Source organism: Camellia sinensis, chromosome 2 (assembly GCF_055761805.1).
Source record: "Camellia sinensis isolate YWXY chromosome 2, ASM5576180v1, whole genome shotgun sequence".
Taxonomy (NCBI): domain Eukaryota; kingdom Viridiplantae; phylum Streptophyta; class Magnoliopsida; order Ericales; family Theaceae; genus Camellia; species Camellia sinensis.
Genome location: NC_138962.1, coordinates 16,189,350 through 16,255,924, shown reverse-complemented (window position 1 = coordinate 16,255,924; position 66,575 = coordinate 16,189,350). Strand labels below are relative to the sequence as shown.

The 66,575-nt window shown below is 39.4% G+C and overlaps 2 protein-coding genes and 1 long non-coding RNA gene across 3 annotated transcripts in view; all 3 read left to right on the top strand.

The window, feature by feature from the left end:
* Positions 1-5,837: 5,837 nt before the first annotated feature.
* Positions 5,838-7,560, top strand: LOC145819878 (uncharacterized). The gene is made up of 2 exons (XR_014360625.1): positions 5,838-5,968; positions 7,491-7,560. It is a non-coding gene; the product is annotated as an uncharacterized LOC145819878 (long non-coding RNA).
* A 42,901-nt stretch (positions 7,561-50,461) lies between these two features.
* LOC114264841 (protein kinase STUNTED) lies at positions 50,462-53,638 on the top strand. Its single transcript, XM_028205557.2, is given in 6 exon segments — positions 50,462-51,012; positions 51,103-51,212; positions 51,358-52,156; positions 52,296-52,529; positions 52,638-52,787; positions 52,878-53,638. Coding segments are annotated over 6 exon segments (1,953 nt in total). The 5' UTR covers positions 50,462-50,487; the 3' UTR covers positions 53,013-53,638.
* Positions 53,639-66,164: 12,526 nt separating this feature from the next.
* LOC114264785 (signal recognition particle 43 kDa protein, chloroplastic) overlaps positions 66,165-66,575 on the top strand; it is a 1,589-nt gene continuing 1,178 nt past the window's right edge. The window contains exon 1 of the mRNA XM_082913824.1: positions 66,165-66,575. This exon is cut by the window's right edge and continues 1,178 nt beyond it. Coding sequence (XP_082769950.1) covers positions 66,206-66,575 — 370 coding nt within the window. The 5' untranslated portion in view covers positions 66,165-66,205.

The following is a 66,575-nucleotide window of genomic DNA, read 5'->3' as shown; positions in this document are numbered from 1 at the left end:
TGCCTACATTTATTGATTTGGTTAAAATCCTTGATTAGCATTTAAAATCCTCTCATACAAATAATTATAGATACATACTGCAGTAGCCTTTTTAATTTCTTCTGTACACTACGGTTAGTGATAAGATTGTTAAATTATTTTTATAAAAAATCTTAAAAAACATAATTTATATATTAAAAAAAAATTAAACAAATAAAAATATCTATAATTATCCCGTGCATAGCACAGGTGATAGGCTATCTATATCTATACTATATATTAAGCAAAATGGGGTTTTTAACCCCAAGGCCTGTGGGAGCTTTAATATCCCAATCTAAATTTTCTAAATTTTTTATTTTTTATTTAAAAAAAAACTCAGCATTTATTAATTTGGTCAAAATCCCCTGATCAGCATTTATTAACTTTTTTCAATTCACATGTCTTTCCACATGCCTGCATTTATTAATTTGGTCAAAATTTCCCGATCAGTATTTAAAATCCCCTTATACAAATAATTATAGATACAATCCGTGTATAGTTACTGCACTACCCTTTTCAACTTCTTCCATACACTATGGCTAGTGATAAGATTGTTAAATTATTTTTATAAAAAATCTTGAAAAACATAATTTATATATTAAAAAATATCTAAAATAAATATAAATATCTATAATTATCCCGTGCATAGCACGGGTGATAGGCTAGTTATCTATATATGTGAATTGCTATTTTTAAATGTCTTTTTTCCCCTCATTTTTTATATTATATTAAAGTTTAATATTTTGATAATAATCACATATGTTGGACTTTACAAGGAATTAAATGTCTTTTTTTATTATTATATTATATTAAAGTTTAATATTTTGATAATAATCATATGTGCTGGACTTTTCAAGAATTTTTTTTTATACTTGTTCTTAATGCATTAAAGTGTTATTACGAGGGTAAGACTTGGAGGTTGAGAGAAGTTAATAAATGTTAAGTGTTTTTTTTAAATCAAAAAATTTAGATTGGGAGATTGGAACTTGCACAAGACTTAGGGTTAGAAATCCCATTTTTCTTAATATATAGTATATAGATATTAAACTTTAGGGTTTGGTTATGGTGTGCAACTTACACCTTACACCTTATACTGTACACTTACACCTTACACTTACACCTTTTGTAAAAAATTAAACCTTACACTTACACCTTTTTTGAGATTGCACACCATGTGCAACCCACTTACACCTTACACCTTACACTTACACCTTACATTTACACCTTATACTTATACTTACACCTTACACTTACACTTTTTGTGTAAGTGGCACATGGTGTGCACTTGCACACTTAAGAAAACTCCTAAACTTTAATATAATGTAACTTTTTATGTAGATGTCAGTTTGTAATAAAATTAGTATTTTTAGAATTATTTTATCAAGGTTTATCAATTAAGAGCTATGTTGACTATGAAATTCTTTATTAAAAAAAAAAATTATTACTGTTGAATTAATATAAACAATAACAGTAATATGTTACTCTATTTGACAGTAACATATTATTCTGTCTCACAGTAACATGTTACTGTGTCTGAATAGTAACATGTTACTCTAGCAATATTGTCCAAGAAAAAAAAAGAATATTTTACTTTATCCTTATTCAATTATGTGTTTTTCTCCTCAAGGGTTTATGAAGCAAAATAAATTGGCTGTCATTTTCACTAAACAATAGTCCAATGAAGGGGTTTGGCTAAATTTCTTAAGCATTTTTGACTTCTCCCATACCTATTACCATACCATTTTCAACTTCTCTCATATACTATGTTTAGTTATAAAATTGTTAAATTATTTTTATAAAAAAACTAAAAAAAAAATTATATATTAAAAAAAATCTAAAACAAATATAAATTTTTATTAAAAATAACAAGTTGCAATTGCGAAAAAAATTTATACAGTGCATATCATTAATAATGCTCAAGAAATGCGCCAAATGTTTGTGTAAAAGTTTGACAGGTGTTCACTTTCAAATTATCAAGTGAATATAGATGAAATCAAAGAACTAAATTTTAATAGGTAACAAATATTAAAAGTCTGATCATTAAAGCTTAATAACTATTAATTAATAGAATTCAGCAATTGAAAGATCTCAAACCACATATCTTTGTCTTCTCAAATGTTTTTTTTTGGTTTGTTTATGCATTCATTTTAATATTGATAGAAAATTGGACGTGTGGAAGAGTGAGCGACGTTAAAATTATATATTGAGATATGTAATTGTTGTGATGAAAAATAAAGGTTGTCTTCTTTTTCTAAGGCGGTTTATCTGGTTATACCTTTAATTAAAACGTCAGGTGTGCTTTTACGTCATCATTGGACGTTGGTTTTATTTTTTTTAGATATTTTGTCTCATAATTGTTTGTGTTTTGTATTATGAAATTTATTACAACTGTGTTTGCTAAAGCTATTAGATGGACCTAATGTAAGAAATGTAGACTATTTTGATGTCATTCTCAGGATTAAAAATATAAAAAATATACACAAAAAGTACATGAATAGACAAAATTTTACAAAATTTATTTGTGAGATTCACTTCTTGAAAATCCTATAATTTATTTATTTTTTGTATTATATTTTATGTTTGGTTTTTGTCCTTTTTTTTAATATAATTTTCTTTATTTTCTGTAAAAGTTTATTTTTAAAAATTAATAAATAAATGAATAAATCATTTTGTATTTCAAATTTTTGTTTTTATTTTTTTATTTTTTCTTAAAGTGGTTTTAGTTTTGGACAATTACTTACTTTTTTTTTCTTTTTTTTATATATTGTAATTTTGTGCATTTTAAGTGTATGATATTTTCATTAATACACTCGAAGATGCACTATGAAAGAAGTATCATGCAGAAATCAAGTAAAAAGAAGAAAAATAAATAAAACAATACGATGAATGTGGAATAAAAATCAAAGATCAAAACTCCCAAAGCAAGCAAGTAGAATAGAATGTTTGGCAATAGACATTTGAAAATTTGTTACAAAATTTTATAACTTTTCTTTTTGTTAAGAAAATTCTATTTAGTACTAGCTAAAATGCTTTTAAAATATATTTTTTTAATTTGAAATTAAAACTATAAAAATTTATATAAGCATAATTACTAATCACATATTACTTAATGTATAATATTATATTGACTACCTTTTTCATGTTTATTTTTTTAAATATTTATATAGAATTACAAAAATGTTGTTAGGAATAAATTTTTCCTTAAATTTTGCCCATAAGTTATTTTTAAATTTTAAATAAAAGTAAATGTAAAATAATTAATTGAAGATATGCTATATTTGTTATATTTTCTTTTTCTGTGTATAAAAAAAAATTAAAAATCATAATTTATATATCTATAAATAATTATAAACACAAGAGTGAAACACTATTTCTTAAAATTGAAATTACTCTTTTCAATTCGATTGGAGGGCCGTTTATGTGGATGGAATCTGGAGGGAATTGCGTGTGAAAGAGACGAACCGGCGATTTTCTTTCAGGGAAATGTACGAAGCGGGGCGTCCCATGGTAGTTAAAGTGGACTCTCTTCCCAGTCGTCGTCCGATTGGAGAATCTATCGGGAAGGTGCGGCCTTTTGGCAATGATATCTCGACATCTGTGAAACTTTTGACTATATTAACAACACTTTGACCCGGGTCGGCCTTTGAATTCGTTACGTGTCTAATCCACAAATCACACATATAAATGTTTAGTATTTATTTCTACAAAAATGTTTCAGGTCCTATTTTCCCTTCACTCCTTTTGACCCTTCTCACTCATTGATTATATATATATATATTTTTTTTTGCTCCTTCAATCACCACCCATCACGTGTCAGTAAAATTATAGGAATGATAATTAGAAGGGATCTCTATCATAGCTCTTATTTATAATTAACATGGCAGCTATCACAATAACATTTTTGCCAACCGTAACGTATTCAAATATTTAAAACATGATTACCGTGTCACATTAATTTTTAGATAATGTTGAGGATATTAAATTTTTTATTAAATAAATAATTATTATGAACTTGACATCTATATGAGATATTTAATTATTTATGTAGTAAAACATTTTTCTTATTTTTTTTTAACTTATTACATAATTTTTTTAATATAACACCAAAGTATTATATTATTATTATTTGGATGGAAAACAAGAATACTAAAAATATGTTTTTGAATACATTTAATCTTTTTTTTTTTTTAATTTTTTTTATAAATAAGCTTGTTTAAAAAAAAATCACTTTTTAAAAGAGTAAAAAAAATAAAAAAAAAAATTTAGCGTATTTGTTCCAAATGTGACAATATAACGGATATGATGTGACAATTTTAAAAAAACAAAATCTTCTTAGTGTACTTTTTGCAAGCGTGATAACGTAGTGAATATGGTGTGACATTTTTTAAAAAAATTAAAAAATTCTTTAGAGTATTTTTTCTAAACGTGACATGTGACATTCCAACGTGACGAATATGTTGTGACATTCTAAAAAAATAAAAAAATGTTTTGTGTACTTTTTTTCAAATGTGATATTCTAACGTGACGAATATGATGTGACACTAAAAAACTTTTTAATATATTTTTTTTAAATGTGACACTCTAATGTAACGGATAAATGAGTCATTACACATCTAAAAGAACTAAATAAATTATAAGAACAAAATTAGGATTATATAGATTATAAGTTCAACATACGATACTTATTGATCAATCTTAAAAAAAAAAATTTATTAAAAAAAAATATTATTTTAAAAATATTTATCTTCAAAACAAATATAATAATCATGTGCTAGGCCAATGGGCAGTCAATTGATAGACGATTTACCTTTGAATACAAAGGAATATCGACCAAATCATTTTGCTTGTGAACTAACGTGGAAACATTTTATTATCAGATTGGCCCACGGTTTACTTGTTGTCTTCTGCCTTGTAGCTTTACGATTGAATAAATTGTGAGCGCTCTAATTTGGAAGTTTAGTGATATTATAATATCTATATGTGAGGTGATATGTATACTTATATTTTTTATTTATTTTTTTCTCTTATTATATTATTAATTTTTTTTTTAAATTTTAAAATTAAAGTTCTATCATTATCGCTTTACCAATATATAGTTATTTCAAGTAAACATGCAATACAAGAATTTAAACAAATAAGTGAAACAATTAAATCTAGACTATCCAATCAGCTCATACATCTAGAAAAAGAAAGAATAAAAGTCATGGTAAATAGAAACTTTCATTGCTACACACCATTGAATTCATCTTCAAACCATACATCATGTACTTCTATTAAAATCTACATATTGTATTTGAGGTTTTTTCAAAACATAATATTCAAATTAATCCAATACTATACTATATAGGTAGTGAAATTATCAAAATTCAAATTTTTTTAAAGTAATTCGTTGGGTCCAGTCGAAACTCAACAGTTATAACCCAGCTTTTTGTAATAAGTTAGCGGTTTGGTTTCTTCATTAATTTGGTCCGAAATAATAAATAATGAATAAATAAAAATATTTTTCCAGTTAAAAACATCTCTTTTCCTAATTTTCAATAATTTAAAAAAAAAAATTATTTTAACTATTTTTTTTTTCCTCTTAAACAGTATTTCGACATGAAATGCGAAGCTGGGCCCAATAGTTTTTTGATTGATACGGGCCCGACAAAAGATGCATTTGAATTTATTTAGTTTTGGGTCAGAATTCATGGACCCAATGTTTGGTAAAATTGACGTGGGCTTAATTGAGTCATATGAAACAAATTAAGAAGCCCATATCGCTCTATAGGCCCATTCACTGGTAAATGGGTACGAAAAATGAAATTCGTAGGGTTTCATGAACTCAGCTCGTGCTATATATATATATATATATTCTCAATGCTTTGGCTCCCGACTGCGTGAAGACCTAGGGTTTTGGATCCTGCTTGCTTCATCTTCAACGAAGAGAGCAGCCCTCAAAACCGAAATGGTGCTCTCTCTCTCTCTCTCTCTCTCTCTCTGTATATACATATATATTTCAGATCTATAGCTGTCGATCTAATGCTCAGTAGGTTTATATTTACTTGGATTGAATTTGTCGATTTTAAATTAATTAGTTGTGCTTCATCTAAAATTTTGATTTGTTTTCTTGACTAATGTGAAGATGATTTGAAAGTAGTGTTTCTGGTTATATAGATGTTCATAAATTTTTGACATATTCATATCGGTTGTTTTGTACAAGACTCATTTATGTTGCGATTCTTCTATGAGAATTTTGATAGTATTAATGCCCGTTAAAGTTGTAAGACATATGAAGTAGAGACATATGATAGTATTAATGGCTGTTGAACAAGTGAAGCTGATTATAGTTTTTATTTTGTCGTGAATGTTTCTATATATAGAACATTTCACTTCATCCCAACTTTAGAAGATGAAAATCCAACATGTGCTATGTTTTTGGTGGTTAGTTGAATCTGGCTTGTAGTCGCATGTGAAATGTGTTACTGAATACATCTAACATAGTTTTGTGACAAATATGGCTCTATGAAAGTGGCACAGATAGATTCTTCTAAGTTGGATGCCTCAATTTTTTAAACAATTGTAATGAACATTTCTAAACCAAGTGAAGTAACATTACAACAGAAATACAATCCTGTTTCATCCCAACTCCCAAGTATTGGAGAGAAGAAAATTCAATTTTAACAATTTACTTGTGTACTAAAATCTAGGATTTGGGGCTTGGATGAATCTAGGATGTATGCCTTGTAATGCATAAAAAAGGTGGGAACAATAATGAAGTTGTTCATTTCAAGTTGGGGGCCCATTCGGGAGCCCGTTTAGTGTGTAGTTTATTGTCAATATGGGTCTTATTGTATGCCTAAAACCTACTTTATGTTGAGTTTAATTTTAGGATGCTTGAGTGAGTTTTAGTTATATGATTTATTAAGTTTGAAGAGTTCAGGGTGTATTGGTAATTTCAGAAAACACCTGAATATTTTTCATAATTTAGATCGCTAATTAGAATTGTTCCAGTTTAGTAGAATAAGAAGATTTTTTATTGTGCAAGTTAAATGAGAGAGAGGAGATTTTTCTAGGGTTACTATTATGCAACTGTCACATTTTATATTGCCCACTTTGAAGTTTTGTTATGGCTATTATTGTTTATTTGTTAACTCTCTACTCCTTCCTCTTCTTGTTTGCATAAAGTTTTGAATTTTTCCGAAACATCATAACTTGCTTGTTGTTGCTAGGCTCTAATTTTTTTTTGTTCCACTTGTCAATGTGAAGAATTGTAGTCAAACTAAGATCACTAAGTTTTTAAATCTTTAGGATGGCTTTAACATAAAAAATCAAATTCTTCCTGCTTTTAGTGGCAGGTGGTTTGTTTATCATTGTATATCAAGATTTTAAATGAATATTTGGGAAGTTAGAAATTACAGTTATTTGCTGATTATGCTTTGTTGTCGATGTCTGTTGGTGCTAACTTTCTCCCTATCTCTCTTTATACACAGCCCAAGCAAATCCATGAGATCAAGGACTTCCTTCTCACTGCCAGAAGGAAGGATGCACGTTCTGTGAAAATCAAGAGGAGCAAAGAAGTTGTGAAGTTCAAGGTTCGTTGCTCCAAGTACCTCTACACACTCTGTGTGTTTGACTCAGAGAAGGCTGACAAGTTGAAGCAATCCCTTCCTCCAGGTTACTTTTTAACTATCTTTAAATTGAGTAATTTTAATTCTCTCAGTAATAATGTATTGTGATATATTATCTTATTGATGATCATATTTTTTGTTCATGACGTTTTCCACATTCAATGAGACATTTGTACTTTTCCTTGACAAGTAAAGAATTCCAGGAAAGTGGTCCTACCTAGGGCTGGAAAAAATGTGCTAGATGGGTGAGTGGTTGATAACTCCGAAGGTATCTGGAATCAAGTTGCAAGGCCAAAAATTTCACAATGTTGAATACTAAAAAAATTTGCACAACGTTATATACAATTTGGATGTCATTTTTAAAGTTTCAGATAGTGTCAAAAATTATTTAAATAATGTCAAACTTGTCTAAGTTGCTGCTGATAATCACTAGTGCTTATCACGAACAATTAAAATGCAAACCAAAGAGTTGATCATGACTATGAAATTGCTTAAACTATGCATATCAAAAAGATAATATCCTTGCTTCAGACTCCCAAGTAACAAAGACCTTTTTGGACCCTCCATGTTTCTCTATTTCTCTTATGATTTCTTGTTACTGTGACGTATCCTTCTGCCTATCATATATCTTTTCTCCTTTTGCTATGTCTGCAATTTTATCGATTTTTCAACCTAAATGATCTTTGTTTATTTGGCCATAATTTTGCAGGTTTGAGCGTGCAAGACCTGTGAATCAAGTTGAGATGGAGTTGGAAGCGTAATTTGAAGCCCTTGTTTATTTAGAGTAGTGCTTTTGCAACATATCAGATTTTATTGAAAAAGCACTTGTTTGTGATGGTTTTGGATTTACATACTACTTAAAACGTTTAGGCATTATTGTCTTTTTTGACTAGCTCTGGATATGTTTATCTGGTTCTTTAATGTTAGCGCTCTTTTTATTTGATTGCTCGACTGCTTTATTTTCTTCGTGACCTGATTGGTGAGGAGGTGATGGAAGGGGTGGGACCTAATCTCCCTTCATTTTTGGTTTGTCCTACTTAGGTGGGATGATTGGTTGCGAGTGTTGTGTGTTCAACTTTGATTTTATGGTTTGCTTAGCTTCTTTTGTTGCGAGTGTTGTGTGTTCAACTTCAATTTTATGGTTTGCTTAGCTTCTTCTAGATCTCATATGCCTCATTTAATTTGGCTATGTTATATAAGGCCCTTCCTAGTCTAGTTGGCATGGTCGCTACTAGCTAGTTTCTCCTTGTGAAATGTCTTTCATTTGCTGTGAGATTTGACATAATAATTCTACAGATCCGGAAACCACTGCGGCTTTAGTTTGGTCTTTGCTCTGTAAACCAAAAAATACAAAATTGACAATTATAGTCAGGAGGCCTAGCTCTTTATTTTAGAGGGTCCATTCGAAAGTGGTTGTGGTAGTGGTTGTGGTTGCGGCATCTTACTTTTTAATTGCCTTATTCAATAAACCGACATACTTCATTCTTGCAATATTCAATTCGAGAAATATATTATACTAGAAATCTCGACCTTTGAATCTAACTTGTGCACGCAACGAGTAGAGGTGTAGAAGGGCCGATGAATAGTATCTATTAGGTCATGTTTGATTCCACAAGATTAATAGTGAAGTATTAATAATCCAATCAAATTAGTGTGGTATTCACAATCCCACCCCTACCCCATTACTAATAATCTTACAAATTTGTTGGATTAATTATCCATTGGATTGATAATCTTAAAACAAAATGTCAAAACAAACATAGGATAATTGCGCCCGCGGATTAATAATCTCAATCCCATGCTCTAATCCTTCCAATCAAACATGCCAATAAAGGATTAGGCAATGAGATTGGACTATTAATCCTATTGGACTAAGAGTTTATTGTTTGTTTCAAAAGTTTTGTTCCCGACTAATAGTCCTCCGGATTATTAGTCTCATATTTGTGGGACTATCCTCTCCTATAGGGGGTGGGATAGAAATTATGGAATAACTCATCCTATGAGATTAGTCAATGAAATTATATTTTTGCTCTTTAATATTTAATTATGTATTATATTTAGTAAAATTCAAAAAAATTTAAATGTCTCAATTTAAAAATAAAATAATTTTATTTTATTTTTATTTTTGTTTTATTTATTTAATTTTTTAAAATATTTTTTTATAAATATTTTATTGATGTTTTATTTTAAAATTTTGTTTATATTTTATTTGATTTCATTATTTAAATTTTAATAGATGTTTTATTTTATTTCATTATTTAATTATTATTTAAAATAAATTTATTTAAAATTTTAATTAAAAAATAACATATATTTTTATTTATATTTAATTTATTTAATTTTTTAAAAATAAATTTATTTAATTGTGCAAAAAATAAAATAATATATATATATATATATATATTTTAAATCTAGCTAAAAATAATTAAAATATTAAAGGTATGTTTAATATTGCTATTACTTAGTAAATAATTAAAAAGGATAAAATAGTCATTTGAGCATTTATAATTTTTCATAATATCTCAAACAAACATTGGATTCACTAAAAATGGTCCAATCCAGACATCTAATCCCATGACTAAACAAACATAGGATACAAATCCAATCCAATTAAATAGTTCGGAAATAATATATCCCAAAATTAATAGCCCGATAGATTATAATTCTTTCTTATCCAGTCCGTCAAACAAACGCACCCTTAAATTATTAAACAGCCTACGTAGAATACACTTCTTGTGAAATGGTATGGCCTTGGATTGCTAAGATCTTGTATTAATGGTTTTCGGGGTTTCTGAGACAGCCAGTTGCTTTGATCTACTACACCTGATCCTTACAAAAAAACATAGTACAATTCCAGGGAGTAGAAAATCAAATGTCTATCAATGGCAGCCGAGGGCCTTCCTCCGTTGGTTTCGGTTAAATTCTTAGGCCAAATTTGAAAAAACTAAATAAGTGTACTTTTTGACTTTTTATGAAATATGAGTTGGATTTGGGTTGGGTTTGAAGTGATGTGTTAGAGAGGTGATGTGACTTAAATAAGATGATGTGACTTAAATAAGATAGTAACTTTTGACTTTTTAAATTTTTTGGAGTATGCCAAACTTGGCCTTAGTTTAATTGAGGTTCTTGATCAAACTATTGATTAAATTACAGAGATGGATTTCCCGCAAAACTCTATCAATAATAACTGTAAATTACATCACATAAAATTGTATCAGCAATGTCATGTGTGTGAGTGATTTTCCGACCACACTGCCAACTCAGTATTCAGCTGAAGAGTACTGGCAGAATAGATGACATCTGGCTAACCTGCAACAGAAAGAGAAGATTCCGGTAGTGGTTCGTCCACCCGGGGGCACTCCGACGATCAAGTCAGTATATCTCTCAAGGATAATCAATAATGCTACACTCACTGTTCTGAGTAATAATTTGCGTACCTTAGACCCATTGGGGTGCCTCTCTTTTATAGTTAACTCAATCCTTGTCTCAACAGAAGTCTAGCTTCAATGGACCTTAGCTTAGTAATTATCCAGGACTCTTTTACAGATAGAGATAAACTCCCTAAGAGCCTTATCCTTATCCAGGCTGAGTCCCCTCATCATTCTAGGACTCTTGTGCTCTATCCGCTTATCTCGAATTCCGACATTTTCGGAGATAACCTCGGCCTTGCCGAGACCATGACACGTGGCACCTCGGCTGACACATCGGCGTCACCTTGGTCACGTGTTGGTACTCAGAAAATATATCCCCACAACTGTCTCCTAGATTCTATTACCTCGACATTCTGAGGTGATAGAACCTATATCGGTACTTCCTGCCAGTACATCGGCGTAAGCCGAGATCATCATCATAGGCCGATATGTCTTCTTAAAGATCATGAATCCCAAGGGCTTCTTCACGCGTATGAGCTGTTATACATAACAACTTAACCGTTTAAGCCACGTGCCTTCCCCTTACTGGATCGTACTTGTTACGTGCTTGTAAGTCGTCTTACGCCTGCGTGCGCCGTCTGACAAATCCGTTTTTCTAGGCTTATCAATTCTGTGTTGCCGCCGTTTTAGGTTTTTAACAAAACTTTTCCCCCTTTCGTCTTTTCACTTTACATCGTCTCTATTCAAACTCTTTCTCTCTCTTGCCTTCTCTAATCCTCCATTGTTCCAAGCTCTGAAGCTCTGCTGCCACCGCTGTTTCACCTTTTCCGGCGAAGCTTTTTTTCCGCTACTGCCGTTTGTCTGACTTTGGCGATCTCAACATCGGCTTTTTCCCTCTGGTAAGTCATCGTTCCTTCTGGTTTTAGTTCTTGTTACGCTCCAAGAAATTTTACTTTTTTTAGTCGCCATTGTTGTTTTACTTAAACATTTGATTCATGAATCATGCATCTGAATGTGTTTATTTCATGATTTTGCCCTTTGCCTAATACTCGCACTGCTACAATTTTTCTGCAATTTTGCAACTGTTCTTGACCTTATACCATTTCACACACTTTGTCACAGTGTTCTTGGTACTTCACCCTTGTTCTTGATTCTGAAACATGTTCTTGTTTTCTGTTTTCTGTGTCTTTTCCAGATTTTTGCCTCCAATCTTGCTCCCATTGAGTTAGGTTTTGGGATTTGCCTATAGAACCCACAAGTTTTTAGGAAAAACTAAAACGAACTCCTTTTAGATCCATACAAACCCTTACCATAGTACATTTTTAGGTTTTTAGCCGAGGTCCTTTAAACCCTAAAAAATACTTCTTCCTGAAATCTGATACTTCCATTTAAGCCGACGCCATGGGTATGTGGAAGCATAGGGTAAACACCCCGACAAAATTAGAATACTTTAGGCGAGAGTTTTCCATCCCTGCCGACGTCCATCTGAGGTTGGCTGGGGAGGATGACTCCATCATGCCTACAACCGATTCCATGCCATTCCCTGTGGTAGCCTTCATTGAGTGTGGACTTCGACTCCCACTTAACATCCTTTTTCGTGAAATACTTCACTACTATAAACTGAACCCAATGCAGCTTGCCATAAACTCCTACCGAGTCATTAATGGGATCATAGCCTTAGCTAAACAGGAAAATGTTAGGGTTACCTTAGCCGATATCGAGTATTGCTACACCATGTGTGGCCTCAAAAAAGACACGGGTTACGTTTACTACCTTAAGCCGAGGTCTACAGCGTATAAAATCGTAGCCGACCTCCCAGACTCCAACAAGGGAGCTGGAGACGATTACTTTATTACCTCGGGGAACTGAGAGTTTGCTCTAGACGAGGACCTTTGTCTCTATCCTCTTCCTCGAACAATCTTTGTAGAGGGCAATGGTAAGAGCCCTGTGTTCATACCAACTTGTTTTTAAAGTCTTCAACACTTTATTTGCTCTGATGTTTGTTTTTTCTTGCAGCTCTTCCTCAGCTACCAAAGGGCTTTCGTCAGTCCTTCTTTCCCAGCAAAGACTTGAGGAAACTCATGGATCTGCCAGTCCTCAAACGGAGAGCTCCTCTGGTACTTAATTTCATCCCCACTTACAAATCAGTACTCCCTGACGTTCCAAAAAGGAAGAAAAAGAGTCTTTCTCCCCCTTCTACCATAACTCCTCAAACAGCCTCCTCATCTCGGCTAGATCAAGGATCAACCTCTGATCCAGCTGAGCAGCCCTCAACCTCGGCTCCATATCTGATCCCGATATCCTAAAGCCAACGCCGGCGACAAACCGTTTTCCCTGCCGAGATGGGCCGTCAAAAAGCAGTCGCTAAGGATTTTTTGGTAATTATCCCTGATTCAGTTGACGCCCAATCTGCGCCAACCCAACCTCCACCAAAGAAAAAAAGAATAAAAAAGGCTCAGCCAAAGGCAAAGGTGACTCAGGTTGACACTGAGGACACTTTGCCAATTTCGAAATTGGCTTCAAGTAAGAAGACCACCTCCATCCCCGTGAAGAGGTCTGCTGAAACACAACCATCCGAATCCACCAGATTAAAGAAGCCGAGGCCGTCTGCTGTAACCACCTTGGGGTCTTCAAAGCATGATGTCCCCTAGGCCCCCCAAATCACTCTGGAAGACAAGCTAGTTATGGCCAGTGATAGCGCCGATGACATCAATGTCGGCGTTGCCCTTAGCACCACTCTGCTTCTTCCCGGTGATCTCGATCGAAACGCCAAGCTCAGTGAATATGAGAATTATGCTTTGATGTTTCAGCGCTCTATTCAAGTAAGTGCCTTTATTTGGTCATTGTTCTTTCTTTCTTGCACTTAGAAAATTTTCTAATACTTTTTGTCTTGTTCACTTTCAAGCTATTTAGCATGCTTATTCCTTCTCAATTCAATCTTTTGAGAACTGGGAGAAGCTAGCCGAGAAGAAGAGGGAGGTCTCCACTCTTCAAAAGACTAATAAGAACTTGCAGTCAAAGATGAAGACCCTGGAAGATCAGGCTGAGGATGCTATCAAAGCTCAACATGACACCGAAGAGAAAGTAGGTGCTGCTGAAGCGATAAACAAAGTCCTTCAAGCCCAGCTGAAAGAGGCAGAGGATAGGATGGCCGAGGCCCAAAGGGAGCTTCAAGATGCCCTGGCCACCAAAGAGGCCGAGGTCAAGGCCGCCGATGAGAAGGGCTACAACGAAGGGGTGGCCGATGTCACGGCGGATTATGAAAAGCAAGTGAAGCAGGCATGCAACAAGGGTTTCACCCTTGGTTGGATGTCTCTTCTAAAAAAGCTTGAAGTCCCCGAGGAATCGCCCTTTAGAAACGCCGACGACATTTCTCTTCCATTCCCTCCAACTCCAACTCAATCCGATGACGACTCTGAATCTGAGGAGGAGGTTTTGGTGAGGAAGTCAAAAGATGTTGCTGGGGACAAGTCTCCTCCTCAAAATGAGCAAGTCCTGGACTTGACTCAAGATGAGGAGGATGAGGAAGTCCCCAAGGATGCCACTCCAGAGAAGGCTTCATCGGACGTGCCTCCTACCGACAAGAGCATAAATGAAACCCTTCAAGAAATTGATGTTGAACTTGCGGCCGAGAAGGTTGCCGAGATGTCTTCTCAGCAGTCCTCCGAGGTCCAAACCCAGCTTGCTGCTGAAGACTCTTGATTTCATGTTTTTCTCTTTCTTTTGTGCTTTGTACTTTTCTTTTTGGAACAATTGTAGGCTTTGACCGATATGTCAACTTTTTAATATAACTCTCTTTTCTGAATGCTTGTATGTGTGCCTTCTCTGTATTACTCTTGTATGATTCCATACTTAGAATATATCTTTAGTGTACACTTAAATCTTTGTGCAATCTTCTCGGGATAACACACCTCAGTCATACAGACTTGGTTTAACTTTAACTTGTAAACTTTTCTCAAGTTTCAACAAGTATCATCATCTCGGTTTGACTTCAACTTGTAAACTTTTCTTAAGTTTCAACAAGTGTTAAACATCATATCGGTTTAACTTCAACTTATAAACTTTTCTCAAGTTTCAACAAGTGTTAAACATCATATTGGTTTAACTTCAACTTGTAAACTTTTCTCAAGTTTCAACAAGTGTTAAACAACATATCGGTTTAACTTCAACTTGTAAATTTTTCTCAAGTTTCAATAAGTGTTAAACATCATATCGGTTTAATTTCAACTTGTAAACTTTTCTCAAGTTTCAACAAGTGTTAAACATCATATCGGTTTAATTTCAACTTGTAAACTTTTCTCAGGTTTCAACAAGTGTTAAACATCATATCGATTTAACTTCACTCGTAAACTTTTCTCAAGTTTCAACAAGTGTTAAACATCATATTGGTTTAACTTCAACTTGTAAACTTTTCTTAAGTTTCAGCAAGTGTTAAATATCATATCGGTTTAACTTCAATTTGTAAACTTTTCTCAAGTTTCAACAAGTGTTAAACATCATATCGGTTCAACTTCAACTTGTAAACTTTTCTCAAGTTTCAACAAGTGTTAAATATCATATCAGTTTAACTTCACTCGTAAACTTTTCTCTAGTGTTAAACATCATATCGGTTTAACTTCAACTTGTAAACTTTTCTTAAGTTTCAACAAGTGTTAAACATCATATCGTCTCTTTGCCCCCTAATGTGAGCCTAAGTTCCACTTGGGTTCTCATTACGCATGTATCCAAGAAATATCGACAAGTATCTAAAAAATGTAGAAGAATTCTGCTGAAATTTTATTCATTATATCGGCAAGAAACACGGAAAATCTAATGATAAAAGAATTTCAGATTACAAGTGTTCCAAGGCCTTGGCAACTCTTTGCTCTCATTATCTTCAAGCCGATATGCCCCATTGCCTAGTACTGAGATGATTCTGTAGGGTCCTTCCCAATTTGGGCCAAGCTTCTTCTCTCTGGGATCCTTCTTGTTGCCGACGACTTTTCTCAAGACTAGGTCGCCAAGTTGGAACTCCCTTGGGTTAACTTTTTTATTGTAAGCTCTGGCAAGCTGCTGCTGATATGCTGCCAGTTGAATTGCAGCTCTTTCTGTTCTTTCTTCTAGTAGGTCCAGATCTCGGGCTAAGAGTATATCATTAGTCCCGTTCTTTACTCCCTGGGTTCTGGTCCCAGGGATGCCGACCTCCAGCGGAATGACAGCTTCTGTGCCATAGGCCATGGCAAAGGGGGATTCCCCCGTTGATCTTCTCGGCGTAGTTCGATATGCCCAGAGCACACTTGGTAGTTCATTCACTCACTTTCCCTTTGCTGTCTGCAATCTTTTCTTTATCCCATCCAAGATAACTTTGTTGGATGCTTCTGCTTGTCCATTACTTTGGAAAAAGCTTGAGGTTGAAAAATAGTTCTTGATCTTGAACTTTGTGCAGAAGCTCTTGATTAGCTTACTGTCAAATTGTGTTCCATTGTCTGCGACTATTGCTCTTGGGATCCCAAATCTGGTGATGATGTTCTTCCATATGAAGCTTTTTACATCAACATCTCGGATTTTGGCAAGGGGTTCAGCTTCTATCCACTTGGTGAAGTAGTCTGTTGCCACCAGCAGGTATTTTCTTTGTCCAGTTGCTTGGGGCAGTTTCCCAACGAGATCCATGCCCCATTGGGCAAACGGCCAAGGACTAGATACTGGGTTCAGGTCTGCCGCTGGTTGGTGTATCAGAGGTGCAAACCTTTGGCACCTTTCACACTTCTTAACGTAGGCTTTTGCGTCTTTCTGCATGCAGGGCCACTAATACCCCTGGGTAATGGCCCTATGGGCTAATGATCTGCCCCCAGCGTGGCTTCCACAAATTCCTTCATGAAGTTCATATAAAAAATCTTCAACTTGTAAGGGATGTACACACCTCAAAAGGGGTCCAGTGAAGGATCTTCTGTAGAGATGCCCTTCCGCTGTCAGACCGAATCTTGCCGACTTCAGTTTGATCATGTGTGCCTCCTTGTGGTCCTCTGGCAGCTTTCTTTCTTTCAGGAATGTAACAATTGCGTCCATCCAGCTTGGTCCCATGTCCACACATATTGCTTCACGCTTTGTGGTCAGTGGTTCGATGCTCGGGCCCGACAAGTAGTCAATCATTATTGTCCTTGCTTTTCCAGGTTGTATCGCACTAGCTAGATTGGCCAACGCATCGGCGTGACTGTTATCATCTCGGCTTACCTGAAGTAGTTGGCAGTTCTGAAACAAGGCTGACAACCTAATGACCTCCTTGGCGTAGGCCGACATTCTTTCATCTTGCACTGCAAACTCGCTTGTTACCTGGTTAACTATAAGCTGTGAGTCACAAAACACTATTACCTCATCTGCCTGTACTGCTGCTGCCAGTTTCAGTCCTGCAATGAGTGCTTCATACTCTGCTTCATTGTTTGAGGCCTTGAATCCCAAACGAATTGATTGTTCTATTAGCTGCCCATCTGGAGATATCAATACTACCCCTGCCCTCGCTTCCTGTCGGTTTGAACTCCCATCAACGAACAGTCGAAAGGAGTCGCCGATGTAAATGCTGCAGGGTCTGAATTTTTCCTCTTTCCTTTGTTCTTTCGCCTTTGGCTGGGCTTCTCCTTGCTTGTTTGGACATCGTTCATCTTGGCTCAACGGAGCCCGATGTACGATAGACTCTGGCGTGAACTCGGCCATGAAGTCGGCCAAAACCTGGCCTTTGATTGCTGTTCTTGGTCTGTACTCCAGATCATACTAGCCCAGAGCGACTGCCCATCTGGCTATTCTTCCTGTTAGGTCTCCTTGTTGTAGCAAGGCCTTCAAGGGGTGTTCTGTTAGCACCACAATTTTATGGGCCTGGAAGTAATGGTTTAGCTTCTTTGAAGCCATTACTAAAGCCAGTGCCAATTTCTCTACGGGTAGATACCTTGTTTCTGCATCGGCTAGGGTTTTACTTACATAGTAAACAACCTTTTGCTCCCCTTTTTCTTCTTGGATTACCACTGCGCTTATTGCGTGTTCTGAAACTGCTAAGTACAAGAACAGCTCCTCTCCAGGTTCTGGATTTGAGAGGACCGGAGCCGTGGTCAGATACTTCTTTAGGTCGGATTTGAGAGGATCGGAGCCGTGGTCAGATACTTCTTTAGGTTGGCCAAAGCGGCTTCGCACTCCTCGGTCCATAGGGAGTCTATGACTTTCTTCACTAAGTTGAAGAAAGGTTTGCACTTGTCTAAGATTCTGCTGATGAACCTATTCAGGGTTGCGGCCCTTCCAGTTAGCATTTGTGCCTGTTTTGCCGACGTCGGGCTCTTCAAATCCAAGATGGCCTTGATCTGATCTGGCTAGCCTTAATGCCCCTTCTAGTCACCAGGTATCCCAAGAACTTACCAGATCCGACTCCAAATGCACATTTTGCTGCATTGAGTCGGAGCTGATATGTTTTAAGGATGTCAAAGACTGCTTTCAGGTTGGCCAGATGACCTTCAGGTTCCTTGGTCTTCACGACCATGTCATCAATGTAAACTTCTATCGTTCTGCCAATCAAGTGTTTGAACATTTTGGTTACCAATCTTTAGTAAGTGGCTCCTGCGTTTTTCAACCCGAAGGGCATTACTTTGTAGCAGTACAGTCCTTTGGGAGTAATAAACGCAGTCTTCTCTTCATCTGGGGGGTACATGGCTATCTGATGGTACCCCTTGTACGCATCCAGGAAGCTCATCCTTCCATGTCCCGAAGTGGCGTCTACCAGCTGGTCAATCTTGGGTAGAGGAAAGCTATCTTTGGGACAGGCTTTGTTCAGGCTGGTAAAGTCTACACAGACCCTCCATTTACCGTTCTTCTTCTTCACCACTACTGTGTTCGATAGCCATGTCGGGTAATTTACCTCTCGAATGGCCCTGGCCTCGAGAAGTCTGTCTACTTCCTCTTCCACTGCTTCGACGTGTATCAACGTCGGTCTTCTTGTTCGTTGGATTACAAGTTTGGCTGACCTGTCAACGTTCAGCTTATGGCAAGTGACCTCGGGGTCAATGCCAGGCATTTCGTAGGGCGTCCAAGCGAACACCTCAATATTTGCCCTAAAAAAAGCTTCCAACTCTTTTTCCTCTTCTTCGGCTAAGGCCGAGTCGAGAAGAAAGAAGCGTTCTTCATCCTCCTCTTGGACGAGGATTTTCTTCAGTGCTTCTTCACTCTTCTTGGCTGGCTCCTTGCCGACATCCTCTAGGACCTCCACGTCCTCATCTTCGATCTCTGCTTTCTCTGGTTCTCGAATACTGCAGGTGGATTTCATTGCTACCATGGAGCAATTCTTTGCCTACAGTTGGTCTCCTCTGACCTCTTCAATCCCATGCTCTGTTGGGAACCGCAATAGTTGATGCAGTGTTGAGGGACAACCCCCATTGCATGCAACCATGGCCTTCCCATGATGATGTTGTAAGGGGAGGGTGTGTCGATTACGGTGAACTTTGTTGTTACCTTCCTAATGCCTGCCTGCACCTCCAAGCTGGTTGTTCCTAGTGGTCATGTCGGCGTTCTATTGAACCCGACCATTGGGCTATTGGATTGTTCCATATCATCTGGGTGAAGGCTGAGCTCCTTATAACATCGAACGTACATGATGTCGCAAGAGCTGCCTTGGTCAATCAGGATGCGTTTTACTTGGCACTCCCCAACCTGGAGGGATACTACCAAGGCATCATTATGCGGATGCTATACCATCTCAAGGTCGGCTTCTGAAAAGGACATTACTGGTCCTTGGCACTCCTCTGCCCGATGTCTCTTCTCCCCGACTTGGTAGACATGTTGCAGGTGATTCACCTTCTGGGTCTCCTCCCTAATTTCGTTCTCATTGACTTTCGAGTGAATCACATTAACTACCCAAGGTCCTCCTGTCTGAGGTTGTTGTGCTGGAGGAGGCGGAGCTGCTGGGGGAGGCGGAGCTGCTGGCGCCTGAGGCAATCTTGCCTGTTCTTCCCTTGTCCTGGCCTTATCAACAAGGTCTCTCAGATGGTCTTGCCTTACCAGGTCTTCCAAGTGTGTTTTCAGGGCTCTGCAGCCCTGAGTCATATACCTGTTTTCATTGTGGTAAGCATAGTGCCTGCCAAGGTTTCTTCCCATGAATTCTCATGGTGCCCTTGCTGGTGTTCTGAAATAGGGTTGGTTCCGAATTTGATCCAGGACTTTGTGAATTAGGATTCGGAACACAGTTGTCACTGTGTGTGTAGCCCTTAGTTCTGTCTCCTGCTTGCTGGATCCGTTGTTACCTCGGCCTCGCTTCGGCGAGCCGTTTCCTTTCTCCTGCTTTGTTTCCCTGGTCCCCAACATGTCTTCCTCGGCTCTGGCATACTTCTCAATTCTCGCCATGAGCTCTTCCATGCTTTTTGGCAATGTCTTTGCCAAAGACTTTCGTAGTGAACAGTTGTCTTTTAGGCCGTTCTTGAAAGACACGACCGCCACTTCTGGATTGCACTCTGGTATTCGGTTGAATACCTCATAGTATCTTTTTGCGTAGGCCCTAAGGCTTTCATCCTTACTGATCTTCAATGCCATCAATGCGTCCACCCACAATGGCTGCAGCTTGTTTGTTACGAACCTGGCCACAAACATCTCGGCCAGGCCTTCCCAAGTCTTCACGCTTCCCTTGGTAATTTGTGGAACTAATCTGATGCAATCTCTCCAAAGGATGAGGGGAACACTTTGCAGAGCAACGGCTTGTTCCCACTATACAACGCCATTGAGTTCAAGTATAATCCAACGTGGAAGTTGGGGTCTGACTTACCATCGTATATTTGGAACCTCGGCATATTGAATCTCTTCGGCGCCTCAAGCCTGTCCAACTCCACCTAGAATGGTGTTCTCGGCTTATCTAGGGAGGTTACCTTGGCGTCGGCATTTTGTTGCTTTCTTTTGAGGTAATCTCTTAAGTCCTCTTTTGTCCGCCCAGGAGCTCGGCTATCTCCTGCTTTCAGTCTTTTTGGTGCATTACTTTCAGCTTCGTGGTGAGTCCCATTCGACCCTTTTTCATGAGTTGTGTCGAAGCACAGCGCCTGCCCCTGAACATTCCGATGTCCTTTGGGGTCTGCCTCCTTTGTGCGATGCGTCCTCTATGATTCTTTTCTTCTTGACTCTCTTCGTCCGACCTCCCTAGAAGGTCGGTGAGAGTATCTTTCGCTCCCGTTGTGCTGAGGGGCTACGGGGATTTTTTCTGCCCTTTCTTCTGGGCATTGGCCGCTGGGATCGGCGTGTCCTGCAGCAGGAATGGTGGTTGCATGACGTTATTTTGCATCATGAAATTGACGACCGACTGGAGGTCTGTCAATTTGTTTGCCATCTCTTTTACCTCATCGTCCCTCTGTAGGCACCTAGCCTTCCATACCTGGAGGTCGTCCTCGTTGTAGTACCCATTTCGATCTGGTTTCTTTGGTACGTCGCCAGTCTGGCTGACGTCTTTCACTCCGTGATTCTGGTCACGAGTTTCTGCGTTGCACTCGTCCCCTTCGATATCAAGGTCAATAGGTCTCCCACCCCCAGCAGGAGTGTCGTCCCCAATCTTTTCTTTCTATCCGTTACTGGCCATCTATTTTTTTTTCTTTCCCACAGACGGTGCCAAATTGTGTGAGTGATTTTTCGACCACACTGCCAACTCAATATTCAGCTGGAGAGTTCTGGCAGAATAGATGACACCTGGCTAACCTGCAACAAAAAGAGAAGATTCCGGCGGTGGTTCGTCCACCTGGGGGCACTCCGACGATCAAGTTAGTATATCTCTCAAAGATAATCAATAGTGCTAAACTCACTGTTCTGAGTAATAATTTGCGTACCTTAGACCCATGGGGGTGCCTCTCTTTTATAGTTAACTCAATCCTTGTCCCAACAGAAGCCTAGCTTCATTGGACTTTAGTTTAGTACTTATCCAGGACTCTTTAACAGATAGAGATAAACTCCCTAAGAGCCTTATCCTTATCCAGGCTGAGTCCCCTCATCATTCTAGGACTCTTGTGTTCTATCCGCTTATCTTGGATTCCGACATCTTCGGAGATAACTTCGGCCTTGTCGAGATAATCTCAGCGTCATGACCAGGACACGTGGCACCTCGGCTGACACATCAGCGTCACCTTGGCCACGTATTGGTACTCAGAAAATATATCCCCACATCATGTATGCACAATGAGGTTCACCTCTTGCGAAATCAATGAAACCAACAAATGAGAATCTCTGATGGACATGATCATGTTAACTTGTATATATTTTTAATATTTCATTTTTGTTGGTTTTTTTGGCTTTCGAGGGTTAATAGTGTAAATTTACGTACCAGCAAGGATCAATTATTCCTTACAGAATTTATAATTGCCAACCAATTATCAAGCGATTGTGTTGAAGTTCTTTCAGCTTCAATGAAGAGGACTTTTACTGGTGGCTTGTTTAGAAGAAAATTATGAATAGTAACAAGTAAATATAATTCAAAAATCGAATTTCATTAAACAAATGAAAACTTACAATGAAGTTACAATGACCCAGCCTCGACGAGGTTCACAGCAATAAACTACTGAAAAACTACTCATTGGAAATGAAGTTGTGCAGTACAGGAATTGAAGTGCTGGAAATGTAAAACTGGAAAGAAAATGAAGTAAATAAACTAGTTTCTGGATCTGAGTCTGGAAACTTCATTCTGGGGCCTTCCTTGCTATTTATACTTCTTAGTGGTAACCGTTGGAGTGGGCTTCCAACCGTCGAAGCATCCTCCCATGATTGCTGAACATGCTCTCTCACAATCAGTCCTACTATGCCACTTTTGCAGTTAGGCTTCCCTCATGATTTTGAATTTAAATTTATGAGTAACCGTTAGGCCATATCATCTTGTGTCTCTCAACTGTTCCAGTGCTACGCAGATCTATTATTATCAATACGAACTGTCACATGTCCAACTTTGATTGGAGACTTGCATTAATTCCCCCAATTGCCCTTTAGGTGCCACGTGTCACTCTGCAATTGACTTTAACAAATTATATAGTCAACATTACCCCCCCGCACTAATATACCCAATACTTGGTGATATTAGTGGACTAGTGCATTCTACCCACGTTCTAGGACGTGCATGGACTCTGTATATTCTGGAAATGTAACCGCTTTTCGAACAATGAAGCAGTGAACTTCATTAAATCCTTGCTTTGTACTTCCATTCTCTGAGTAGACGAAAAGACTGGTACATTCCCAATAACCAATCACAACTTCTCTTATATTGATCGAGTATATGAGGAGTCTTTGGAAGATGATTATAGGCCTCGAAAGAACCTTAATGCATTTATTGGCTATACCTATTCGCCTCCATTTATACAAATCATGGAAGTTTTTGCAAATTACCAATCTTTAGACCAAGAATTTGCCAACTACAAACCTTTGGACCAAGCATTTGCAGAAATGGATCTTGGAAGCTTCTCTTCTGCCCCACCACTCTCCGCATGGGACAAAAATGTTTCTTCTTCCTCCAAGTCCACTAGTTGGGAAAGTTGGTCAAAACCTGCTGAACCCCAATTAAGGGAGCGGATTCATCATCGATTTGTTGAATTCGATTATCCCCTTTCTGTTCCTTCTTCTGCTCGGAGCTCAGTGGTTTATCCTTATGTACCCATTGATCACCAACGCAGTCTGGAAGACAACTTTCTTGTGGCGTGGTACACATCTTCCATACCAGCGATGATAGTGTGAGAAACTCCTTATCCAGACGAAGCACAGGGATATAATCTGTCATTCTTGGCTAAGAAGGCAAAACTTTACTCTTCTGATTGGCTCGAATGTGTGAATGACCCCCAATTCCCCTCTTCCTTCGGGATGAATCCCTCTGTACCTCCTCTCCCTTGGAATCCTCATTGGATGGAGGAATTGAAACTTACTCTTTTCGAGAATCAATTTTTTCCTTCTTACCAACCTCCAGCTCTTCCAACTGCATTTGAGCAATACAAAGCTTAGCTTCTGCTTGCTGCTTTCTCTCACTTGCCTTTCAATGTTCTTGGAAATGAGATTCCTCTCAAGAACTTCCAATGGGCCGGTGATGTTATTACTCGGGGTCATGTTCTCAACCCCATTGCCCAGACAGAGCTTCAAGTTTTTTCAGATCAACTTCCACTTCTTCTTCATTGGTACAAAATTTCTTTGGCTACCAGTGACTCTTTGGATGAAATCACAGTCAATCGAATTCAGACTCAGTACGAAGCAGAGAACCTTATTGAAGAATATGATGACTTCAAGAATAAGGATTCAGCATACTGGGATGATTTAAATATGGACGAAATGGAGCAAGGCTTGAAAGAGACAGAGTTCGAGGTGAAAGTTGAACAGCTCTTTTACCAAATAAGAGCATACTAGCTGCAACAACCTAGCTTTGATAGGATATAAAATAGAATAAAGAAAAAACATAAGTTCATTGAACACTGCAGGGTTAAATTTAATGACCTTGTTACTTTTTCTATTCCCTATTATTATGAAATCGAATTCGTAGCCAAGTAGGCCTTTCTAATATAATTACTTACATATCAATAAAACTAGGGGTTTTCTTCCCCTATTTGGCATGATCTGATTTTATGTTCCAATTGCATGCTTGTGACCACTTTATTCACAAAATTCAAATAAAATTACAGCTTTGAATTAACCAATTTTTGCTTCGAAGCCTGGTTTGAACATCTCCAAAGTATGGAATGCTTGAAACCTGGTTTGAATATCTCCAAAGTATGGAATACAAATGACAATTTTGCCTTAGGTCTTCTTATTCCAATCGCATGGTCAACATAATCTAACAACTTTGAATTAACCAGCCTTTGCGTCAAAGTTACTTTTAAAAGTAACAATGCTTCTTCCCAAAAAAGGGTTTATTTTGACAAAAAATCCAAAAAGGAATTTTTCATATTTAGGTAAGTCTTTTTGGATTTTGATCCTTTACTTGACTTGGTACTGGCTTTGCTATTTTGAAGTCTAAAACATCAAATAAGAATCAAATTCCAGCTGCAGAATACTTCAAAGTTCACCTCGAAGGATTTTATCTTTTATAGAAAACCTAAGAGTAAGCCCTTAATCCCTTCGAAGCAGATCAAACCCAAACATTCTTGAATTCTTAGGCATAAAATGTGCTTCGAAGTCAACTATTAGTTCTCGAATCCGTAACTGGATGTCTAACATCTGGCTTTGGGGCCAAATCCTGGCTTCGAAGCCAAATATCTATTTTCGAAGCTAATCTGAGTGTTTGAGATACGTTTCCCTCCCAAACAATCACCCTTGAGAGAAACTTTCCATGTTGTACTTTCAAGACTCCTTTGAATTTTAAGACAAAGGCTTAAACTTATATGGGTTCCAAAATCAGTCAAACAATTATGTCGGGTCTTTTTACTCATTTAGGTTGATTAGGCATTTTTTGGATAGAAAGGTTTAAAAACCCTTTATCTTCGCGCTTTTAACTTATTTGCTCGCCCAAAAAACAAACCTTTCATTTTTATTACTATCTCCTCCTCTTTACTCATTTTCTCAGTTTCTTCCTCTGAAAACTTCTACGAATGGCTTATTCCTCCTTGAAAGTACCAGTTGTGGAGTGTGTGAGTCCATTCGTAGCTTTGAAGAGGGTTATCGCTGAAGAATGTGAGAAGCACAAAGTTGGCCAACAAAGTGCTATCGATGGGCGCATTTTTATTCCTCGTCGACACGAACAACGGGGAATATGTGCTTGGGTCCATTTTTAAGGAGGCCCCTGCTCAGCTTCCTGTTTTATACCCGTGTTTGGAGGATGACTGCCTCCTCTATGAATGTGGTCTTGATTAGGGAAGCTGGAGGGTAAACTAACCCCATTGCTGCTGGCCCACAATAAGGCTAGAATGGGAAGAATGGTACGATCGAGTTATTTCCACAAGGACATTGGATCTCTAGGAACTTTGCCTCTTTGACGCCCTTTAACTATCCAAGTTCACAATTTCGGAGGATCCACTTTTAATACCTGCTGCTCTTTGTTTTTGGAACTTTGCTTTTAATTTTTTTCAATTTAGATGTGATATGATGGCCCTTACTGTCCTTGCATCTGCCATCTTTTAGGGTTATCCCCTATTAGCACTCCTTTTGGTCCAGACTATCTTGACCTTAACGTCTCTTTTTTTATTCCCCCTCTGAACTCATCCTATAGTGACTTTGTCAAATCTGAGAACAAAAGGGAAGGTCCTGTAACTAATAGGGAACTCTTTTCTTTTTTATTGTATTGGCTTTGTAAATTTCTCTTCTGTACCTCTTTTTAGAGGATTATGCTTAAGTTTGCTTCTCTCGCCAAAGCTTTCGTTTTGTATAAAAAGGTAGCTTTAGTTCCATATGTTTTAGGTCATGTTTACAGAACTTGCTCTCAATCTTGTGAAAAACCCATGTATGCCAATCAAGGAGGTCCATTTTGGGTACTCTAAATCTGGCTTTTTGCATACTTCACTGACTTGCACTCTAAATGTCTAAGATTTCTATCACCAGACGCTACCTCTTATGGCATGAAGTTTGCTAGGGTCTCTCTTTACCTTTCCAATTTTGCCTTCTACTTTTCTTTTTTCCATTAACTTCCAGGTTCTCCTTCTAGCCTTTTTTTTTGTCCCTTCGAAGCCAACATTGGACCAGCCTGGCTGAGGGCCTTTTTGGATGACAAGTCCTGCTCTAGGCCTCAACACAAAGATATGTGGGCTTCCATCCTAGTTCTGAGGGAGCTTTTCATGGGCACTATGAATCCTAGAGCTTATAAATGTATTTCTGAGCTCTACTGTCCTGTCCAATTTGCTAGGCAATTTGGATTCACTCAGGGGATCCCTATCCTTCTCTACAGCCAATCCAACTCAAATCTTGTAAGCAGAGAACTAAAGATTCCAAGGTCCAGACTGGAAGAAGCAACCTCCAAATTGATCCAAGACTTAATTGATTTTGCATACTTACCATTCATTTCCCAAGGCAATACATTGAAAAGATACCAGAATTAGTGGACGGCCAATATGGAGATGCACTTGGCCATTCCTCCTCAAGATTTGTTAGTGGGATTAGATGTGCCTCAGGCCAAGTCTAAGGGGACTGTGATCATCACTTCCTTTACTGCCCCTACTATCCCAGCTCTTACTCCTGCTGCCGCAAGGACTATTCCCACTGCCCTATCTTTTCCTCCTAGAGTTACTAGAGTTGCTTCGAAGAAAGGTGTGCACTGCTGCTTCTCTCTCTCTTTTTTTTTTTCTTTTCTCTTTATGATGCCTTGCTTAGTTATTTATAGCCTCTCTTTTGTGCAGGAACCTCACATGAGGACTTTCCTCAGAGAGTTCAAGATTTGAATATCCTCAAAGACAAGCAGCAACAATAGAGGAAGAGAAAACTTCTGCTTGATCCTGAAGAGGAGACACCTGAGGCTCCCATAGAAGAGGGAGAAACAGAGAAAGAGAAAGAAACACCATTGAAGAGAAGGAAGAAAATAACAGTTTCTTCTTCTGACCTTGTTGGTGATCCTATTTACAATGTAAAGCCCCAAATCTACACTAATGGTTGTAGTCAGAGGAAAGTCACTGATGAGTCCTATAACCAATAACCAAGTAAGATTCCAGATCGTCAGAGGAGTCAAATTAGCCTTCCTTTTAAGTCCAGCTTCCTTAGGTAGCGCACTACCCTTTTGACAGATCTTAAGAGGCATTGACACAAGGTCTCATAAGCGACGTCAAGGGTTATATTGGTGTTAGAATATAAGTACATAATAATAGAATAATTACGAATATCCTTAATTACAAAAGCTCGTTCCATTAACATTACATCCCAAAAGAAAATTTAATTTTTTATATGAACTTTACAAAACATTAAAAGGAAATTTCTAACTTTTCTAAGATAGCCAAATGTCTTTGAAGGTTTCTGGCTCATCGTCTCCTGCTGTAAGCTCTCTTCGGCACCTGGTATGATACCCTGTGAGCCTTAAATGCCCAGTAAACGCACATACACCCCATCTATTTTTCCCAGTCCAATACACAACAACATTTACAAAAAGGCAGAGGAAAGGATCATGGCATTTAAGTTCATAGCACTGATTATATGGTTAATTGTTAGTAGTCTAGAAATCTCCCGAAGAGATTTCGTCCTCCCAACTCCAAGAATTAGACGCAGACTATTTGGTATGCCCCATCTTTTGCTGCTTTGTTGCAGACCTTACCTCGGATGCCTACCAACGGTTATATACCGCGTAACGCCAACCAAGGGCCTCAAAACAGATGGTAATGATGGGCCTAGCACAAATCCCTTCTTACACTGAACTACCTAGGGTCCGAATACAACCGCTTCATTCAAGGGTTCCGAAACAACCAGTTGCGCAAGAATTGCTCATTTTAATTCACTACTAATATCAACTTAACATTCTCATCATTTATGATGTATAACTAGTGTGGTCGTCAACCCTCTTTACCAACCCATTTAGTTTTTCCCTTTTCACATTAAGTTCATTACAGATTAGTGGTTAGTACAAGTAAGAGCAAAATAAGGCCATTCAAGGTGAAACTCAAGCATGCAAGTATAACATATATTACAACAAATATGTCATGATAGCACAAAAACACTAACTATAACAAGAACCACACTGTAAGATTTCCAGCACTGCACCGGTTCGAAAATAAATATAGAAAAAATATTTTCTAAGGGTTTTAGAAATGTGGCTTATTGAGAATTTGTAGAGAATCAAGTCTAGTTTTAGAATCATTTTACGGAAGTAGGGTGGCCCTTTTTGATTTTTAGATATTTAAGAGATCTGTCCAAATTTGACAACTGTTACAAAATTTGATGTTTCTCTTAAAATAATCATTCAATTTCATTGAAATAAATTTTCTTTGAAAGATAAACTTCAGAGGAAGATTTTGATATAAAAATGAACGGAAGATCATTTTTCTATAATTTTCTAGAATTTATTAAAGTTCCCTGTTTTAAACAGGTTCTTGCACCAAGTATTTAGAAAAATAAAAGGAGTCATAAAAATACATCCATGGTCTTAGCCAAATTTTTCACATACTCTATATATGTCAATTAATACCCATTTAAAATATATTTTGAGTTAGTGAAGGTTTTCTATGGAAATAAAATAAAAAACCTTGAAAAAAGCTTGTTGGAAATTGCAAGGAAGAAGAGGAACATTTCATTTTCAAACCATACATCATTTAACAATGTAGTAACTCTTAGTATCATGTGAAATATATTTTTAGCATGTATTATGAAGGGGAAAAACATGATGATTCATTGAAAGAAGAGGTGTATGAGATTTACCTTGGTTTGCTAGATCTTTTTCCTACTTGTTGCTCTCTTTTCTTCTCTTTTTCTCTCAAACTCACTTGCTCTCCCTTTCCTCCTCTCTCAGCTGTGTGTTGTGTGTGTATGGAGTGAAATAAAATAGCTAGCAAGGCTTGTATTTATAGGCCGAGGAGGAGAGAGAAGGGTTGGTTTGGTTTGGTTGGTTTTCAATAGAAACTATTGAAGTTTGGTTGGCTTGTAATTGGATCCAATTAAGATTTGTGTTAATTGATCTTGATTAAGAGAAAGTAATCCTATTTACTAGTTAATTGGGAGACAAAAAAGATATAGCAATAAATGCCTCCCATTCCTCCATGTTGGTCAAAGATTTGTTTCATATTTGTACAAGATTTGCTATGTATAAAAAATACAATTCTAGGTCCTTTTCACCACCCACAATCGGCTTCCCTATTTACCCATGTGAAAATTTGATTTTTTTTTTGGTTAATAAAATATAGAGGATATTTTGTATAAATTAATAAAATATTGGTTGTAGCTTTATTGAATAAAATATTAAGGTTTTAGGCCAAAATACAATAATTAAGGAAGAAAAGGGTACAATATGAAATTTTGAAATAAAACATATGTTTAAGTCATATAATTAATAGAATAATGATAGGAAAAATAATTCGGGCCACGTGGTGCCGATTCGCAACAAAAGGCGAGATACCGAGCTAAAACTGCGATTACTAAAAACTAGGGTTTTTCTCTTGTAATTTTTCATTATATGGTTTCTAAATTATTAATTCAGGGTTTTAAAATGTTTCTTAAGTTTAGAGTTGATTAGGGTTTGCTGATTATCTCGTACAGTCGTTCCTGATTTCTAGGGTTTAATATGCAAGAAATGGAGAAACAAGGTTTCTTATTGAAATTCTTTAACAATAAGCGTTTGGGGACATTACAAAAAGTTAGGGCCTCACACATAAGGCAGCTGCTAAGGCCGTGGAACATTCCGAAGAAATTATAGTATTTCAGAGGTCTGAAAAGAGAAGGTAGCAACAAATACTAAAGAATGAAGCTGCTGCTGCTGACGCGTTACAAAGAGAGGCTGGAAGGAAAAAATAGACTGCTGAGCTCTATGCCCTTTGCGGCTCTCCAATCATTACCATTACAACCTCTGAGGCTGGTAATTTCTCCCTTAACTCCTTTTGATTCCTTCTCAAGTCTTAACAAAAAGAATTAACATTTTCTTTCTATTTTCTATTTATGCAACAACAGTCATTCCTCCTCCGACATTGGCCTCTTTGGTCACAAAAGGAACAAGAAAGGCTTATATTGAAGTTCCAATGATTATAGAGCCTATTCAGATGGTACTTCTACTTCCCAGCTCTATATCCTTCATGCTTTCCTTTTTAAAGCAAAGTATTCCACCTTTCTTATGTCCAGGCTTAACACCATACCTGCCCCATCTATCTTTCCTCACCTCTTATTTGACTTCTCTTATAATCATGGCTACTCCTGTATCACTTGAGAGAATTCCAGTGGTCACTTCATCTTTAGTGATAACTGGTACTCGCAAGGAAGATACTGGTGGCTCACCAATTTCCTTTCAACCATCCAACTCTAGTCTCTCTTCTTTAGACTTGCTAGTAGCCAGGACTATTGACTGTGTAAAGGGAACTTCTACCCCTTCACCTATTCTTATGCTTCTATCTCTTTTTTCAACCAGCAATCTCTGTACTGATAATATCAGAGGAGGAGATAGACATCTTCGACGCTCAGCTAGCCAGCTTGTTTGGCATCTCTTCACCAACTCGGGTACCAAGCAGTGAGACTGAGCCATTGACCCTTGCCGATTCCTTACTAGAGATTTTTTAGAGCTCCTCTACTGCTGTTAAAGCTTCTTTACCTCGAGTGGACTTGGGCACTTGCTTGGATTTACTGTAAACATTTTTGAGGATTCTATTTGAAACTTTGCAGAGACTTATCATCAAGAATGGTTTCCTTAAATGCTGCCAGGCGTTCGAGCAATCAGATCTGGCCTTTTCAAGCTACCTATCTCAGGCAACAGCCACCATAGACTTTTACATTAATATCTGCCAAATGGCTAAGGCTGCAGAAGAAAAACTGCTGAATAATAAGGAGTTTTTATCCCACATCCATGCTGAAGTGCTTTAATTGAAGGGACAATACTCCTATACATCCCAGTTTTGATCCTAGCTGTTGGAAAATAAAGCTCAACTGGAAGAGGAGCTAGCAACAGTCAACCTAACCTTGGATCAAAATGCCAAGAAGCTACAAATTACTAACCAGGGGCTGACTGACAAAAAACAAGATATGGTTATAGCCATTCAGTTGTTCCCATCCCTTAGAAGTAAAGAATTAATTGTAAGGGAACAATTGAAACACTGTATTGATTTCTGGGCCAATTTGTGGCTACATGTACTTAATTTTTTTATAAAATGAAAAACCTTTTATTATCTATGTGGGTGTATCATGCTCTATCATTCTATTATTTAGCACTTTCTACACTCATTGTGTCTCCCACATAGTTGGATAATAAGGCTTTAAGTAGTTGCCATTAATTTTTTTGGGATGCACATATCCATTCAGATTTCTCAGATGGTATGCTCCCCTAGGCAAGACTCTATGAATTTAGTATGTCCTTCTTGGCCATTTGAAAAAATTATGGCTTTTAATTCCTATTGGAAGTATTGTCTTCCATACCAAATTACCTTTATTAAAGCTAATGTGTCTGACTTTCTTATTATAGTTTTTGGCTGCCTTCTTCTTTTGGAAAAGAATGCTATTTAATGCCAAATTCTAGCTTCATCCACATTTTCTAATTCCAAGAACATGCTTTGATGGTACTGCTCAGAAATTTACTGGTCTTGACATTTTACCCTTAAGGATTTAATATTAATTTCCACAAGCAGCATCGCATCATATCCATATACTAAGACATAAGGAGTGATTCCTGTTCTTGACTTTGGAGAAATTCTATAGGCCCACAACACATCGAATAATAAGTTATGCCAATTCCTAAGATTGTATTCCATAACTCTTTGTATTCTTTTTTTCAAGGATTTATTAGATGATTCAGCCTGACCATTTACTTGTGCATAATAAGGGGTGGAATTAAGAAGGCTAATTCCAAACTCTACTGAGAAAGATTTTATTATTTTTCATCAAATACAGTCCTATTATCTACAGTTATGGTCTGTGGGATGCCAAACCTATGGATCAATTCCTTGATAAATCCAATAACTTCAGTCTGATCCACAACCTTATAAGGCTTAGCTTTGACCCATTTAGTGAAGTAATCTATGGCCACTAGAATGAAATAATGTTACTTCGAAGAAAGTGGATATATTTTCCCTGTCATGTCCATTACTCATCCTCTAAATGGCCATGGCTTTACTACTGTATACAAATCAGTTATCGGAACATGCCTTATCATGTCATGCTTCTGGCATGCTTGACATTCTTTTGCATATTCTATGCAATCCTTTAGGATGATTGGCCAATAGTAGGAATGCCTTCGAAGCAACCATCTTATCTTCACATCAGGTTGATGGGCACCACAAATACTTTCATACACCTCAACCATATCAGTAAATGCTTCCTGTGGCCCTAAGCATTCCAACAGCAACCCATCTGCTCCCTTTTTGTAATGAGCATTGTTTTACACTATATATTGCATAGACTGTAGTTTAATTTTCTTGCTGGTCTTCAAAGATGGGTCAATTAAATATTGAATGATCAGATGTCTCCAATCATGCTCTTCTAAGTTATTCTGGTTAACTTCTACTATGATACCCATTTTAGCCAAAGGTGGTATTAACTTCTGGTATGTTGCTTGACTTATGTCCACTTGGGTATTCCCATTTCTTTTGAAATTCGAAGCCTTTTGGGCCACATCATTGGCCTTATGGTTCATGACTCTTGGGATATAAGTCACATTGGCTATCTAAAATTGAGAAAGCAAATGCAGTGCAACAACATAATATGGTAACATGTTTGCACTTTGACAGTTGAACATTCCTTTTACTTGGTTGTAACTGTATGAGCTTGTAATCCAATAAGTATCTCAAGTCCCATTATTAAAGTTTCATATTCAGCTTGATTATTAGAACAAGTAGTTTCATCCACTCTGAAACCATGTGTGTCTCAAGTCCCATTATTAAAGTTTCATATTCAGCTTGATTATTAGAACAAGTAGTTTCATCCACTCTGAAACCATGTGTGGTTTCTACCCCTTGTGGTGATTTAATTATAACACCAATTCTAACCAAACCACTGGCTTTTGATCTATCGAACCACATTTGCCATGGCTCAACATTGACCATACTAAGGTCCATTATCTCCTCGCTTTCTGTTTGACATGGATGATCTACCAAGAAGTTAGCCAAAACTTGTCCTTTTACTGCATTTTTGGGGGACATGTTCTAGATAAAATTCTGATAAAGCTAATATTCATTTGCCAATTCTTCCTCTCAACATAGGTCTATATAACATGTACTTAACCAAGTCCGTGGTTGCAATTACCAAGATAATAGTAGGCAAAAGATAATATCTTAATTTCATTGCTGCAAAGTACAATGCAAGGCACAACTTTTCTACAACTGAGTATTTACATTCACAAGAATTTAAAAACCTACTAAGGTAATAAACTGCTTGCTCCTTGCCTTCTTCATTGTCTTGGGCTAGGAAAACTCCCAATGAATCTTCTGCTGTAGCAATGCATAACTTTAAGGGCTTGTCACTCCTTGGCGGCATCAACACTAGAGGCTCGGTTAAGTAGGCTTTAATTCCTTCAAAAGCAGTTTGATGCTCTGCTGTCCATACAAACTCTTTTTCATTTTTCAACTTTAAATAAGAAGAAAATACTTTAGTTTTTCCTGCAATGTTAGAAATAAATCTTCGAAGAAAATTAACCTGACCAAGGAACTTTTGTACTTCTTTCTTACTTGATGAAGGTTTGGCCTCAATGATGGCTTTAGCTTTATTCTGATCAATCTATATTCCCTTCTTGTGCACTACATATCCCAAGAAATTTCCAGTTGATACACCAAAAACACATTTGAGAGGATTAAGCTTTAACTTGAACTTTCTCATTCTTTCGAAAGCTGCTACCAAGTGAACCAAGAGTTCCTCCATAGATTAGGACTTTACAACAACATCATCAACGTAACACTCTAGGTATCCTCCAATAAGATCATGAAAGATAGTATTAATTGCCCTCTGATATGTTGCCCCAACATTCTTTAAACCAAATGACATTTTTACCCATTCGAAGGTGCTAATATTCCTAGGACACCTGAATACTGTCTCGTGGACATATTCCTCTGCAATGTAGATTTGGTTATAACCAGAATGCCCATCCATCATAGACAAAATCCTATGCCTTGTTGAATTGTCCACCAATAGATCCACTATAGGCATGGGGTATTCATCTTTTGGAGTTGCCAAATTCAGATTTCTAAAATCGATGCATACCCTTATCTTGCCATTCTTTTTAACCACATGCACAATGTTAGACAACCATTCAACATACCTGGCTATTCTAATAAAGCCTGCTTTAAGGAGCCTGAGAATTTCCTTCTTCACTTTCTAAACCACTTCAGGGCCTATCCGTCTTGGTTTCTGCTTGTGTGGTTTGAAGTTAGACTTCATAGGGAGCCTATGTTCCACTAATGACCTATCCAATCCTGGCAGTTCATTATAAGACCATGCAAAACAATCCTTATATTGCTTTAGGACTACTAACAACTGGTTCCTGTCAATAGGACTTAACCAAGCACTAATATAAGTGGGTTGCTGTGTAGAACCTTTCCCTAAATTGACTTCTTTCAAGGGGTCTTGTACTTGAACACTTACTAATGCTTCTCCTTTGACTTCTTTTGCGTTCGAAGCAACTTCTTCGTTTTGTTCTACTTCCACATTCTCTAGTTTAACATCTTTACCTTCTTCCTCATAGACAAAATCTGTCCATAAGGCTTTTTCTTCCTATATTTCCTGGACTTTTGTCTCGATGTCCAATGCACAGTACTTATCAAGGGCCAAAAGCCTGGCCTTTTGTTGCTCCTGATTACAGCCAACCACCATGGCTTCCCTCTCTTGTTCTTGAACCTTTTGGACTATTGACTTTATGTCCAATGCTGAAAACTTGACTAAGGCCAAGGGTCTGGCTTCTTGGCTCTCATTTTCTTGCCTACAACCAGGTATCATTGTCATCCTTGGTGATGAACTGTTCATCAGCACTCTCCTGCACTAAGTGCTTCAGGTGTGCTACTTCCTCATTAGCCGTGACTTCGGTTGTTCCATCAGGTTTCCTCAATATACTAAGTGGTGTCACTTCTTCAGTATATAACTTGGCCTCTGTAAATTCAGCACAAGAGATAAATGGTTGAGGGTCTGCGTTGATCTTCTCTGTCTCTCCATTGCATAGGGCTATCATTATTTTCTGATGTAGAGAGGAAGGCACACATTTGTTGGTATGGATCTAATCGCCGTCAAGCAAAGCATTATACTTGGCATTACTGTATATAATAAGGAATGTTATCATGCAATCTCTGGTTCCCACACTTAAGTTGATTGGCAGAATACCCTGAGCCATCTGCATATCGCCAGCAAAACCATTAATGGTTATGCTGGTTGGGATTAATCTGGGTATTTTTTTTTTTAATTTCTTCAAAAAGAACTTTGGAAGCAGGTTCACTACCGCCCCATTGTCCACTAACACCCCGTTCATTTGTATCCCATCGATATAAGCCTTGATGTATAATGGCTTAACGTGCTGAGTCATAGATGTTGTAGGGTACTCGAAGGGATACGAGAGGTTAATATTCATCTTCTCACTTTCTTCTTCAGTTTTCATTGGTGTGGCCACATCAAACTCATCTTGAATCATGCTAACCCGTGAATCTTCACTAGAAACCGGAATAGGGTCATCCTCCTGACTTTCTTGGTTTCCTTCTTCAACCTGGAACTCCTGTGATAGTATAAATACCATGTTTACTGACATTGGAAGAAATGAGCCAAACTGAACTGCTGGTTGTACTTGTTTCCCTTCTAAACTAGCTTGTTCTGTTATTTCGGAAGCATATTCCATGCTGTACTCTGGTACCTCCGTGCTAGTAGGTTCCTTTAAAACAGCTTGTTGATGATCTGCCTCCGTTGGTTTGTCAACCAAAAAGGTTTGCTTAGCTATGAAAGCCTCAAATACTCCATCTTCAGCCAATGTTCTCTCTTGGGCTATTTCAATCCCTTCATCCGTGTCATCGTCGCTTTCCATTAAAGCTTTCTCGAGGCCCGCTAAACTGAATTTTTCTTTGGCCCTTAGTTCAGTGTGAACTTTAACCAACTGCTCCATGCTGGCACTCCTCTTGATCTTGGGAACAGGCTTTGAACCTATCTCTCCATCTGTCTGATCCTTTGCTTATGCTATGGAAATGCTCTCTCCATTTTCTTTCAGATCCTTCTGATACTGGGTGTATCTTCGTTGGATCTTCCTTCTTTGAGACCTAGAAATTATAGGAACCACATCTGGCTCCCTTGTTTTTGGATTCTTTAATAACACCCAATTGTTTGGAGCCACCAAGGGAGGTTTGATCATTCTTTCCCGGTCTCCAAAAACTTTATTTGAGTTGACATTTCTTAGGTTTATTCTATATGACAAACCAATCTGGAACTCCTGGGACCCATGAGCCCACTGGTTTGGTTGTTGGATCTGCTACTCCACTCTTTGAAACAGTCTTCGGGGGCCAATTATCAATCTTGGTCCCATGCCTTGTACTGAATCCATGCCTCCTTTCAAGCTGGCTGTCTACTCTGTAATAATTAGGTGACCTAGTTTCATACAGAGGCCTATTTTCCTTTGACTGTATCCTGGTGTTTGGTGGGAATATCAAGGACGAATGCTGTCTAGGGCCAGTTGGGTATGGCCTCTTGTTATGGGTGCTGGTTATTCGGTCCCTCTACAGCTCTTTGTAATGCTGCTTCCCATTAACTAGGAGCCTATTTAACCACTTGTAACATATCCTGCACCTGGGGCACATCTTCGAGAGAGAGTCATCATCCAACATCTCTTCACTAGAGCTTTCTTTTAGGTCTGCAAAGCTTTGTCCATCAGCTGGTGAGCTTCTTGTGTTCTTCCTGAGAGCATCTTGGCTAGTCACATACATCTGCACAGTGGCTTCCTCCAATTCTTTCAGGGATAGGTTTTTGAAATTTGGCATGCCAACATTGGCTGCAGTCTCTCCAATTTCTGGAAATGGGTTGGTGTCAATTCCTATAGCTTTCTCAGACTTAGCTGGAAACTTTAGCCTTCCCTTTCGAATCTATTCTTGGATCTTGTCTTTTAAAACAATACAGTTTTTAGTTGAATGAGACCAAGAATTGTGCTATTTACAGTATAGTTTTTCTTTAAGTTCTTCCAAGGTAGGAATCTTGACCCCCTTTGGAAACTTTAGGAAATTTGTTGTAAGCAAATGATCAAAAATGTCATCTGCTTTTGTTAAGTCAAAAGAATACTTCATATGGAGGTCTTTCTTTTTAAACTGCTGGTCTATTGTACTGTCTTTCTGAATTAATGCCTCACAAGTCATAGGTTCTTTTCCTACTATCTCTGTTGCATCAATTTCATAATTAAGGTCCCTATAGTAGGTCTTGTATGATGCATTACTTTAATCTTGTTCTTCCACAAGTAAAGTTATAACTCTACTATGTCTCAAAACTCAGTTGAATCAAATTTCTTTTAAAGCCTAAATTCCAAGCCATTCTAAGCCAATCTCACAAATTCAGGCTCTGGTAGCATGACCCTGCATTTTTTTCGTGCCCTTTTAAATCTGACAATAAACTGAGCAGCCTTCTCATCAGGCCTTTGGTTCAATCTTGCCAAGTCTACCATAGAAACTTCAGGTTCTGTTTGGAAAAAATGGGCATGAAAAACTTCCTCAATTTGCTGTCATGTTTGGATAGAGCCAGGTGTAAGGTTTATGTACCATACGAAGGCTGCTCCAGTTAAAGAACTTGGAAAAAGTCTCAGTTTGATGTAATCATTATTAGCAAACTCACCACATTGGCTTATAAAAATAACAATGTGTCCTACTGTTGACTGATTTCTATTACCATAAAATAAGGCAAAGTTTGGTATTCTAAACCCCCTAGGATACTCGTGTACTCTATCCACCCACTTTGGGTAAGGTTTTCTATATATTGGTGTCTGGACCCCCCGAGCCATAGGTCTACACATTTCTCTAACTATATCAGCAATTTGGTCCCTTGGAACCATAATTTGTACTGGTTGAACCACTACTAGAGGGACAAACACAGGGTTTGGAAGACCACCACGTGCTTGTGGGCCTCTTGGTCCATATATGGTATATTCGGGGCTAGTTGTCCCTATTGTACTGGTTGCTGTTGAAGGTATGGTTGGCCTCTTGGGGCCTGCCCTACGAAAGGTCCTGCGAAAGGTACCACAGGAGGAGAAGTAGGTGTTACTTCTCTTCCAATTGCAGGAAATCCTTCCAACCCCCCGGGTGCAAACTCAAACACAAGGTTGGTGAAACCCCTTGTGTCAGACATGTTTTCAAACATAGGATTTGGAAATGCCCTCATGCCATTACCCTGGGCTGGCTTAGATCCACCAAATTGTATAATTTTGCTGGTAGAGAATGGTACATTTTGAGCGGCCATTAGTCTTGAAGGAGTTTCATACCATGACTGAGGCACATATGCTGGCCTCTAGCGGTTATAACTACTAGTCTGATCATTGACTTGTCCATTATTTTGCATAGGCTGTTTATCTCGAACCAATCATTGCTGAGGACTATTTATATTTTCTTCAGTTTGTCTTACAACAGTTGGTTGATGAGAATTCATTCGATCCAAAAAGAATGTTGCCTATCTTTCTATTGTATACATTAGTTATTGTCCCATAGCATCTACTAAACCTCTCCACGGATTCAGTGGTTGGGTAGAATGAACATTTGAAGGTCCAGTCTCATAGCCCTGTCCAGTGAGTTGGACATGTGTTGTATATTTTGAAGTGTTGGTCTGTTCGACCATTTGCGGAAGATCTGATGGGCTAGGTGCATCCATCACATTGTCTTATGGGTTAGGTATTTCTACCTCTCCTTCCACACCCTCTTCCAGGCGTTCATTTTCTCCTCTTGCTCTACGTCTAGCCATTTTTAATAGTCTCACTGGGCGTGTTAAAAATATATGTTGGTTTTTTTGGCTTTCGAGGGTTAATAAGGTAAATATAAGCGTGTCAGTAAGGATCAATTAGTCCTTATAGAATTTATAATTGCCAATCAATTATCAAGTGATTGTGCTGAAGTTCTTTTAGTCTCAATGAAGAGGACTTTTACTGGTGGCTTGTTTAGGAGAAAATTATGAATAATAACAAGTAAACATAATTCAAAAATCGAATTTCATTAAGTAAATAAAAACTTACAATGACCCCGCCTCAACGAGGTTCACAGCAACAAACTACTGAAAAACTACTCCTAGGAAATGAAATGCAGTACAGGAATTGAAGTGCTGGAAATGTAAAGAACTAGAAATGTAAAACTGGAAAGAAAATGAAGTAAATAAGCTGGTTTCTGGATTTGAGTTTGGAGGCTTCATTTTGGGGCCTTCCTTGCTATTTATACTTCCCAGTGGTAACCGTCGGAGTGGGCTTCCAACCGTCGAAACGTCCTCCCATAATTGCTGAACATGCTTTCTCACAGTCAGTCCCACTACGCCATTCTTGCAGTTAGGCTTCCCTCCTAATTTTGAATTTAAATTTATGAGCAACTGCAAGGCCACATCATCTTGTGTCTCTCAACTGCTCCAGTGCTACGTAGATCCATTATTATCAATACGAACTGCCACGTGTCCAACTTTAATCGGAGACTTGCATTAATTCCCCACATTGCCCTTTAGGTGCCACATATCACTCTACAATTGGTTTTTACAAATTATACAGCCATCAATTTTGTAATTTAATTCTATGTACATTAACTTACTCTTTTACTGATTAGTTGGTGGATGAAACAATTGCTCCATACTTGCATCAATCAAAAGGGACCTAATAAATGAGTTGGATGATTGTTATCTTCCAGTGCCTTGTTTCCAGTGCACTAAAAATATTTTTACATGAAATGAGAAGCTGGGACCACAATACATGACTCTGTCTTTGTTTTAGTCCTGCATTTGTGGACGTACATACATACACGTACAAATGGAAATATTGATTTGATTTGTACTGAAAGTTGTAGTAAAGAAAACACTGGACTTTGATCTTTAGCGCCAGGGAACCATAAGATGGTGAATTTGAATGTATTGAGATAGTGTGGATCTTGTATATATAGTGTTGGAACAATCTTCTGTGTAAATAAAATAAATTAAAATAAATCAAACAAAATAAATAAATAACACACCAAATTTATTTATCGAACCGAAATAAAAATAAAAGACCAAGTCGAGTGTGTGACACTCTATCCTTAAGACAGATTTGCCCCGCTACGGTACTTAGGGTTAAGTGGCGTCTATCTCCCAGGGTACAATGATCTTCACAAATTGTAGTAGTACTCCAAACAATTTGTTCGGTGAACCAAACCTGTGTTCTAACTCTCTGAAATTTATTCTAAAACTAATATAAAGAATAATGCAAAAGTGCAGAATTTAAGACAACAAAAGATAGAATATCAAACTGAATTTTTGATTACTTGGACTGCAGGAAATGGATCTATATATAGGCACAAAAGGTGACTAAAAATCTGTCTGAACAGGTGTAAACACTGTCGAACAGATGCAACCTGTTTAGTATCCAAACAGTTTCGGACCGTTGCACAATGAACACTATATTTAAACAATTGAAAAAGTATCCGTTGGACATAGTTTAAAACTGTTGGAATATTTCCTTTTATTAAACTATTTGAATAGTTTAATCTAAGAAGCCCATAGTGGAACAGTTTTTTTTTTCAAACTGTTTGAATATTATTATTAAACTATTTGAATAGTTTAATTAATAAAGGAAAATGTACAATTTTTAGGAAACCAAAATTTAAATTTAAATTTAAATTTAAATTACAAACTTTAGGAAACCACTTAGGAAACCAAAATTTTGAATTTAGATTTAAATTTAAATTAAATTCCCACAATAATTTTTTATTGAAAAAATTCAAAAGAATTTTGTCTAAAAAATTAATGTTAGACCCTAAAACGACGTTAACTTCCCATTCACGCATAAATGGTTTTGACGTCCCGTCTTTACCGTGTGATTTGCCACGCGGCAAGAAACACGTCACCTCTTCGGACCTACCCCAAAAGACGTTTGGGGCCCACTCAAATTTGGCCTCAAAGTTGGCCCAAAAAAAACCATATAAAACACAATTTTTCCAACAATCCCCCACATGAATAGAATTTGACGGAGAGAAAATACAACAACATGATCGAAATACAGAGAGTATAGAAATTGAAAATATTCTGCAAAGGATAGGTTGCTTTTGGCTTTGAACCTTCCCTTGTGAGACACTATTGGATTTACTAGCTAACCAGTGAACATGATGTCTTGAACTGTTCAGTCGTTTGTGTAAATCAAGATAATAGAACGCACACAGTATATCCCCAGACACAGTTTGGTTCTCACTATTGTGTTCATTTTGGCCCTGAACAACCTGGTCTTTCATGAGTGCTCTAGAGAATTATAGCCCTTCACAAATCTCTTAGAACCGGCCCAGTTCACACTCATATAGGTGATTCTTATGAAAAGTATCCTGCCATACTCCACTAGGTATACCTAGATATAAGAATCATTAAAAGTATTACTTAACCTAAAACGCTGCAGACATCACTAGTTCATCATAAAAATTGGTAGGAGTTGATGTCACGACCCAAACTCGTCCCTATGGGTTTAGCACCGTAACCGGCCAGTAATCCGTGATTACCGAAGGCCTGCTTAATAGTAAAACAGTAATACAGAGTACATGGACTGGCGAAAGCCAAAACAGTAATTAAAAGATGTCCAATGAGCTGTGACAGTCTGTATGCAAAAAGACTTTTCATACATATACACATTCAAACCATAACAGTATACACATACAGCATATACAGGTATTCAGGTTAGGGACCAAATCTCTAACATAACAGTACAGTAACAGTCTATACAGTCTATACAAAACAGAGACAGAAAATGGGGAATCTAAAACACCCCGAAGCAACCTAAGCTTAGCAGCACTTGGAACCTCGCAGTGAGGCACGTTGGTTAGCTTGACAAAAAAGGGAGTTTAAACCCCATGCCCCTAGCTCCGATTCGGTGCCTGGACACCTACATATATATATAAACAGTGAGCTAAAGCCCAGTGAATAACATATGCGTAAAGAGGTTAAGAATGAATGTCCTTTCAGTATTTAAAACAGTCATTTGAACAGTATATCAGTTATTCGATCATAGCAATCATAAGTGGTACATCCAATAGCAAATAGTACAGTAGGTCTTATCAGATCGAACAGTCAATTGATGGCCATCATATCAGTAAACAGTAGTGGTTCCAAAAATGGGAACTGACAGAGATCTCTGTAACAGTAGTAGTAACAGTTCAGTAACAGTATATTGCTATGGATGCCACGAATACAGTTCACAAATAGGACAAACATTCATTCAGTAAACAGTGTCATTTCATTAAGTAGTACAATCATTTGTTCAAAAAATAATCTCAATTGAACATATCTTTACAACATTGTTACTCACAGAGTTCTGGGCTACAGATAAGCTAGTGTGCGTCCTCGGATGCCAACCCTGCACAGTTACAGGATGAACACACACTAAGCTACACAGTTCAGAAAATAATAACTTAATCCCTAATTTGCTTCGGTGTGGTTCTACATCAATATCCTCATTAAGATGCCTTAAACCAGGCCTAAGAATGCCTAGGATGGAATGAGGATGCAAAGATGCACTAAAAGCACTTTTCAAAATTTTGCTGAAACAGGGGTCCCGCTCGAGCGTGGGTTTCTCCGCTCGAGCGTGGATTACTCCGCTCGAGCGGACTGCAAAAGTACTGGATGTACGAAATTCACGCTTAATGGGCCCTCGATACCTGCTCGAGCGTGAGACACAAGTCCTCGCTCGAGCGGACTGTAAACGCATGCAAAATACTGGATACACGCATTTCCCGCTCGAGTGTCACTTTCCCCGCTCGAGCGGACTGCATGAACACAGGTTGTACGCTCGAGCATGGAGTTCCGCGCTCGAGCGTGAGTCCAAATTCTGGAAATTCCAGATTGAGCCTCAAGCTCAAAACTCAACTTTAATGCACCAAAAACGATCCTTTTGGGCTAATTTTCCGGAAAACACTTGTAAACCCATAATATGGCATGTTTCAAAGATCAATTTGAGAAATCAAAGCCCAAAGGTAGTTCAATTGAACACAAATTTCAAAAAAGTTTTCATGAACATGAAGAACAATGCAAATTCAACACATGCATGGGTTCCTAGGAACTCCAATGCTGCAAAACAAGATCAAGTGCAATGTTTAACTCCAAAACATGGTGAGTTCATGGATCAAGACCAAAAATATGAACATGCATGAAGAAATCCTCATGAAACAACTTCAAAACTCAACAATATGAACATGCATGCATGATATAAGCTTCAATTCAACAATTTAAGACCAATCTATGACCTTAGGCTCCTATCTACCATAAGCCATGCAAGAACTAACTTGAATTCACAAACAAGAAGGTAAATGTCCTACCTTAGGTCTCCAATTTCAAATGTAGAAGCTCAATTATGCAAATTTCCTTCAACTCTCTTAATCTCCAAGCCAAAACAAGATGAAATCAAGCTATCCCCTATCGGTTTGGTATAAGGGAATGGCTGAGGAAGGGGTATGAATTAAGTCTCAAATGTTTTATGAGATGGCCCACTAACATGGCATTTTGGTAAACAAGTCCAACTAATGCAATACAACATTATTTAATCTAATTTAATCATACCAAATCAAATTTCAATTAAATATACCATAAAATCACATAAATTCCAATTAGCATAAAACATTAATCAATTTCGGATTCGGCCGCCGATAAGGCCTTCAATTTGCAGTTTAAAATAAAAAACATGAACAGATCATTTAACGGTCAATAGATAGAAATGTATTTAAACTAATACACTCAATCAATCAATTCAGAATTTCAGTCAATCAGTCATTTAACATGCTTAATCATAGATTAGCACTAATCAGTGGTGAGGGTTGTCACAGTTGAACTCCCTAGTGATCCTTTTGAGTTATTCACAACTCGATTGTCCCTTTGAACCTAGATCTTGGGATCTCCAGTCAACTAGGTTGGGTTGCCGTTGTGGTAACTCTTATTTAATAGGCTTAAGTCTCATTCCCCTCGATGAATTCTCAACTAGATCTCTTGCTAACCCTTTGGTTAGTGGATCCGCTATGTTGTCTTTAGACTTAACATATTCAATGGAAATAATTCCATTTATTTCCATTAGAGAGTAGTTGTCGCACGGTGTTATGTCGACGACGAATGTGTCGTGACTTACCGTTATACATATGACTCTGTGCTCTACCTATTGCTGATTGACTATCGCAATGTATGCATATAGCAGGCACCGGTTTTGGCCAAATTAGAATATTTTCAAGGAAGTGGCGAAACCATTCTGCTTCTTCCTCAGCTCTGTCTAAAGCTATGAATTCTGATTCTATAGTAAACCTAGCAATGCAAGTCTGTTTGGAAGATTTCCAAGATACAACCGCCCCACCAAGAGTAAATACATACCTACTAGTGGACTTCGAGTCTCTAGTATCCGATATTCAATTTGCATCACAATATCCTTCAAGTACTGCTGGATATCTAGTATAATTAAGCCCAATGTTACGAGTAAATCGGAGATATCTTAAAATCCTTATAATTGCTTTCCAGTGTTCTACTCCCGGGTTACTCGTATATCTACTTAATTTACTTACTGCATAAGCTATATCTGGGCGAGTACAGTTCATCAAGTACATTAAGCTTCCAATAATTTGGGCATACTCTAATTGAGAAATACTTTCCTGTACATTCTTAGATAGAAACAAATTAACATCTACAGGTGTTCTAACAAGATGATCATCATCTTTGCTGAATTTGTCAAGTATTTTCTCAATGTAATGAGATTGTGACAAGGCATATCCTTCTGATGTTTTGGTAATTTTCATACCAAGAATTACATCAGCAATGCCCATGTCCTTCATGTCAAAATGTTTATTCAACATTTTCTTGGTAGTTTTAATCATATCATTATTACTACCTATGATGAGCATATCATCTACATAAAGACATACAATGACATAACCTTTGTCTGTATTTTTAATATAAACACAATTGTCACACTCATTAATTTTAAATCCATTTGACACTATTGCCTTGTCAAATTTCTCATGCCATTGCTTTGGCACTTGTTTTAAACCATATAATGATTTAACCAATTTACACATTTTCTTTTCTTTTCTTTTCCTAGAACAGAAAAACCTTCTGGTTTCATGTAAATTTCTTCATTTAACTCACCATTTAAGAAAGCGGTTTTCACATCCATTTGATGAATTTCTAGATTGTATAGAGATGCAATGGCAATTAGCATGCTAATGGATGTTATTCTAGTAACCGGTGAGTATGTGTCAAAGTAATCAAGACCTTCTTTTTGTCTAAATTCTTTGACCACAAGTCTTGCCTTGTATTTGTTAATTGATCCATCCACTTTCAATTTTCTTTTGAAAATCTACTTGTATCCAAGAGGTTTACAACCTGGTGGCAAATCCACCAATTCCCAAGTGTGATTTTGTAAAATGGATTCAACTTCACTATTGATAGCTTCTTTCCATAAAGGAGCTTCAGGACTGGACATAGCCTCTTTAAAAGTTAAAGGCTCATTTTCTAACAAAAAAGTTAGGAAATCTGGACCAAACGATTTTGAGGTTCTAGCACGTTTACTACGCCTAGGTTCCTCTTCCTCATTTTGATCTAACTCACGTTCTTGATCATGTTCTTGATCCTAACTAGTAATAGCATTATGAGATATTTTATTGTTACTAGTCTCTTGTCCAGTCTTATTTGGAAATACATGTTCAAAGAAAGATGCATTCCGAGATTCAATAATAGTATTTACATGCATTTCGGAATGTTTTGATTTATGAATCAAAAAGTGATATGCACTACTATTCTTGGCATAACCAATGAAAATGCAATCAATGGTCTTAGGACCTATCTTAGTCGTTTTAGGACTAGGAATAGCCACTTTAGCCAAACATCCCCGCACTTTTAAGTATTTGTAGGATGGTACTCTTCCATGCCACAATTCATAAGGTGTTTGATTCACTTTCTTTCGGGGTACTTTATTAAGTATATAATTAGCAGAAAGTATTGTTTCCCCCCACAAGTTCTGAGGTAATCCAGAACTTATTAACATGACATTCGTCATTTCTTTTAAAGTCCTATTTTTCCTTTCAACAATTCCATTTTGCTGAGGTGAGTAAGGAGCAGTAGTTTGATGAATTATTCCATGTTCTTTACAAAACTCACCAAAAGGTGATTCATATTCACCACCTCTATCACTTCTAATTTTCTTGATTTTCTTAGCAAGTTGATTTTCAACTTCATTCTTATATTGAATGAAAGTTTCCCAAGCTTCATCAATGGTTCGAATTAAATAAACATAACTATATCTAGTATAGTCATCTGTAAAAGTGATAAAATATTTTTTCCCACCTCTAGTTTGAATTGATTTAAAATCACAAATGTCACTATGAATTAATTCAAGTGGTTCCGTACTTCTTTCAATTGAATGAAAATGAGTTTTAGATAATTTTGCTTCAACACAAATTTCACATTTATGATTTGAATCAATGTCAAATTTAGTTAAACATTCCTTATTAATTAATCTACGCAAAGATCCATAATTAACATGTCCTAGTCTACCATGCCATAAATTTGAAGACTCAAGCAAGTAAGAAGAAGATGTAGTATTATTAATAACTGAGGGTACAACGGTCATTACATTTAACTTGAAAAGGCCATCAGACATATAACATTTTCCTACATACATTCCATTCTTAGTAAGTACAAATTTATCACTCTCAAATACTAGCCTAAACCCATTCTTACTCAACAAAGATCTGGAAACAAGATTCTTGCGAATGTCCGGTACATGCAGCACATTGTTGAGAGTGAGTTCCTTTCCAGATGTTATCTTGAGTACAATCTTTCCTTGTCCTTCAACTTTGGAAGTTGAGGAGTTGCCCATAAAAAGTTGTTCACCATTGTCCACTGTAAAATAAGATGTGAACATCGTTTTGTCGGCACAAATATGGCGAGTAGCACCAGTGTCCACCCACCATTCTTTAGGATTTCCGACAAGATTTGCCTCGAAAACGACTGCAGAAAGATTGATATCATCTATACCATTGGAAATATTGTCCACTTCGGTCATATGGGCTTGAGCAGGCTTCTTGCTTGTTTTCCTTTTGCTTTTTCCTTTGCTACGGCAATCTTTCGCCCGATGTCCCTCTTTGCCACAGATGTAACATTTGCCATTAAATTTGTACTTTTTATTTTCCCCCCTTTAGAGCCTTGTGATGAACTTTCTCCAGAAGACTTTCGTTTCTTGGTTTTTGAAGCATGTTCCACCACATTTGCCTTAGACTCCATAGGATGCTTACCAACCCGCTTTTCAGAATTGCGGTTGTCCTCCTCAATCCTCAAACACACAATTAATTCTTCTATAGAAATTTCTTTGCGCTTGTGTTTGAGGTAGTTCTTGAATTCCTTCCAGCCTTTTGATAATTTTTCAATTAAGGCTGCAACTTGGAAGGATTCACCGAGAGACATGCCTTCTGCATGAATGTCATGTAGAATGAGTTGAAAATCTGAAACTTGGCTGAGCACAGTTTTTGAATCAACCATTACAAAATCCAGGAATCTGCCAACCACAAATTTCTTTGAGCCGGCATCTTCCGTTTTGAATTTTTTCTCCAAAGACTCCCAAAGTTCCTTTGTTGTCTTGATAAGACTGTAGACGTTGTATAATGTGTTGTCAAGTCCGTTCAAGATGTAGTTCTGGCAAAGGAAATCAGCATGTTTCCAGGCATCAACCGCAGCAACCACTTGCCGGTCAGTTTCATCCTCTTTCAAAATAGGAGCATCCTCACGGAGGAAACAAGCCAGGTTCAGAGTTGTAAAATAGAACAACATTTTCCGTTGCCATCTTTTAAAGTTAGTTCTTGAGAATTTCTCTAGCTTTTCACCGTGATTTACCGGTACTGTTACAACAGGAGAGGGGGTTGGCGTCATTGCAGCCACCACAGTAGTACTTGTTTGGGCATTAGTTTCAGTAGCCATCAATTCTAATTTATAAAACGAAATTATAATTAGAATTTACACTACACAGAAAATTAAACTAAATTCACAGAATTAAATTTTGTGAAAAATAAAAGAAACAAGAATGTAACTTTTATTTTCCAATTAATTTAGAAATAAAGTAAAATTTTATTTAAACAAATTAATTCCACACAGGAAATTAAATTATGTAAAATGAAAGAAATAAGAATATAACTTTTATTTTTCAATTAATTTGGAAATAAAATAAAATTTTATTTAACCAAATTAATTCCGCACAGAAAATTAAATTTCTGTAACACTCCAATAATTAAAATACTGAAACAAAATTTTAATTAATGAAAACTCAGAAAAATAATTTCTAATAACCAAAATTAATTCTGACAAAATTCTACAAAAATATATTCTGAATTGTTAATTACACCAGTATCGTACTACTAGTTGTCAAAGAAAATAGACCGTATATTACTACTATATGTTAAATAGCATATAATCACTATTTGTTTTTCCAACCAGAATATTATTTTGTAAATCCATAGAAAATAATTTTCTTAAAAGAAGAAAGAGAAATGGAAACAAACGAAAAATTCTGTAAACAGAATAATTCGAATCTGTTTTAAGATTGTTGGAACAATCTTCTGTGTAAATAAAATAAATTGAAATAAATCAAACAAAATAAATAAATAACGTACCGAATTTATTTATCGAACCGAATTAAAATAAAAGACCAAGTCGAGTGTGTGACACTTTGTCCTTAAGGTAGATTCGCCCTGCTACGGTACTTACGGTTGAGTGGCGTCTATCTCCCAGGATACAATGATCTTCACAAATTGTAGTAGTACTCCAAACAATTTGTTCGACGAACCAAACCTGTGTTCTAACTCTCTGAAATTTATTCTAAAACTAATATGAAGAATAATGCAAAAGTGCAAAATTTAGGACAGCAAAAGATAGAATATCAGACTGAATTTTTGATTACTTGGACTGTAGAAAATGGATCTATACATAGGCACAAAAGGTGACTAAAAATCTGTCCGAACAGGTGTAAACACTGCCGAACAGATGCAACCTATTTAGTATCCAAACAGTTTCGGACTGTTGCACAATGAATACTATATTTAAACAATTGAAAAAGTATCCGTTGGGCATAGTTTAAAACTGTTGGAATATTTCCTTTTATTAAACTATTTGAATAGTTTAATCAAAGAAGCCAATAGTGGAACAATTTTTTTTTTTTTCAAACTGTTTAAATATTATTATTAAACTATTTGAATAGTTTAATTAATAAAGGAAAAGGTACAATTTTCAGGAAACTAAAATTTGAATTTAAATTTAAATTTAAATTTAAATTACAAACTTTAAGAAACCACTTAGGAAACTAAAATTTTGAATTTAGATTTAAATTTAAATTAAATTCCCACAATAATTTTTTATTGAAAAAATTCAAAAGAATTTTGTCTAAAAAATTAATGTTAGACTCTAAAACGACGTTAACTTCCCATTCACTCATAAATGGTTTTGACGTCCCGTCTTTACCGTGTGACTTTCCACGCGGCAAGAAACACGTCATCTCTGCGGACCCACCCTAAAAGACGTTTGGGGCCCACTCAAATTTGGCCTCAAAGTTGGCCCAAAAAAAACCATATAAAACACCATTTTTCCAACATATAGTTGGGTAGATCTTTCGGTAACATTTTTTTTTTATCATAGTTGAAGTGTAGATGTAGCCTTGATTTGAGGGTGAACTACGTAAATCTTGAATTCTTGTGTGTACGAGTGATTTACAATTCTCGTGGATCTATTTTTCTCTATCTCGTGTCTCGCTGTCACCAATCTTGATTAGGTGTTATGGATTCTTAATAGAATGAAGGAAGATATGCAGGATGGTGGTTTATGAAGTTTTGATTGAGAAGAAGCATAGTGAATTCTCTGCACATTCCATATATTTCAGTGCAGAAATAACAGTTCACAGCTTCGCAATGTCGGCATCTGGGAATCGAGTTGGATTTTTGTTACAAGGACGAACAAACAACTGTAAATGCTCAACCTATCAACTTGTTGAAGCAGTTAATGGAAAGGGACCACAACAAATCAATAAAAAGCTCTGCAAGATACCCAAAAACAACAAAAATGTTACATTGAATTTGACTCCCATTTCTGTTATGATGGCCACAAGCCGGAGTATCAATGGTGGAATGTTATCACTCCTCAGGAGCAGGACAGTGAAGAAGGGGGAAATTATAGTCGGTTTGAACTCCGACAACTTTAGCAGAGAATTACTGCTAAGGTTGCTCACTTTGGTGGTCATGCCGGGGGACAATGTACTTGCTGTTCATGTGATGGAACCGAATGATACCTTCGACCCAAACACTTTCCATATCCATGAAGATCTCTGCAAGTCCAAGCAGGTTATGAAATTTTCACCTGTCCTTTCTAACAGATATTGGTAAGCTTTAGTAGAATTTGAGTTTAGCTTTCTTGATTGCTTGTTCATGCAGGTGGACTTCCAAGTTAAGGTTTGTGGAGGAGACTCTTACATCACTGGACTAACTCATCAAGTACGAATCAACGCCACGAAAATTCTAGCTATTGGGTGCAGCTCACCATGGTACTGAAAGCTGATTCTTTGTTCTCTTCTCCAAAAACAGTCAGTCGTTGAATTATGCATTGAGATTCTAACATGATCCAATGAATTTTAGTGCATAATCCAACAACTTCTCTCTCTCTCTCTCATATGGGTGTTTGTTATGCAGGCCCGAAAATGCGACTGTTTCCAATTTCTTGAAAGCATTGCCTCCCAGTTGCTCCCTTCTGGTAATGGACAATTCAGGGAGAATCTTAATGCAGAGACAGGGGACTTCCCCGGAAGGCTCTGCAAGAAAAGCCCTCAAATCTTCTCTCTCCTCTGCCTTAAATCACAGTAACTCCCAACATTCAACAACCCCTGGTCAGATCCAAAAATCATTGACAATGCCATCTTCCTCAAAACCATCACCACTAAAACAGGTTGAAATTTCAAGAAGGCGCAGTCTTAAAAAGGCATTGCAGCTTCCAGACTTGATGACACACAAATTGTTCCAGAGACTGGCCATCCTGGAAATAAAGGGCTCGGGGAGGCGATTCACATCGAAGGAACTTTGTTATGCAACAAACAATTTCAGCCCTGAAATGGTGATCGGAGAGGGCGAGAATAGCAAGGTGTACCTTGGCAGGCTTGACGATGGTCAGCCTGCAGCGGTGAAAGTCCTAAAGAACAAGGATTCATCGACAGAGGACCTTTTTTGTGAAGTTGAAACTTCGAGTTGTTTGAAACATGAGAACATTGTTCAGCTTATTGGGTATTGTTACAGCAATGGTATGCATGCAATCGTGTATAATTTGCTGAAGGAAAACGTGAATCAGAGACTGAAACAGCTTAGATGGAGTGAGAGGGTGAAGATAGCAATTGGTGTAGCAAAGGCACTGGAGTACCTCCACTCTCGATCCCCTCCGATCATTCACAGAGATGTGAAATCATCAAACATTTTGCTCTCTGAGAATTGCCAACCACAAGTTTAGTTTCAGTTTTCCATTCTGTTTGTTTCTAAATTGTGTTTGAATAATTTTTTTTTGTGTGTGTTGACATAAACTAGTTTCTAGTTTTATGAAGTTAATTTTGGACCAACTCATGACATTGGATTTGTGTCCGTAGTTGTCTGATTTTGGAGCAGCAATAGTACAACAACAAACACAGCAAGTTTCAAGGTATACGAAGCCGTGCGTTGTTGGGACGTTCGGATACTTGGCACCAGAGTACATGATGTAAGGCAGAGTTGATGAAAAAAAAGATGTTTATTCTTATGGGGTTGTGCTTCTTGAGCTCATCACTGGTAAAGAGGCTATTCGGACCAACCAAACATCTACTCACGAAAGCTTAGTACTCTGGGTATTGCAAGAACAGGACATTGACTTAATTTATGGGTTAATTTCACTTTTATCACTCAAATTATTGGGCTATTTTTTTAATTTAATTTACTAAAGTTATTAATTTCAGGCAAGGTCATTACTCGGCTGTGGACTCTGTGAACGCTTAATTGATCCATACCTGAAAGAAGACTACGACAAGGATGAGATGAAAAGGATGATGATCGCAGCTCTCCTCTGCCTCTTGCATTCTTCTTCTAGAAGACCAACCATGAAAACAGTATACCATTTTCATTCTTTCAAGCTAATTATGCACACCCACAATGAAACTTCAAAGTAAAAGGTTCATAGTGTTGTTTGTATTTGGCAGATCCTGCATCTGTTTGAGGAGCCAGAGCACTGGCTAAAGATGCAGAGAAAGAGAGAGGAGCTCTTTAATGGAATTGAGATTAGTTCCAAAGCCGAAACAGGCATGCGTAGATACGATGATTCGGATTCTAATTGATCTTGTCTCAAGTTTAGGTCTTGAGTTCGGAGCTGAAGTTTCAGTCTGAGCAGTGAATGTTTGTCATTTTGGCATCATTGTGAACTAATGGTTTATATATTGTCTACCTATTATCTAATGTTACATCTAAGCTAAAATCCAACTAAATATTTTATCCGTTAACGGGTAAACAAAATTTAAACGTTTGATTTTGTTGGCTTTTTTGGTTATAAAAATTGCTGAGGCGACACAATTCAGGAGTTCAGAGGTCTGGGTGTCTAAGCCACTTGAATGGCCTGCCAAGAAGTTTGGTGTGTTTCTAGCTAAAACTAGTACTAGTTTTATTGCATACATAGGATTATCTTCATTAGAGGAAAAACCCTTGTATAAAGCTTCTGAAATTATATGTAACCATTTTATTGCTCTTTGTATTTAATTTGGCCTGCTAGCAAAAAAATGCATGAGACATATATATGTTGAATCACCAAGGATCCTCTAGAGTATTTTTTTCCTAAAGTTTCCTAAAGTGGTGTATTGTGTGGTTGAGATTTAATGCTGAAAAATTGATGTGACTTGTCATTAAATCTCAACCACACAATGTACTACTCTAGGAAACTTTAAGAAAAAAAAACTCTAGAGGATCCTTGCTCATGTTGAATAACATGTCTCGTTTTATGATTTTTTTAATAAAATCACGTTTGTAGTTTGGATTCTTTATTGAGACTCCACCATTTAGTATATTGAACCATTGTCTATGAAATATTTTGAAGACTAAGAACTGAAAGGTATGGATTAATATAGAGTATGATACATACACCCCTTTTTGGATCCTAGATGCATAAGTAAGATGGGAGAATCAAAGATGTACTATGGTCAATGGCTGAAGAGTCAAGTTTACAGATTGTTTAAAACGAAATTTTAAATGTATTTAAATTGGATTTGTTTACCTTCTGAGTCCATTTACATGAACTTTAATCAAATTGATTACGAGCCGAGTTCAAATAGTATGATTTCTTGCAATGCATATAATTTGAATTGAATAATAAGTTGTTCAAGTTTGATTTAATTTGAAGAGTAAATTTGAGTTTTAAATTTTTTCTACTTGTTAAACAAGTTGATCACAAACAAATTTTTAATGAATCGAACTTGAATCAAATTCGAAGGAAAGAGATGTTGGTGTATATTAAAAAAATGTGAGGCAGCAGTATGTAATTGTCAAAAGTTGATAGGGGAAGTCTCTAAGGTTATGTTTAGATGGAGAATTTGACGGGGGAAATAAAAGGAAAAATGAAACGCAACTTCATTTTTTGTTTGGCTATAATAAAAATATACGAGAAAATAAAATAAGAGAGAAAAATACAATTTCACTTTTTATCTTTTGAATTCATTTAAACTTTTTTTTTTTTTTTTTTTTCATTTTTCAACTCAACTAAGGCCTTATTTGGCAACTATATATTTTAGTCAAAAAATTACTACAAGTTATCGCATCACTCTCTTTATTTTTCTGAATATCTTTTTGTAAAAAGTCAAAAAATTACTAAAATAATCTGTTAGTTTGAAATTCGAATCTTATCAATTTATTATTATTTTTTTCTTTTTTCTTTTTTCTTTCTCTTTCTCCTTAGTTCATTAAATCTTCCAACCAAACAAAAACCAAGGGTTCCAAGGCACTATTTAACATCCATTATTTTACTATATATATATATATATATATATATATATATATTTAAGTCAAATCGTATCTCTATTTTTTATGCATTTTTTTATATATAAAATGTGAAAAAATATTTAGACCATATTTATTATAATTTTAAAAAGTCAAAAAATAAAAAAATTACTGACATGTATAAGCCCATAAAGGCCACAAATCACCTATGGACAATCCAAGCCCATCACTTGGAGCCCAGTGCATAACCCAGTTGGTGAGGTCCAGGACAGCTGGAGTCCAACATGGCATGAAGAGCCAATGACATTCAGACACACGGCAAGAGAAGGACGAGCCACATCAGCAGACAAAGATCTGTAAAGTTATTGCCACTGCACATCACCATTAATGCAGCCCATCACAGCATTTATTACGACAACACCTCTCCGCCGGAACAGGACCCCCTTACGCTGAGCAAGGTAAGCTACAGCATAGGCTTTCGGCGAGGAGAGCAGGTCGGAAGGGACAGCGAAATGATTGCTAAAGGATATAAACGAACGTTGAAGACAAGAAAAAAGTTAAGCTTTCTATCTCTAATCTCTCCCTCTATACTCTACTTCTCTTCCTAACTTGCTTGTCGGAGGGTTCACTGGAGGATTACCCTGTTCCCCGTTGAACTTGTTTGCAGGTTGTCCGGTGGGCACGATCATTTGGGCTTGGGCTTGAGGAGCTTGGACCAGTTCGCTCCATTCACTGGGATAAACTGTATCAACAGTTGGCGCCGTCTGTGGGAAACGCTTTGCTCCTCGCGCCAGTTGTGTTCACTGTCGCCGGAGACCCCGTTTCAACAACCTTTTTCTCTTACCCGTCAAAGTGTATGGTCACGACTAGATCCATGGCTTTTCACAATAATGCTACCGACCATCAGGGCGACCTCCCCAATCCAAACAACCCACCATAGTATTTTATCGAGCTTACCAACAGTATTAACCGCATGGCCGAGCAAAACCAAGCCTTGATAAATGCTTTACTCCAAAGAAACCTTCTGATGCCTCCTCCACCACCTCCAGATATTCCGCCCAACCAAGAAAAAGCCCCGGGCCATGCTGCTCCACAACTCCATCCACCCAACTCGGAAGGTTTGCAACCTCCCCACCCACATATAAATCCACCACCACCACTCCCACACCCGTCGGTCGTAGCACCAGCCCTTGAAGGGGAGGCCAGCAGCGTCCAGCCTCCATTGACTGACCATGGTGACCACGTTCCCCTTTGGGACGCTGAGCTCCGAGCAATAAAGCTCCAACTCCAAGGGGTCATGCAGAACATCCAGCATAAACCCTTTACCATGGCAAATTCACCATTTGTTGCCTCCATCCGGGACAAACCTTTGCCCGCCAAGTTCAAAATGCCCACCATTGACTCCTTTGACGGTACGACGGACCCAGTCGACTATCTGGAGACCTACCGTACCCTCATGATCCTTCATGCCTTCCCTGACGAGATCATGTATCGGGCTTTTCTCGTGACACTGAAGGGGTCAGCTCGACTGTGGTTCAGTCAGTTACCAGCGGACTCTGTCTCCACTTTCCAGCATCTCAGCGACTTCTTCTTCAGCCATTTCATTGGAGCCCAGCGCCAACGTCGGCCTGTAACCCAACTCCTCAACATCCATCAGACCGAGGGCGAATCGCTACGCAGCTTCGTTACCCGCTTCAACACCGAAGCCCTACAAGTAGCGGAGAATGACGATAAGGTCATCCTCACGGCTTTCATGGCCGGGCTACGATCGTCCGATTTCCTCTTCTCCCTCTCCAAAAACCCCCCAACCTCCATGGCAGCCCTACTATCCAAAGCCTAGAAATACATGAATGCCGAAGATTCACTAGCCGCTCGGCAGGATCCAATATCCAAAAACCCGACTCCCAGAGAAAAGAGAAAAGACTCGGAACCCAGAAACACCCAGTCTAACAGCCAAACACCCCAATATACCGACTGACCTCCTCGCACTGACTGGTCAGCACCGGCTCGACCGCCCGGTCGGTTCGAGCGGTATACGCCCCTTAATTCTCCCATGGAACAAGTCCTCTACCAGATCCAACGGGATTACCTCCTCAAATGGCCCCTACCCTCACGGACCCCTTCAAACCGGAAAGACCAGTCCAAATATTGTCTTTTCCACCAGGACCATGGCCACAACACTGATGACTGCATCAACCTCAAAGATTAGGTCGAGACCCTCATTCGCCAAGGGCGTCTCAGCCGGTTCACGGACACCCGCTCACAACAGAGGCAAAAAACCGAGCCCCTCAGAAACAACCGCCGGCGTACCCCATCCCGGCAGCCAGCCCAACCTAACCAAGGCCATGACCGCCCCCCACAACAGCCTCGACCCCCAGGTAATCCCCCTCCGCCAGTTGGTGAAATCCGAGTCATTTCTGGTGGCCTTGCTTGTGGCGGACCGTCCTGCTCTGCTCAGAGGGCAGAGCTCAGGAAGATAAGGCAAGGCTCGGACAGAGCAGTGGACATGGTATCGCTCCAAACAGCCCAAGCAGTGGACAGAGCCCATCACCATCACGGACGCCAACCGTACTGGCATCCGTTATCCTCATGATGACCCTTTTATCATTTTTGCCCTTTTCTCCAACTATAAAGTCAGACGGGTTCTCATCGACAACGGCAGTTCTTCAGACATCATATTCCTCAGCTACTTCCGCCAGCTCAAATTGGAGAGGAAAGTCTGTCTCCCCTCCAAACCCCTTTGGTCAGTTTCACTGGTGACCGAGTGACCTCCATCGGCTCCATCGATCTCCCTATCACCATCGACGAATACCCACGGAAGACTACTAAGTTGCTCACTTTCCTTGTGGTTGACTGTCCCTCTGCCTACAACATCATCCTTGGTCGCACCGCCCTCAACGCTTTTCAAGCTATCACTTCAACCTACTACCTCACCATAAAATTTCCCACTGACCAGGGCGTCGGGACAATACGGGGAGAGCAGACCATAGCCAGGGAATGTTATGTCGCCTCACTCAAGGAAGTCAAGCTGAAGGAGGCCATGATCATTGAAGGACTTGACGCCCGAGATGAGGACGAGCTGGTCAGAGGCGAACCAATGGAGGAGCTCGTTGAGATTTCCATCGATCCCACCAACCCAATGAAAACTGCTAAGATCGGCAGCCAACTATCCCCCCAAGCTAAGGCCGACCTTACTGCCCATCTGACCGAGCACAATAATGTATTCGCCTGGACTCATTCTGATATGCCAGGCATTGACCCTTCTTTCATAACTCATCGCCTCAGTATTGAACCTTATTTCCGACCTTACCGCCAGAAGCAGCGCATCTTTCATCTGGAGCGCAATACTCTTATAGCCGCAGAGGTCGACAAGCTCCTTGAGGCCCAATTCATCAAAAATGTCGACTATCCTAAATGGTTGTTAAACGTGGTCCTTGTCCGCAAGAACAATGGCAAACGGCGACTTTGTGTCGATTACTCTGACCTGAACCGAGCTTGCCCCAAAGACAACTATCCTCTGCCCCGCATAGATCTACTGGTCGACGCCACGGCCGGTCATCAAATGCTCAGCTTCATGGATGCTTTCTCTGGTTACAACCAAATTCTGATACACCCGTCCGATCGGGAACATACATCCTTCATCGCTGACCGAAGTACCTACCATTATCGAGTAATGCCATTCGGAGTGAAGAACGCTGGGGCCACCTACCAACGGTTGGTCAATGCCGTCTTTCATCACCAAATAGGTCGGAATATGGAAGTATATGTCGACGACATGCTAGTCAAGAGCAAAATCTTCACTGATCATCTGACCGACCTGCGGGAGACCTTTGTCACCCTACGCAAGTACCAAATGAAGCTCAACCCAGAGAAGTGCGCCTTCGGTGTAGGATCTGGGAAGTTTCTGGGTTTTATGGTCAGTTAGCGGGGCATTGAAGCTAACCCTGAAAAGATCAAGGCCTTGGTCGAGATGCAGTCACCCAGAACAGTTAAAGAGGTCCGAAGACTCACTGGCCGAGTTGCAGCCCTCAATCGTTTCATTTCCCGCGCCACAGATAAGTGCCTACCATTCTTCAAAGTTCTTCGACGAACTTTTGAATGGACATCTGAATCTGAAAAGCCTTTCAACAGTTGAAACAGTGCATGGCCAACCCTCTCCTCCTTTCACAGGCAATCATGGGCGAGCCCCTCTTCCTCTACTTAACCGTGTCAAACACCGTTGTCAGTGCAGCACTTATCAGGGAAGACGGCTCTGTTCAACGACCGGTCTACTACATCAGTCGGGCCCTCCGGGGAGCGGAACAGAACTACTCACTGTTAGAAAAATTGTCCTTGGCCTTGGTCACCGTCTCTAGACGACTCCGTCCTTACTTCCAAGCCCATTCCATAGTGGTCCTCACCGACCAACCCTTGAAGAAGGTCATGCAGCAACCAGAACTTTCCGACAGACTCATGCAGCGGTCAGTGGAACTCAGCCAGTTTGACATCTCTTATTGACCTCGAACAGCAATTAACGGGCAGGCTATAACCGACTTCATCCTAGAATTCACTAATCCTACCCCAACCACTACCTCTCTACCCCCACCAGCTCCCAACGAGCCAGAAGACCCTCACTCTTGGACTCTCAACGTCGACGGATCATCCCGCAGGCAAGGTAGTGGGGCGGGCCTTATCCTCACCGCCCCTGAGGGTGGTTATTTCAAATGTGCACTCTATTTCTTGTTTGAGGCCAGTAACAATGAGGCCGAATATGAGGCACTGATAGCAAGCCTTCGCCTAACTAGGGACATTGGTGTCAGCCACATTCGAGCGCTCAGTGACTCCCAGCTCATCATCGGACAGATCACAGGAGAATTCGATGCCAAGGAGGACACAATGCGGGCTTACAGGGATCTTGCACTTCCCCTTGTTTGCCTCTTCAATACCTTCCACATCAAGCACATTCCTCGGGCAGAGAACTCTAAGGCAGATGAGATGGCCCAGTTGGCTTTCGCAGACCAGTCCGACCTTAGCAATGGTGTCCGCCTCGAATACCTATCCCACCCCTCAATTTCCCCCGACCAGCATGAAATACAGTTCCTCCAAAATGAGCCCATCCTTTGGGCGTCAGACATCTTTCTATTTCTGACAACGGGGGAACTTCTAGACGACCAACAGCAAGCTGCCAAAGTCAGGGCCCGGTCGTCCAATTACATCCTCGTCAGCGACATTTTGTACAAACGTGGTTTCTCACGCCCTTATCTGCGGTGCCTCAATCCGACTTAAGCAACTTATGTGATGCAAGAAATTCATGAGGTTATCTGCGGCAATCACTCGGGCGGCAGGTCCCTAGCCCACAAGATACTTCGCACTGGATATTTCTGGCCTTCTCTCAACTAAGATGCGGCTGACTTCGTGCTCAAATGTGATAAGTGTCAGCGTTTTGCTAGTATCCCCCGTGCCCCTCCTACTAAATTGATCACACTTTGCAGCCCCTACCCGTTCGCCAAGTGGGGGATTAACCTAGTTGGCCCCTTACCCACCGGCCGAGGCCAGACCAAATTTGCCATTGTCGCCATTGATTATTTTACTAAGTGGAGAGAGGCAGAACCCCTTGCCACCATTACCGAGCGGAACACAACCAAGTTCATCTGGCAGTTGATCGCTTGCAGATTTGGCATTCCCTAGGCCATTGTTTCCGACAACGGCAAACAATTCGACAACGCCAAGTACAGGAAGTTCTGTGCGGACCTCCAAATTCAACCATGTTTTTCTTCCCCCGGACATTCCCAAGCCAATGGCCAAGTTGAGGTCACCAACCGTTATCTTCTGAAGATTATCAAAACCAAGCTAAAAGCTGCCAAGGGGCTTTGGGCCGAGGAACAACCAAATGTACTTTGGGCTTACCAAACTACAGCACGGACTTCCACTGGAGAAACTCCTTTTCGCTTAACATACGACGCTGAGGCGGTTATTCCAGTAGAAGTCGGTCTGCCTACCCCTAGAGTTTTACATCCGGATCCAACACTAACGGAAGAGCTCCGTCGGGCAGACCTAGACCTAATTGAAAAACTCAGAGAAACTACTGCTGTCAGACTGGCCTCATACCAACAGAAAATGAGAACACACTACAACCGCAAAGTCCGACCAAGGGAGTTCGCTGTAGGGGACCTTGTCTTGAGAGAAGCAACCCTTGCCACCAAAAATCCGACCGAGGGTAAACTGGCACCCAAATGAGAGGGACCTTACGTTGTGAAGGCCCGACCACGTTCGGGCACTTATCGACTTCAGGACATGGAAGGTCGAGATCTCCCCCACCCCTGGAACACTGAACATTTGAAGCGCTACTTTCAATAAGTCCCTACTATTGTATTGCTCAGTTGTTGTATTTTCTTTTTGTTTTGTTACATAATGTAAACTTGTATCGACTGAATTACACTGATCATGACAACAATTCTATACCTTGGCTATCTATGTGTTGTCTCAATAACATTCTCATTTGCAGCACTTATTACAAGTCTCAGCCAGACCGACTGTCAACAGCCTCAGCCAGACTGAGCACTAAAAAAGCCTTAGCCAGACTGGGCACCAAAAGCCTCAGCCAGACTGAGCACCAAAAGCCTCAGCCAGACTGAGCACCAAAAAGCCTCAGCCAGACTGAGCACTAAAAGCCTCAGCCAGACTGAGCACGAAAAAGCCTCAGCCAGACTGAGCACTAAAAGCCTCAGCCAGACTGAGCACTAAAAGCCTCAGCCAGACTGAGCACGAAAAAGCCTCAGCCAGACTGAGCACGAAAATGCCCTGGCCAGACTGAGCATCCAAAGCTTCAGCAAGACTGAGCACAAGAGCCTCAACCAGACTGAGCATCAAAAACCTCGGCCCGACCGAGCACCAAGAACCTTGCCCAGACCGAGCAATAAAAGCCTCAGCCAGACTGAGCATAAGAGCCTCAGCCAGACTGAGCATCAAAAACCTCGGCCCGACCGAGCACTAAGAACCTCGCCCAGACCGAGCACTAAGAACCTCGCCCAGACCGAGCACTAAGAGCCTCTGCTAGACCGAGCAAGAGGCACTCGGCCTGCCTAACAAGTCTTAGCCAGACCGAGCGCCACAGCCCCAAGATCAGACACAGGTTATTTTCTCCTCAATCAAACCCTCACAAGTTAGCTCTCTCCTCCTCACAAACCACGCCTCCCTTCATGAACCACTAACTTACTTGAGCAATGTGGCAAACACACACTTGTAATTTTACTACATTTTACAAGTTTAACTTTACTCTGCATTGAATTTTTATCACAAGTTTAACTTTACTCTGCATTGAGTTTTTATTACAAGTCTGATTTCGCTCTGCCTTAAGGAGTCTACCCAGTCCTTATTACAATTTCAATCCCACTCTGTCTTGAGGAATTCCTAAATGCAGCTTTTGTTACAAGTTTACTACAAGTTTTTATTACATGTTTTCATCCATTTCAGACGCACAAGCAAAACAGTCAAAGGCAAAACACAACTGAAATTTTATTTATTCACAACCTTGTACAAAAGTTCATTACAGCAATTCAAAAAAAAAAAAAAATGTCGGTGCACAGGCTCTTTCTCCTTCTTCCCCAGTCATTCCTCCTCACTGGAGAGGAGGTCTTCTTCTTCAATGCCCTTATCCAGGGGGGTTTGGGCCACATCGTCTTCGCCAATCGTCACACTACTAAGATCTAAGTCTGGGAGCAGTTCTTCAGCTCTGCGTTTGAACGTCTTCCAGCCACTGTCCCAGTACTCAGCCATTTCGTGCTTATAAAAGTCTGACTGCTGGAAGCTCTCAATAACTTCTGCTTCAGTTCTGCCTCCAGCAGTCATCCTCGATGGGCCCGCCCCCCCAGATTCTTGCCTAGTCAGGCTGCTCGCGACTGCGGCATCAACCGCCATCTGAAATTCGGCAGACCCTTTGAATTGCTCCACTGCTGCGACGCATAGATCGGGATAAGCCGCCCTTTCAGAGGCTTCCTTCGCCCTCTCTTCGTCCAGCTCTTTCTGCAGGGTCACCCTTTCCGACGTAGCTTTTGCCTTTTCCGCCTTCAATTCCTTCATCAGGCTCTCCTTCTCCGCCGTCGGCTACGCTCTCTCTATTTCCAACTCCTTCTGAAGCCTCCCATTCTCCTCTACTGCCTTGGCGCGCTCGCCCTCCAGTTCCTTCTGGAGATCGCCCACTTTGCCACCAGCCTCATCTTTTTGCCTGACCAGCTCTTCATTACAGCTCATGGCCTCTTCATGTCGCTTGACCGCGACGGCGCAGGCTCTTTGGGCCTCCTCCAACTTCTTCTGCTCGCCAGCAAGTTGGAACTCGAGTGACACAACCTGGCGGCGTGTGCTCTCCAGCTCCACCTCAACTGCTTGCAGATCAGCATGGGCAGCTTTCCAATTCGCCCTCTCCCTCTCCAACTTCGCAAGCTGGGCCTTGGCCTCATCTGCCTTGAGTTTGGCAGCCCCCGCTTTCCTCAACAGAGCACCTGCTAAGGTGGTTACCTCCATTTGGACGGAGCATAACCCCCTCAGCAGTTCAGCCTCATTGAATCTAGATGCCGAGCGCAGGGCTGCCTCTTCTACGATCCCCACCAGGCGGTCTGCCCCTGCCCTAGTTGGGCCTTCTTCTCCCTCCAGCCGCCCAACCACCGCGCGAGCGTAATAGATCGCTGTGGTCAGACTAACTCCCCCTTCTTGGGGTGTAGGGCCTCTCTGGGGCTACTCTTTTCTTCTTGAGCCAGGGCCGCTTGCTCCATCTTCTCCTTGCCCTTTAGGGACGGCCCTCGCGACCCCCGCGGCGATCGCCACCACCACTGGCACCACCTCCATGCCCTCTGAAGCAACATCCACTGCTTCTGTGCCACCTATCCTTCCTAGGGTCCCCTCCACTTCTCCCCCCTCAGCCCCCTTGGCAACACTGGTTTCCTTCACACTTGTCTCCATCCTCCTCTTCTGGGCAGGCACTTCCTCACTCCGCCTCACCCTCTTCTTCTTCTTCCCCACGCCCAACGCCTCCATCTTCTTTAAAGACCTCTCCTTCAAAGGGTCTGTTGAGGGCGACCGTGACACAAAATCGCCTAAGTTTTTCTCTCCCACAGGTTTGGGGCGAGGTCCAATCCTCTCCCTCGTAACTAGTTTTGGTGGTCGGTCGGCCTAGGACTGTTTGAATTTTTGGGCTTTAGTAAGGATGGCTTGATCCTCCGCCTCTTGAGCCCTTCTCCTCGCCTCCAACTCAGCTCGGTCGAGTTCCCCACTACTTGGCTTTGGACGCAACCCTACCTCAAACAATGCAGACGGCTGAACGAGCTTGTCCCATTTGGCCCCTTCTTTCTCCCTCCACTCCTTCACCCTCTTCACCTTCCCCTCCGCGGCTGCTCCCAATTTCAGCTCCACAGACCTGATGGGTACTTTCTAAATGGTGCGCACTCCAAGCCCCCCATTGGCAGACACATAGAACCATTGTGGTCGCCACCCCTTGATCGACGACGGCAGCCCCGCCACCAACCCTTTCCCTACTATTGCCTGCAGAGTGACCCACATCTCCTGCTGCCCCGAGGCCTTATAACATGCAAAGAATTCGTCTACTGTCATGGCCTCCCCTCCATTCGCCTTTGGCCACGCACTTGCATAGGTCAGCAGGATCTTTCATGCATTGGGCATTAGTTGCCCCGGTGCTACCTCTAGACGGTTGAGCACATCCACTACCACTTACGACAGTGGCAACCTCAGTCCACCCTTCAGAGCTTCCTCATAAAGGGAAAACTCTCCTGGCCTGGCGTCAGACGGCCTTTCCGTTGATGTCGGCAGCAATAACTCCACTTCCCCAGGGATCTGGTATTTTTCCCGGATAGCCTCCAACTCCGCCACAGTAATCGTGGATTTGTCAGCCTTTGTGTGCCAATGATTTGGTTCCGTCTGGCTGAGTGGCTTTGGAGCTGCTATCATGGTGGAACCATGGGATCGTACCACCGACTTTCCTACCCTCTCTGTCCTATACTGCGCCGCTAGCTCCACTGCATCATCATCTCCAAGTGGGTCCACCCTAACAATCGCATTTCCTTCTTGGGCCATTTCTGTGGTATGTTTGCGAATCGCTTCAACGGCAGGTACAAGGAAATCGAAAAAATGTTGCAGAGGTGTATTGTGAGCAACAAAGGAATTCACACTTGGAATATTTTGATTTTTCGTAAACAAGTAGGTGAATCGCATAATGCCAAAAGCCCACGGTTTGCCCGTATTCCAAGGATCCCAATTAATTTTCGCCAGTTCGAAAGCTTTTCAAAATCATCCGCCAAAACTGTCTCTTCAACACCCATAATGACTTACCGTTTCATTTCTGATCCAACACCTAATTTATAGTCCCCCCTACGGGATGTTGCCACGTGTACGACCACAATCCACTGTCTCCTCCCTTTACCCTGTCTTTTCAGCTTCAACTCACCACGTGACACGCCGCGCCTCGAGCCCCACGCCCCTCCACCTCATCCTTCGCGGTCGGCCGTCCTTGCTGTCGACCATACCACTCGGCCAACACCGCGGTCGGCCGTCCTTGGTGTCGACCATCCTACTTGGCCAACCTTGCGGTCGGTTCTCTCCATGATCGGCCCTTCCACTCGGTCGCCCTGCGCAGTTGGACCACCTCCCGGTCGGTTCACCCCCCTCGATCACCCCTTCCGGTCGACCTCCATCTTGCCAATCCCTAACACACTCATCTACGTCATTAATATTCCCTTCGTTAGACTAAAGCTGCACTCGGGAATGGGGGACTACTGACATGTATAAGTCCATAAAGGCCACGAATCACCTATGGACAATCCAAGCCCATCACTTGGAGCCTAGTGCATAACCCAGCTGGTGAGGTCCAGGACAGATGGAGTCCAACATGGCATAAAGAGCCAATGACATTCAGACACACGGCAAGAGAAGGACGAGCCATATCAGCAGACAAAGATCTGCAAAGTTATTGCCACTGCACATCACCATTAATGCTGCCCATCACAGCATTTATTACGACAACACCTCTCCGCCGGAACGGGACCCCCTTACGCTGAGCAAGGTAAGTTACAACATAGACTTTCGGCGAGGAGAGCAGGTCGGAAAGGACAGCAAAATAATTGCCAAAGGATATAAACGAACGTTGAAGACAAGAAAAAGGTTAAGCTTTCTATCTCTAATCTCTCCCTCTACATTCTACTTCTCTTCTTAACTTGCTCGTCGGAGGGTTCATTGGGAGACTATCCCGTTTCCCGTTGAACTTGTTTGCAGGTTATCCGGTGGGCACGATCATTTAGGCTTGGGCTTGAGGAGCTTGGACTAGTTCGCTCCATTCACTGGGATAAACTGTATCAATAATTACTATTTTATTTAAATCACATCATCTTTCTACTACATTTCAAATTCAATTCATACACAATTTATATTTTATAAAAAATTAAAAAATATACTTATCTAGATCACCTTAAACCACTTCTTACATTGTTTCAAATACCTGTAATTATGGAAAATATTTTTGTGGGTGAGGCAAAACCAACCCATGGAAAAGTGACAACACACAAGGATGAATCATAGATGGATGATGTTCCTTATCCCAAACAACCTTTCTTTTGGATTACACACATACGGACACAACCATGACCAACCATCAAACCCAATCCCTCCAAATCCAATTGCACCCACTACACACCATCAATCCCTCACTGTACCCACTTCTCAAATGGACGCTCTCTTCGTTAACCCTTCTCTCTCCCGCCTCAAAATCTCCCCCAGTCTCCGCCCCGCCGCCGCCCCTCTTTCTCCCTCCTCCCTCCGCCTCCTCCACCACTCCCAGCACCACCCCCACCCCCACCCCCACCCCTTCACCCTCCGAGTCTCTGCTCAACAACCACCACAATTCCAAGAACCAGATCTCACATACGAAAGGTTCGACG